The 72089-nt window shown below is 45.3% G+C and overlaps 1 long non-coding RNA gene across 1 annotated transcript; it reads right to left on the reverse strand.

The window, feature by feature from the left end:
• LOC110257267 lies at positions 10740–48997 on the reverse strand. The gene is made up of 4 exons (XR_002339661.1): positions 48774–48997; positions 47008–47205; positions 45398–45525; positions 10740–10986 (listed from the first exon to the last, which is right to left on the reverse strand). It is a non-coding gene; the product is annotated as an uncharacterized LOC110257267 (long non-coding RNA).

The following is a 72089-nucleotide window of genomic DNA, read 5'->3' on the forward strand; positions in this document are numbered from 1 at the left end:
TGAGAAGCCCCAGGGCAAACAACAATCCAGGTGGGATCACAGCTCACCCCTCAGCAAACAGGCTGCCTTAAGACTCCCCAGGCACACAGCTGTCTCTAATCCCATCCAGAGACTAAGCCCCACCCACCAGAGGGATAAGAATCAGCTCCATCTACCAGGGGCAGGCATCAGCCCTCCCATCAGGAAGCCTACAGCAACAAGGCCCATACCAACTTCAGCCACAAGGGGGGCAGACACCAGAAGTAAGAGAGGCTACAACTCTATTATCTGTAAAAAGATCACCACACCAAAAACCTATAAAAGTGAAAAGGCAGAGAACTATAACTCAGATAAGGGAGAAAGAAAAAAAAACCCAGAAAAACAGATAAGTGATGAGGAGAGTCTCAGCCTCCAGGAAAAAGACTTTAGACTGTTGATGCTGAAGATGATGCAAGACACTGGAAATCAACTGGAGGCAAAGATGGATAACTTACAGCAAACACTGACCAAAGAGATACAAGATATAAAACTTAAACAAGAAGAGATGCAAAATACAATAATTGAAATAAAAAATTGCTAGAAGCAGCTAACAGCAGAATACAGGAGGCAGAAGAACAAATAAGCGAGGTGGAGGACAGATTAGTGGAAATCATGGATGCAGAACAGAAAAGAGAAAAAAGATTGAAAACAATGAAGAGAGTCTCAGAGAATCTAGGACAACGTTAAACACACCAACATCCGTATTACAGGGGTGCCAGAAGGAGAAGAGAGAGAGAAGGGGACAGAAAAAATATTCCAAGAGATAATAGCCTAAAACTTCCCTAATATGGGAAAGCAACCACTCACCCAAATCCAGGGAAGTGCAACAAGTACCATATAAAATGAACCCAAGGAGGAGTACCCAGAGGCACATATCAATCAAACCAACGAAAATTAAAGACAAAGAGAAAATCTTGAAAGCAGCTGTGGAAAAGAAACAAATGACATACAAGGAACCCAAACAAGGTTATCAGCAGATTTTTCAGCAGAAACTCTGCAGGCCAGAAGGGAGTGGCATGATGAAAGGAAAAAATCTCCAACCAAGATTACTCTACCCAGCAAGGCTCTCATTCAGATTTGAAGGAGAAATCAAGAGCTTCACAGGGATAAGCAAAACCTAAGAGAATTCAGCACCACTAAACCAGCCTTACAACAAATACAAAAGGAACTTCTCTAGGCAAAAAGAAAAGACAGCAACAGGAAACAAAAATTCCACAAATGACAAGGCTCACCAGTAAAGGTAACTATACAGTCAAGATATGAAAACATCCTTGCACAATTATGCCACCAAAATCAGAAATCATGAGAAGAGGAGGGTACAAATGCAGGACACTGGAGATGCACTTGCAATTAAGAGACCAACAACTTACAACAATCTCGTATACATATAGACTCTTATATCAAAATTTCAGAATAACTGCAAACCAAAAATCTACAATTGATACGCAAACAAGTAAGAAACATCAACTCAAATACAACACTAAAGAGAGTCATCAAACCACAAGAGGAAAGAACAAGAGAAGAAGGGAAGAAAAAAGAGCAACAAAAACAAATCCAAAGCAATGAATAAAATGGCAAGAAGAACATACATATCCATAATTACCTTAAATGTTAATGGACTACATGCCCCAACCAAAAGGCATAGACTGGCTGAATGGATACAAAAACAAGACCCATATATATGCTGTCTTCAAGACACCCACTTCACTTCTTGGGACACATACAAATCGAAAGTGAGAGGATGGAAGAAAATATTCCATGCAAACGGGGATCAAAAGAAAGCTGGAGTAGCAATACTCATATCAGACAAAATAGACTTTAAAAGGAAGAATATTTTAAGGGACAGGGAAGGTCACTACCTAATGATCAAAGGATCAATCCAAGAAGAAGATATAATGATTTTAAATATCCACGCACCCAACCTAGGTTCACTACAATATATAAGGCAACTGCCTTAAAAGGACAAATCAACAATAACACAATCATAGTGGGGGACTTTAACACCCCACTTACACCAATGGACAGATCATCCAGACAGAAAATCAATAAGGAAACACAGGCCCTGAATGAAGCATTAGACCAGATGGACTTAATAGATATTTATAAGACAGTCCATCCAAAACCAACAGAATACACATTCTTCTCACGTCTACATGGAACATTCTCGAAGACTGATGACATCCTGGGCTACAAATCCAACCTGGTAACTTTAAGAAAATTGAAATCATATCAAACATCTTTTCTGACCACAACGCTTTATGACTGGAAGTCAACAACAAGAAAAAATCTGCAAAAAACACGAACACATGGAGACTAAACAACATGCTACTCAACAACCAATGGATCACTCAAGAAATCAAAGAGGAATTTAAAAATACCTAGAAGGGCAAATGACAACAAAGATACGACCCTCCAAGACCTATGGGATGCAGAAAAGCCATTCTAAGAGGAAAGTTTATAGCAATACAAGCTCACCTCAGGAAACAAGAAAAAGCTCAAATAAACAAGCTAACTTCACATCTAAAGCTGCTTGAGAGAGAAGAACAGACAAGACCTAAAGTTGGTAGAAGGAAAGAAATCATAAAGATCAGAGCAGAAATGAAGTAAACCATAGAAAATACCAATGACATGAAAAGCTGGTTCTTTGAAAAGATCAACAGAATGATAAACCCTTAGCCAGACTTATCAAGAAAACAACAGAGAGGACTACTCAAATCCATAAAATTAGAAATGAAAAAGGAGAAGTAACAACGGACATCACAGAAATATAAAGGATCATAAGGACTACTATATGCAACTATATGCCAACAAAATGGAAAACCTTGAAGAAATGGACCAATTCTTAGAAAAGCACCATCTTCCAAGACTAAATAGAAAACATGAATGGACCAATCACAAGAACTGAAACTGAAACTGTGATCAAAAAACTTCCAACAAACAAAATCCAGGACCAGATGGCTTCACAGGTGAATTCTATCAAACATTTAGAGAAGAGCTAACACTTCTCCTTCTGAAATATTTCAAAAAATTGCAGAGGAAGGGACCCTCCCAAACTCAGTCTATGAGGCCACCATCACCCTGATACCAACACCACAAAAAAAGAAAACTATAGGCCAGTTTCACTGATGAACATTGATGCAAAAATCCTCAACAAAATACTAGCAAACCACATCCAACAATACATTAAGAGGATTGTACGTCATGATCAAGTGGGATTTATCCCAGGGATGCAAGGGTTCTTCAATATCCACAAATCCATCAGTGTGATACACCACATTAACAAACTGAAGAATACAAACCATATGATCCTCTCAATAGATGCAGAAAAAGCCTTTGACAAAATCCAACACCCATTTCTGACAAAACCCTTCAGAAAGAGGGCAGAGAGGGAACCTACTTCAACATAATAAAGGCCATATATGACAAACCCACAGCTAGCATCATTCTCAATGGTGAAAAGCTAAAGAATTCCTCTGAGATCAGGAAAAGACAAGGAGTCTGCTCTCACCACTGCTATTTAACATAGTTTTGGAAGTCCTAGCCACAGCAATCAGAGAAGTAAAAGAAATAAAAGCAATCCAAATTGAAAAGGAAGAAGTAAAATTATCACTATTTCCAGATGACATGATACTATACCTAGAGAATCCTAAAGACTCAACCAGAAAACTGTTAGATCTCATCCATGAATTTGGCAAATCACAGGATACAAAATTAATACACAAAAACCAGCATTTCTATACCAAAAATGAAAATTAGAAAGAGAAATTAGGGAAGCAACCCCATTTACCATCACATCCAAAAAAATCAAATACCTATGAGTCAACCTACCTAAAGAGACAAAAGACCTGTACTCTGAAAACTATAAGACACTGATGAAAGAAATCAAAGATGACACAAATAGATGGAAAGACATACCATGCTCTTGGATTGGAAGAGTCAATATTATCAAAATGACTGCACTATCTAAGACAATCTACAGATTCAGTGCAATCCCTATCAAATTACCAAGGACATTTTCCACAGAACTCGAATAAAATATTTTAAAGTATGTTTGGAAGCACAAAAGACCCAGAAGAGCCAAAGACATCCTGAAAACAAAAAATGGAGCTGGAGGAATCAGGCTCCCAGACTTCAGACTATACTACAAAGCAACAATCATCAAAACCATATGGTACTGGCACAAAGACAGAAATATACATCAGTGGAACAGGATAGAAAGCCCAGAATTCAACCCACGCACCTAGCCAACTCATCTATGACAAAGGAGGCAAGAATATACAATGGAGAAAAGACAGCTTGTTCAGTAAGTGGTGATGGGAAAACTGGACAGCCACATGGAAAAGAATGAAATTAAAACACTCCCTAATACCATACACAAAAAGAAACTCCACATGGATGAAAGACCTAGATATAAGACCAGACACTATAAAACTCTTAGAGGAAAACATAGGCTAAACACTCTCCGACATAAATGACAGCAACATCTTCTCAGATCCACCTCTGAGAGTAATGACAGTAAAAACAAACAAATGGGACCTAATCAAACTGAAAAGTTTCTGCACAGCAAAGGAAACCCTAAACAAAATGAAAAAACAACCCAGAGAATGGGAGAAAATCTTTGCAAGTGAATCAATGGACAAGGATTAATCTCCCAAATTTATAAACACCTTCTGCAGTTCCATACCAAAAATCAAACAACCTCATCAAAAAAATGGGCAAAAGATCTAAACAGACCGTTCTCCAAGGAAGACCTACAGATGGCCAAAAAACATATGAAAGACATTCAGCATCACTCATGTTGGAGAAATGCAAATCAAAACCATGATGAGGTACCACCTTACACCAGCCAGAATGGCCGTCATCCAAAAGTCTACAAACAAGAAGTGCTGGAGAGGGTGTGGAGAAAAAGGAACCCTAGCACACTGTCGGTGGGATTGTAAATTGGTGCAACCATTGTGGAAAACAGTATGGAGATTCCTCAGAAAACTAAACATAGAACTCCCATTTGATCCAGCAATCCCACTCCTGGGCATCTCTCCAGAGAAAACCATGACTCGCAAAGACACGTGTATTCCAATGTTTATTGCAGCACTATTTGCAATAGCCAAGACATGGAAACAACCTAAATGTCCATTGACAGAGGAGTGGATCAAGATGTGGTACATATACACAATGGAATATGACTCAGCCATTAAAAGGAACGAAATACCAGCATTTTAAGCAAGATGGATGGACCTAGAGATTATCATGCTAAGTGAAGTCAGCCATACAATGAGACACCAACATCAAAAGCTTTCACTGACATGTGGAATCTGAAAAAAGGACAGACTGAACTTCTTTGCAGAATAGACACTGACTCACAGACTTTGAAAACCTTAGGGTCTCCAAACGAGACAGTTTGGGGGTGGAGGGGATGTGCTGGGGGTGTGGGATGGAAATCCTATAAAATTGGATTTTGATGATCATTGTACAATTACAAATGAAATAAATTCATTGAGTAATAAAAAAATAAATATATATATATAAAAGCAAAATGTTACCTTTCTGACTGCAATGTTTATGGTATTTTTCAGTGTAGTGGGTTGCATGGTAGCCTCCAAAAAGTATGAACATATCCTAGTTCCCAGAACCCATGAACTTTAACTTATTTGGAAAAAGGTCCTTGCAGATATAATAAAGTTAAGGATCTTTTTACAGCTGCACCTGCAGCATATGGAAGTTCCTGGGCTAGGGGTCGATCTGAGCTGCAGCTGCCGGCCTACTCCACAGTCATAGCAATGCAGGATCTGAGCCACGTCTGCAACCTACACATAGCTCTCGGCAATACCAGATCCTTAACCCAGTGAGTGAGGCCAGGGATCAAACCCACATCCTCATGAATACTAGTCAGGTTCTTAACCTGCTGAGCCACAATGGGAACTCCAAGCCAATGATTGAGATGAGATGATCCTGGGTTACTCAGGTGGCCCTAAAGCCAATGACAAGTGTCCTTGTAAGAGACACACAGAGGAGCCAGACAGAAGAGGAGGCAGGGTGAACTCGGAGGCACAGCAGTTGGAGTGAGGCTGCCATGAGCCAAGGCTGCCGAGCCAAGGCCAGAAGCTGGACTGGGCTGGGAAAGGATCTTCCCCTGAGAGCCCCCCAAGGGGTGGGCCTGACTAACAACTTGGTTTGGGTCTTCTGATTCCAGCACTGTGAGAGAATACATTTCTCTTACTTTACATCATGAAGTCTGTGGTCACTTGTTATGGCGCACCCAGGAATCAAATACATTGTTCAAATTTTGTAATTTGTTATGATTTCTGCGTTATTTTGAATAAATAATCACTCCTATGCCTACTTGTGTATTCACAGCCTTCTGTTTTTTTTTTTTTTTTTTTTTTTTTCTTTTTAGGGCTGCACATGCAGCATATGGAGGCTAGGGGTAAAATCAGAGCTGCAGTTGCTGGCTTACACCTCAGCCACAGCCACGGCCACAGCCACGCCAGATCTCAGCCACGTCTGTGACCTACACCACAGCTCACAGCATCACCAGATCCTCAACCCACTGAGCAAGGGCAGGGATCAAACCCACATCCTCATGGACACTAGATCAGGTTCTTAACCCACTGAGCCACAACAGGAACTCCAATATTCCTTGTCTTAAAGAGCTTTAGACTCCACAAACCTGGACTTGTGTGTTATTGTACTTATTTAAAGGTGGGGGAAGAGTTCCATTGTGGTGCAAAAAAGATGAAAAAATAAATGAATAAATAAAGGCGGGGGAAATGCAACCCTGGTCACATCTGGAGAATCTCTTCCCCTTCTTTGGGTCAGACAAGAATCCAGAACACTAGCATTTGGAAACAGGGACTCTAGCCATGCTTCCTTTCTGGCCACAGCGAGGGCCACCTGTTTGAAGTCAGGAGAGGCAGGTGGCTTCATGGTCTCTGAGCTAAGCAAAGCAGCAGGAAGGTTTTGCCTCAGTCTCCAAAACCGCTGCTCCTTACTTTCTTCTATTTCCATCTGCCACCCCTTCAGAAATCCTACACTTGTCTTCAACGGCACCAGGGTGCTGGCTTGCACCATCCTCGGAAGCTCCCCCAGAGCCAAGGGCCCTCAGCTGTCACTGGGAGGCTGTCTTTTCTCCAATGGGCCCCTTGCTTCTCCTCCCAGGACCCGCCTCTTCTCAAGCAGAAGCCTGGCTGGGAGCTGTTCCCTGCCACGTTCTTATTGCTTTTTCAGTTGGTGACACTGAGGTTTCTGAGGTAAAGCAGCTGGCCCCAGATGAGATGTAGCAGCCTGGTCCTTCCCCGGGGGTGAGCACAGTGCTATGTCTGAGACAATGGGACCTGGCCAGGCTCTGGGGACCCCACCTCTGCCCTCACAGGAACTTTACACTTGAAGAGCTGGGGTCTGCTCCCCCTCCCCTTTCCAGACAAATCCAGGAATGACGGCAGGCATTGCAATGGCCACAGCTCAGAGACCCCCCCCACCAGGCAGAAGAAAGCCTGAAAGGACACAACTTCTGTCAGCAACATCAGCTACATGGGGACACGTTGTCTCTTACTGGCATCTACCTGGATTTTGAGGAAAAACATATCTCAGGGGCAAAAATACAAATGTGCTTCGCTGAAGGAACAGTCATTGGCAAGCTGCCTGCCTGAGGAAAACACTTTCTTCCGCTGAGGAGAGAGAAGCAGCACCCCGACAGAACTCACCAGTTGCCAGAAGTTTCTCGAAGCCGTAGATGAATTCTTTGTGCTCCCTTAAAAACAAAACAACAAGCAAAACCCTCTATTTATTCTGCTTGTGTTTCTGTGATTTCACCCAGGCAAGAAAACAAAAAACAGATTTCCCCTTTAAAATATCTCTGCAAGACCCTTTCACCTCTTCATCACCTTTTTTTTTTTTTTAAGACCGAACCTGCAGCATATGGCAGTTCCCAGGCCAGGGATCAAATCAGAGCTGCAGCCTACACCATAATCACAGCAACGCACAATCCGAGCCACATCTACAACCCACGACCACAGCCTGTGGCAATGCCAGATCCTTAACCCACTGAGCAAGGGCAGGGATCAAACCCACATCCTCACAGACTCTACGTCTGGTTCTTAACCTGCTGAGCCTTAAGGGGAACTCCTCGTCACCATTTTCTATGGCTTTATTTCAGTCCTTCAGGGCCTGGGTCCAGAGGCCTGTTACTATGCTACTAGTCCCCTGCCTCATGTCTCCCTGCACTCCACCCTCCACGGGGTCCCCAAAGGCCCTGCTGCCACCTCCACTTTCAAAATAACCTTCCCTGCTCAGGAGGAGGCCAAAGGGCCCGGGACGCAGGCCCCTGACATCGTGGTCAGTTGAGGTAGTGCATTCTTCGAGAAACCACACATAGTGCAGGTGAGAAAAGGTCTTCTGGGCTTGCCCTGGACCACTCTGCCAGTTCTGCACTAAGAATTAAGAACGACTGGTGAATAGTTTAATTATGATGCCAATGGCACAATTATGCGCCACTGTTACAAGCATTGAATCTGTAAGAGATTGCTGCTGTGTTCAGCTCCCCATTTGGCACTGCTCCCCTTCCTAACATACCCATTTTAAGGACCTGGAAATAAAGTTCTGGTGACTCCTAAGGCAACTTGATCGACCCCAAATAAATGCTCAGCCCTGGAGGATCCAAGGGGCTGATTTTCAGCACCGCTGTGTCGAAGGACCAGGGCAGAGGAATCCCCCCCAGCGGCCGGCCCCACCCTCCTCATGGGAGGGCGCTGGGTTCTGGGGGGTTCTATCTAGGCCTGAGGCAGTACTGGTTCCTGGCTCCTGATAGATGGAGCTTAGCTGTGCGTGGCTTCTTCAATCTTTGGTTTGTCTTACCTTTCACTCCGGTGTATCCTTTCACAGCGTGCAAAGTGCCTGCAGAGCTCAACCGTTTTATTCCCGAAATAGCCCTAAAAGGTTGGAAACCGACAGGCAGGGAGAGTATCCGGCTTCCTCAGGCACCCCTTGCGCTGCTGGCCGCAAGGCACGACGGGAATCAGGTGTCCTCACTCCAAACCCAGTGTTTATGGACCCCCTACTGTGTGCCAACCACAGCTGGGGGCACTGACCTCATTAATCCTCATATAAGCCTTAAAGCCTTAAAGAGCAAGTTAAGGCTAACTTGACTTTAGCCTTGACTTTTTATTTATTTTTTTCTTTTTTGTCATTTTGCCTTTTCTAGGGCCACTTCCCACGGCATATGGAGGTTCCCAGGCCAGGGGTCCAATCGGAGCTGTAGCCACCAGCCTACGCCAGAGCCACAGCAACACGGGATCCGAGCCATGTCTGCAGCTCACGGCAATGCTGGATCCTTAACCCACTGAGCAAGGCCAGGGATCGAACCCAAATCTCATGGTTCCTAGTTGGATTTGTTAACCACGGAGCCATGACGGGAACTCCAGCCTTAATTTGACTTAAGTCGTCAGCTTGACTTTCCCCAAAGAAGACCTTGAGACAAGGACGCAAGTGTAGGTTGTCGGCTTAGAAGGTGATCTTAGGAAGCAAGCCGAGGGGAACTGCAAGATGAAACAAAGAGGTGCTCATACACGGTGCCACTTACTGACAAGGAAACTCTAGAATCAGTGTAGAATACACAGCAGATTTAGCCACAAAGGGGCACTGGTTTGGGGGCTGGTTTAGTCACCCAGCCTGGTTTGGGGGCTGCTGTTGGGTTACGGGGTGAGGACAGGGCGTTTGGACAGGGAAAGCCAACTTTGATATCCTGAAAGAGCAGAAATGTCAGGGAAAAGAGTCCCGAAGAGATTACGGAGGAGCATCAGGGCAGCGCCTGCTCTAGTGCTACTGCTCGTCCCGTTAGAATTTTAAAGACAAGAAAATGGAAGCGCAAGAGAGTTTAAGCCTCTTGCAGGGTCACCCAATAGGTGGCAGAGCCCAGATTTAATGGATCAGAGAGAGCCTGTACACTTAGCCACCAGCTACTGCCCTGTCACCCTTGCCACCGGCACTGCCTCTTGCCTCGCCAGCAAATTCCCTGTGCTACTCACCTCCCGTCCTCTGGCCCCTCCCTGACCCCACTTCTCCAGCCTCAGGGGCTCCAGGTGCCACAGGCATCTGTCCCTTGACCCTGCCCTTCCTACTACACAGGTGCAGGACAAGAGTTCAGTTTTAGAGGCATCAGAATCCCCCCAGGCTGTTCAATCACAGCTTAGGGGCCCCCAAGCCCAGACAGATTCTTGGAGGTCTAAGCAGGGCAGAGAACTTGCATTTCTGTCAAGTCTCAAGTCCCTGCTGAAGATGCTGCAGCTCAGGTCTAGGTCTTGGGTACCACCACTGCCCCAACACTCAGGGCGTGCCTGCTGTCTCCTGATCAGCCCCAGGGTGTGTGGGTCTGAGAAACAGAGGAAGCTGGAGCTGAGAGGGAGCATGGAGTTCCTGGAGTCACGCGTCTCAGGCTCCTGATGAGAAAACCAGGTCCACATGGGCTAAGTGACTGCCCAAGATCTCTTCTGAAGTTCTGAGCAGTGTAAAGAAAGAAGCCAGGGGAAGCTCCCCTTGTGGCTCAGCGGTAATGAACCTGACTGGTATCCACGAGGATGCAGGTTCGATCCCTGGCCTCGCTCAGTGGGTTAAGGATCCGGCATTGCTGTGAGCTGTGATATAGAGCACAGATGAGGCTTGGATCCCACATTGCTGTGGCTGTGGTGTAGGCCAGCGGCTATAGCTCTGACTCAATCCCTAGTCTGGGAACTTCCATATGCCACAGGTTCGGCCCTAATAAGACCAAAAAAACCAAACAAAAAAAAAGGCAGAAAAGGGAAGAGATCCCTCTTGGTGCTTCCTTGGGGCCTGTCCTGGAGGTAAGAGGTAGGAGGAAGGGAGTAGAGGAGCAGGTTGAGTTCTCCCCAGGAGCAGGACCAGCCTGGCACTCGGGGAAACGCAGGGCTGACTTCAGCCTCAGCCAGGGTGAGGCTCACAGGAACTGCCTCCAAGGGCCTGTGGGGAAGAAAGTCAAGTAAGCAAGATGGGAGTTTCAGGGGCGCCGAGGGGGAAAGGGCAGTGTTTGGTCAACACATTTGTTGAGTTTATCCATGTACCTGTATGGTCCTCAAACAGGCGATTCAGTTAGCTGAGTTTAAAAAAAAATCAGATAAAACAGTTAAACTATTTTAACAGTGCCTCATAGACCTAAACAGTGAATTGAACTTCTCAACAAATTTTGATACTGAATACATCAGTTATGATTCGAAGGTATTTATAGGCACCTACTATGTGGCAGGCAGGGGTGAATGTGTGGTGAACCAAAATCCTTGCCCAGTTTGACCAACTGAAAAATCTTTGTGTGTGGGGGGGGGTGTGTAACCCTCTCCCTTTTCTTGGGATGTGCAGTCCTCACTCTTCTACTTCCTCCACTCTCCAAATTCCCTTTGCGTCCTTGCAAACACAAAAACGATGTGCATTCTGCGTGCAACGCAATGATGCTGCCCAAACTGTCATCTTAGATGTTTCTTTTGGCTCCACCAGGATGTTGAATTACTCCATCCTTACAGCATATGTTCCGCAGAGATCCTATTGTAAATAAACATCTCCACCACAGCTGAGCAGGAAGCTGAAAAAATGAATTGAGTCTGGGATTGCTCAGAAAAATGAATTTTCATAGGCTGGAGTGGGAGGGGATGATTTACCAGCTTGGAAACCGGTGTGGAGGAACTTGTTGGGTGACAGCGCCCTCTGTTGGTCTCTTTAAGGAAAATAGGCGGCGGTGTCACCGGGAGCGCAACTTTAGGAGCTATATTAACATGTCCTGGTGGGAAGGAAAATGCCAGTGGTTGGTTGGCAGGGGGCTTGTTAGGGTCTTTGTCTACAGGATAGTCTCTTATTCACTCCAGCACCTGTGAGAGGTGCTCCATCACTCAGAGCCTGCCTTCCCAAGTCTTATTCTCAGGCTGCTCCAAACTCAGAGCCAGGCCAGCTTCCCTCTCTGCAAAACATCCATATTGCTTCCTCCCTCCCGTTTGGAACATGCCTGTACCTTATGTTCTCAGGATGGTGGTCCAGCACCTTGGGCTTCTGTAAGATCATTGTGCCAAGGGACTGCTGGATACAAACAAGACTAAACAGCCTTCCCCCCAACTCCATTATTGGTCCAAAGTCATTAATGGGCAGCTTCTTGAGACAGTGACCCAGCCTTTGCTGTCTGGCCAGAGGCTCTAAGTTGAAAGATATTTCAGGCAAGGAAGAAGGGAGAGAGCTGTCCTATCCATCGTAGACCAACCCGGAACACTCCTCTATAGCCGATGGTATAGGACGTTAAGCATGACGGATCCTATGGTCTCAGTGTTTTCAGCAGTGGCCTCCAAGAGTGAAAACACCCAGGGCCAAGTTTAGATCAAAGCTAGAACAGTCCCACAGGACTTGCCCAGGAGCCAGCTCCAGACTGGCTTTGACAGCTGCTGTGGACTGAATTGTGTCCCCCTCAAATTCATATGTCGAAACCCTAACCTGCAAAGTGACAGACGTGTTGCAGGCAGAGGTTACATGAGGTCATAAAGGTGAAGCCCTGATCTGATAGGATTCAAATCTTTCTAAGCAAAGACACCAGAAATCTCCCCCACTCCCTCTTTCCCCCTTTTTGTCTCTCCCTCCTCTGTCTCTTGCCCCTCGCCACCATGCACCCTCAGAACAAAGGCGGGAGCTCTCACCAGATACCACATCTGATGGCACCTTGATCTGGGACTTCCAGGTATGAGACCTGTGAGAAATAAAATTCTGTCGCTGAAGATACACAATCCATGGCGTTTTATTCTGGAAGCCTGAGCAGCTTAAGGCTCTAGCATTTACCTTATCCCTCCCTAGACGGTATCAAAGAGTTTGAGATTGATGGGTTCTGGGGTGAGTATTTATGTGCAGGATTAAGAGGGAAGATGAACAAAGACTATGTCCCTCGCATATGTCCCTGGACATTTAGAGGACAGTAGGGATTAAGAGGGAAGATGACCAAAGACTATGTCACCCCCACTTGAGACAGCTGTCTCTAGGGTCTTGCTGAAGCAGGTAGAAGGGAGAGAAATGAGAGCACTGGAGCAAGCTGGGCATTCACCAGTGAGGGAATAATTGTGTGCAGCTCCTGGGGGATTAGATATGACTTTGTAAAACAGAACTCCTCCACGAAGCCTGATGGGGGCAGGGAGGCAGCACAGGACCCCAACAGTGGGACAGACAACCAAAGCCCAGGGAGGTAGGGAGGGGTTAGAATCAGCCAACACAGAGGCATGGCTGCTTCAACACATCTCTAGTGGAAGGTCCTACAGGGGACCTCTGAGGGTCTCAGGTGACCGCCTAGAGTGAGAGTCCAGTCTGGACATCTGCCGTGCCCCGTGGGCACTGAGCCACATGCAATGGCTCATGCCCTGGTTGTGGCTGCTTGGTGTCCTCCCCAAATGCATACATTGACCCCAACCCCCAGGACCTCAGACAGGGTTGTATTTGGAGACAAACTCTTTAAGGAGGGCGTGAACTTAATAATGAGGCCATCATCCAGTCTGACTGGTATCCTTACAAGAGGAAGAAATCTGGACGACGCACCAAGAGACAAAGGGGTTCATACGCACAGAGGAAATTCCACCTGAGAATGCAGTGAGAAGATGGCCACCAGTGAGTCAGAGAGAGAGGTCTTAGGAGAAAGGCTACCTCCCACACCTTGATGTCAGGCTTCCAGCCTCCACAAGTGTGAGAAGACTATTGACTGTAGTTTACACTGTCCAGTCTGTGGTACTTTGTGGTGGCCTGAGTGGACAGAGCCATTGATCTTCACACAACTCTGGTGAGATGGATCACAGTAAAACTCGGAAGCCTGGCATGTCCCTTCCCCAGAACAGGTGGCTCAACCAAAGAAAGATAGGACAGGCGGCCCTTCAATTTGGTGAGCATTTAGGATTTTATTATTTTATTTTATTTTATTTTATTTGTCTTTTTAGGACCACACCCATGGCATATGGAGGTTCCCAGGCTAGGGGTCAAATTGGAGCTGTAGCTGCCAACCTACACCACAGCCACATCAATGCAGAATCCTAGCCACGTCTGCAATCTACACCACAGCTCACGGCAACACCAGATCCTTAACCCACTGAGGGAGGCCGGGAATCGAACCCACATCCTCATGGATACAGTCAGGTTCATTAACTGCTGAGCCATGATGGGAACTCCATAGAATTTTGACACTCACACTGATTGTGCAAGTGATATGATTCTTAGACCAGATTGTTCTTTTTATTTTTGGGCTGCACCAGTGGCATGTGGAAGTTCCAGGGCCAGAGGTGGAACCTGCCCACAGCAGGGACATGTCAGGTGCTTAACCCACTGAGCCACCAGGGAACTCCCAGATCGGACTTTTTGTCAAGTAAACATAGCCAGAGGAATTCCCGTCATGGCACAGCAGAAACAAATCTGACCAGGAACCATGAAGTTTCATGTTTGATCCCTGGCCTTGCTCAGTGGGTAAAGGATCTGGCACTGCCGTGAGCTGTGGTGTAAGTCACAGAGGTGGATTGGATCCTGCGTTGCTGTGGCTGTGGTGTAGGCCGGCAGCTGTAGCTCTGATTTGACCCCTAGCCTGGGAACCTTCATATGCTGTGGGTGCGGCCCTAAAAAGCAAAAAAAAAAAAAAAAAAATCAGTTTAGGGGTTCCTGCTCTGGCACAATGGGATCAGCAGTGTCTCGGAAGCACTGAGTCACTGATCCCTGGCCCAGCGCAGTGGGTTAAGGAAATGGCGTTGCCACAGCTGCAGCTTAGGTCATGACTTCTGCTCAGATCTGATCCCTGGTCTGGGAATTCCATATGCTGCAGGAAAACCAAAAATGGGAAGAAAAAAAAAAAGAATCAATTTAATCAGAGAAGTAAGAAAAGACATAGGAAAAGGAAAACAGTCAGGCAAGACTGCATAATGATAATTTAGCCACTCAACAAAGTCAAGGACCTTCAGTTCTTCCTCAAGGACTGTAGATAATATTCTGAGCCATGTCCTTGAAAATGTTTTGCAGGCGCAGAAGCCCCCCCCCCCATCCGCCCCCCTCCCTTCCACCCCCACCCCCCCATGGAAGAAGTCAACTGTATGGCTGCCCACAAGCATGCAGGTCCCAGACCAGTTGGAACCAGAAGGTTGATGACTGACTTCCGATGACCTCACCACTCACCAATCAGGAGTATCTATGAGCTGACCACGCCCTGCTCATCAAACGCTATAAGACTCCTCACGACCGTCTCCAAGGCTCTGGGAAGGGGGGTCTCCTTGAGGCACTCGCCTGCTGTGTTCCCTCTTTGCCTGGCAATTAAAACTACTTTTTCTCTTTCCTCCAAGTCTATCTCCACATTTCCATGTGACATCGGTGTTCAGAGGCAGCCGATATTCTGGCAACCGTGTCAGTATGCAAGCATCCAGCCCTTACCTTTGCTGCACTGACTCCACCCCATGAGCCTAGGGGGCAGGGCAGGAGGAACTCCCATCCAACAGGAGCAAGGAAACAAGAGATTTTTTTTTTTTCAGCTTATTTTTTTCTTTTTCCCACTGTACAGCATGGGGATCAAGTTATTCTTACATGTATACATTTTTCCCCCACCCTTTGTTCTGTTGCAATATGAGTATCTAGACATAGTTCTCAATGCTACTCAGCAGGATCTCCTTGTAAATCTATTCTAAACTGTATCTGATAATCCCAAGCTCCTGATCCCTCCCACTCCCTCCCTCTCCCGTCAGGCAGCCACAAGTCTATTCTCCAAGTCCATGATTTTCTTTTCTGTGGAGATGTTCATTTGTGCTGGATATTAGATTCCAGTTAGAAGTGATATCATATGGAATTTGTCTTCGTCTTTCTGACTCATTCCACTCAATATGAGAGTCTCTAGTTCCATCCATGTTGCTGCAAATGGCATTGTCATTCCTTTTTATGGCTGAGTAGTATTCCATTGTGTATATATACCACATCTTCCTAATCCAATCATCTGTTGATGGACATTTGGGTTGTTTCCATGTCCTGGCTATTGTGAATAGTGCTGCAATGAACATGCGGGTGCATGTGTCAAAACAAGAGATTTTTTAACAAGCCTATCCGAGGAAGAAAAGCCTTCAAAGTGTTTAAAAAGTGAACAGAAGTATATGACAATTTATAAGAGGGTTCTATTGGGACACACACGGTTTGGAACCAAGCAGAGCCAAACTGGAAGTAGTAAGAAGAGCTTCCTCAACAACAGGTCAAGACTTTGACAGAGAAGCCCCTGGAGGCAAAGCAAGGAAGTCATTGCGTGGCTCCAGCTTCAGCAGTTCCCTTTTCCTGGGAAAGCCTGGGTGTCTGTGATAGGGGGTCCTTAGGTTTCATTTCGTGACCTTGAGGCATTTGCAGGCTTAGGCTTTGGTGTACTTACATTACATCGGCTCCCCGCCCCCCAAGTCTAGTGGCCTCTCGGTTCCAACAAGAGTTGGAAGCAAAGACCGAGATGGAAAAGAGCAAGGAGTGTCCCAGTACGTCAGTGAGGGCATGGAAGTAGGGAATCTAGCGAGATTATCTCTCCAGAATCAAGGCATTGGAGAGGTAGGAAGCCGATATTCCATTTAGGAATCGCTCAGGTTACTGCATGCAATTACACAGCACAACATAAATTAGACATGCAACAAAGAGGTTAGGTGGTAAGGAACCACCAGGAGAAGGGATCCAAGAAGGTTCCAGGTTCCACGATGAGACTCAGGACACATGTGAGCCTTGATTGCTCTGAACTTTGCCCCTTCTTTTTCTTTTATTTCTTTTCGCTTTGAAAAATCACATACCAGAGTTCCTGTTGTGGCTCGGCAGGTTAAGAGCCCAACACAGGGTCTGTGAGGATGTGGGTTGGATCCCTGACCTCATTTAATGGGCTAAGGATCCCACCTTGCCGCAAGCTGCAGCGAGGCAGCTGGGATCCTGCATTGCTGTGGCTGTGGCATAGGCCTGCAGCTGCAGCTCTGATTTGACCCTTGGAACTTCCATATGCTGCGGGTCTGGCCCTAAAAAGATAAAAAAAAAAAGTAATTTAAAAAAATCAGTAAGTAAAACATTACATACAAATCTCATGCAAAAAGATTATTTTTCCATGCAATGTCAGTATTAACCCCTTGATTTCTAAGTTTTACTTTGTTTTTTTAGACCAGCAATGCATAGGATATACGTTAGTCTTTTCCCTGAGATAAATCCCAAACATTATAGCAAGTACAACAGCTAGGCCTTCCTTAATACAGCAACCAAACCAATTATTCCATAAAGAACAGTTGAAAAGGGAGTTCCCTTCGTGGCGCAGTGGTTAACGAATCCGACTAGGAACCATGAGGTTGTGGGTTCGGTCCCTGCCCTTGCTCAGTGGGTTGACGATCCGGCATTGCCGTGAGCTGTGGTGTAGGTTGCAGACGCGGCTCGGATCCCACGTTGCCGTGGCTCTGGCGTAGACCGGTGGCTACAGCTCTGATTGGACCCCTAGCCTGGGAACCTCCATATGCCATGGGAGCGGCCCAAGAAATAGCAAAATGACAAAAAAAAAAAAAAAAAAAAAGTTGAAAAATTCCAAGCTTTCTACCCACCCCTTAATCCATGAGGACTGTATGATGTGGTGATTTTAGGTTTAAACCATGTTCTCATAAATGCCAAGTGGAGCTGTGTTTTCTTTGTCTGAGTTAGCCATACTTAGAGCCTCTGTATTCAATACGGCTATGGTTTTAGGTAAGTCAGTGAGCTTGTTATCAACTTTTTGTAATGGTCTTTTAATCTTATTTTGTTAGTCTTTCGTGCTCTGGATCAAATGGAATAGTTTCAAGGTGAGATGCTATCGATCCAGGGTCTATGCTCTGGTCTAATCACTGGGTGAGTAAAGTGTCCAGGAGGACTCTGGTTTCAGCGTCACAAATGACATTAGAGGATACAGCGACGTTCGTGACCTGTTCGAAATATATACATCCACTAATCATCACATGTTCATTTTGTGTTGGATTCCAGAAGGATACATTGGTTATATCATTAACACACAAAATTATAAGCCAATTTCCAGTGTTGTATATTAAACCTTGGTCTGGAGGCTTGATCATGTTCTTGGATACCCTGTATGTATCTGCATTACGGTCTGTGAAGGTGACAAAGGGTCTTGGTCCCCATAGGTATAGTTGATCTCTAGGTATAAGCATACCTGCTACTCAAAGCGGGGTAGCCATGGGTTAAATTTCCCAATTATAGTATGGATACTGCTATAGTATCAAAACCAAGTACTCTTTCTCCTACTTCTAGTACAAGGATATAGAGCTTATTAATTTCTGTATATTACATCCCCTATTACCTGGAGGGTCCAACATTGATCTAATAAGGTTGGCTAAAGCAGTGGGTTCCTAGCGTTTCCATGTTGTAATAAAAAGGTGCAATTCCCAGTGTGCACATCAAGGGTGAAGTTGGTCTGATTTCATGTCTAGTCTTGTTTCGAAGAAAATCCCAGGCTTTTCAATAACTTATCTGCTAAGTCTGTTCTAAGTATTACAAAGGATATTTGCATCTGAAATGATCATCAAATAGAGAATGAGTTCCTTTAGAGAATATAAGATTGGTTCCTGGAGTTAAGTATTAGGTCATGGTTTTCTCATCATGTAACTGTGGACCTGTCTTTATCAGAATATGGTCCATTAACAGTACAAGCAGTTATCAGTTGATCTGATTTGCCAGATGCTACATTGTTGCAGGATTAATAAAACTTGTTTCTTAGTTAAGAATGAGTATCTCAAGCTGTTATTCAAATTTCCTCCCAAACGTTGTACAAGAAATTGCCCTGAAAATCCTAATTGTGTTGAGGACTCTAGAAACAAGACCAAGAGTCATTGATCCCCTCCTCTGCCCCTTTATTTACTCTAGAAATATTTATTGAGTTGCTACTCTGAATCAGGCACAGCTCTGTGCCTTGAAACCCTTTAAGTGAATTTTGCCCAAATATGTACATAAAACTATCAATGTAAAGAAAAACACACAACACAAGAGCTGTGAGTTTAAGTTTGATTTTGGATCTTACTGAGGACTATAGCCTGGCAGACCACTCTGAAGAAACAGCTCTGAAGTAGTAGGGAAGAAGCCAGTTTATACATGATTTTTGGCTAGGAAATATGCATAGTCAAACATATATCTTTCGTTTGATAACTGCTAATCACAAAGAACAGACATCTCAAGTTAACCATTTTAGTGCTTTCCTATGTATGGGAAGAGGCAAGAATCTGGAGTCTGAAATTTTCCCTGAGGTTGCATTTAACTATCTAGGAGCTGGTTTATCCAAAGCACAGAGTGCCTTATCCTGTTTTTCCACCTGAATTCCCCTTTAGGGGCACTGTCTGTAGGCCACTGGGACACAGTTACAACATAACCCTTGTAGAACTGGGTGATGAGCAAGCCTCTTAGTTCTTCTTTGATCCCAGAACCCTGGGCAAGAACTTTACCCTTGCACTTGTTTAGTTTGGAGCTTTAAAAACAGAGTTTACACTGCATCCAACACAGCCTTGTTCTTTTCTAAGTGACTGAGTTTTCTGTTTAGTAAGTTCCCAATTCCTGAGATGAAGCAGAAAACCACAGATAATACATAACTTGCTATTTGACAGCTGCTGAAGTCAAAAAGTCTGTTGGTACTTTCCTCCCCTCATTTTGTTAGTTAAACTCAGGGAACAGCTCTGTAGTCAAGCAATGTTCCCACCAGATCCAATTTTCCTGGAATCTGGGGAAGGATATGGGTTAAAGAAAGCCATTGCTATTGGGTCTATCTTGTATTTCTCTTCTTCTTCTTCTTCTTCTTCTTCTTCTTCTTCTTCTTCTTCTTCTTCTTCTTCTTCTTCTTCTTCTTCTTCTAATGGCCACACCCATGGCATCCAGAAGTTCTGCAGCCAGGGATTGAATCCGAGCCATAGCTGCAACTTAAGCTACAGCTGCGGCAACTCTGGACCTTTAACCCACTGCACCAGGCTGGGGGTTGAACCCACACCTCCACAGCAACCCAAGCCACTGCAGTTGGATCCTTAACACACTGTGCCACAGTGGGAACTCACAGTGCACTGTTTCTGCTGTGAGAAGTCATAAAGGCTGCCCTGAAAAAAAGGGACATGAGGAAGAGGTACCCTGCCTCTTCAGGAAGTACTGGGGGGCACACAAATGGGGGAGCAGGTGTAGGACTGTCCTTCTATCCAATGCAGTTCAGATCGGCTGTTGGGAACAAATTCATCTGATTGAAAAGGATGTGTAGGGGGATGAGGTAGAGACACTAACAGGGTAAGGAGCAAATGGAGAGGTAGTTTTATCAACTTTCTAGACACTACATGACTAAGAATCAAAGCTTTAAGAAGGCAAAGGAAACCACTCCAAATTTTCAAAAAACCATTTGGCTTATTTTTTTAAGGTATAAAAACATCCTTTACCAAGAATGACGGCATGGTTAGAACTAATACACTGCTTGCAGTCTTCCTGAAGCCTTGAAGGAGCCTGACTGTGAGGGTATGTTGCTTTTGTCTTATCCACTAGGGGGCACCAAAATCCTAGAACCCGCCTTCAGAGCACCCTGGATGGCTTCAGAAGGGGAAAGGGCCTGAATAGGGTGGGTTGTCCAGATCAGAGCAAAGCTCTAAAGGAGTAATGGCCACTACTTGATGCCCTCTGTAACAGTCCTGTCACATGGTCACACAAAAATATGTGGACATTTGCACTGAGGATTGACTCTCTCAAAGCAGCTTTTCCCATTTTCTAGTACTGCCACCTGAGGTCTTGTAGACCAAGTCTTGTCCAACTTCTTCCCTTTTTTTTTTTTTCTTTTTTTTTTTTTAATTTTGTTTTGTTGTTTTCAATTTAATTTCATTTTCACCTTATATCAGAGTATAGTTGATTTACAATATTGTTTTAGTTTCAGGTATATAGCAAAGTGATTCAGTTATGTATACATATATTCATTCTTTTTCAGAATTTTTTTCCCGTGTAAGTTACTAGAGAATATAGAGTTCCCTGTGCTAAACAGTAGGTCTTTGTAGGGTATCTGTTTTATATATAGTAGTGTATATATGTTATTCCCCAACTCCTAATTTACCCCTCCCCCTCACCTTTCACCTTTGGTAACCAGAAGTATGTTTTCTAAGTCTGCGAATCAGTTTTGGGCCACACCTACGGCATGTGGTGGTTCCCAGGCTAGGGGTCCAATTGGAGCTACAGGTGCTGGCCTACACTACAGCCACAGCAACGCCAGATCCGAGCCACGTCTGCCACCTATACCACAGCTCATGGCAACGCCAGATCCTTAACCCACTGAGTGAGGCCAGGAATCAAACCCTCAATCTTATAGTTCCTAGTCGGATTCGTTTCCACTGCACCACAAGGGAAACTCCTGTTTCTGTTTCTTAAGTAAGTTCATTTGCTGTTGGTGGGAATGTAAACTGGCACAACCACTGTGGAGAACATCACGGAGTTTCCTTAAAAAAACTAAAAATGGAACTACCACATGATCCAGCTCTCCCACTCCTGGACATCTATCCAAAGAAAACCATAATTTGAAAATATATATATGCGCCCCAATGTTCTCTTGTAGCCATATTTACAACATCCAAGACATAGGAGCAACCTAAATGTCTATCAATCAAGGAATGGATAAAGAAGATATGGTACATATACACAATAGAATATTACTCAGCCATAAAAAAGAACAAAATAATACCTTTTGCAGCAACATGAATGGACTTACAGAGATTATCGTACAAAGTAAAGTATGTCTGAAATAGAAAGACAAATATCACATGATATTACTTAGACATAAAATCTAAAAAAAAAAAAAACAAATTATCTGACTTCTTCATGGCCAGACCTTCAAATATTTGCCCACAGTTCTTGTTATGTTTCTTCAGTTTTTCTCCTCCAGAATAAACATCATTATTGTCGTTTCCGCATTTTTCATATTGTATTAGTTAATGTTTTATCTTTTCTGCTGCAAGTTGCAGAACTGGGCTCTGGTTAGCTTTACCTGAAATGTCACATAGGATCAAAAGCATGGAACATCTCTGACTGAGAAAGCAGCTGTGGGGAGTTCAAGGCAGGAGTCAGAGGTCCTGCAGCCCCACCATCCACACATCTCAGATCAGTGACTTGTGTCTGTCTCTCTCCATTCCAAATTTCATCTTTCTGCAGACACTGAAGCCCCATCTGAGAGCAGAGGCCCAGCCCTGGGTTAGTCAGCTCTGGACATGGGACATGTCTATAACGGCGACACAACTACCATGTTCCAGCAGAGAAGCGAAAACACACCAGTTCTATTTTCCTTATTCTGATCTCTCCTCTGAACCTGGACAACTTGTTAATGTTCTTTTTTTACAGTGTGGAGCCAAGCAGTGTGGTGGGTCTGACCATGCCAAGCAGGGGACAATCCTCCAAGCCTGGACTTCATACTTCTATTACTATGACCTAAGATGGTGAGCTTTTTTTGATTTATGAGACTCTTCTCAGCTGTTATATGTTACCTCCATCTTACAAAATGTGTGAGAGACCTAGTAATCCCACTGCTAGGAATTTAGCATACGGAAATTATCAGAGCTGGAGTTCCTGTTGTGGCTCAGTAGTAACAAACCCGGCTAGTATCCACGAGGATGAGGGTTCGATCCCTGGCCTCGCTCAGTGGGTTAAGGATTCAGTGTTGCCATGAGCTGCAGTGAAGATCACAGACATGATTCTGATCCAGCGTTGCTGTGGCTGTGTCTGTGGCATAGGCCAGCAGCTGCAGATCCAATTCAACCCCTAGCCTGGGGACTTCCATATGCTGCAGGTGCAGCAAGAAAGGAAGGAAGGGAGGAGGGAGGGAGAGAGAGAGAAAGACAGAAAGAAAGACAGAAAGAAAGACAGAAAGAAAGAGAAAGAGAAGGAAGAAAGAAAGACAGAAAGACAGAAAGAAAGAGAAAGACAAGGAAGAAAGAAAGAAAGAAAGAAAGAAAGAAAGAAATTACTAGAGCTATAAACACAGATTTAAATACTTAGATTTTTTCTCGTTATTTATAACTTCAAAAACCATTTAATGCCCTTATTGTTGGGCATGCTTAAATAACTTCTGACATATTCAGTCAATGAAATATTTTTGCCACCAATAAAAATTTATTTACAAAGACTTTCAGAATGTAGGAAATATGTATCACGTGATATGTACTGCATATAAATTTAGCAGAAACAAGTGTATTTTCAGCAATGTTTTGATTTTTTCTTTTTTTCCTTTTTCTTTTTTGTTAGTCTTTTTGCTTTTTGGTTGCACCTGTGGCATGTGGAAATTCCCGGGCCAGGGATCAAACCCACAACACAGCAGCCACCCAGCCACCAGCAGTAACAACACCAGAATCCCAACCCCCTGAGCCAGGAGGGAACTCCCTCTTTTTCTTTTTCATAGAACATAAACTGAAAGAAATACATCAAAATAGTAACTGTGTCTTATCTCTGGGGGATGATGTTTTGATGATGTTTTCTTCTTTAGGCTTTTCTGTGTGTTTTTTCACTTTTCTAATGAGCATGTATTCCATCTCTCGGAGGAAGTTTTTTAAAGGGCACCTTATTTCATGATTATCCTCCGCTTTTGACCGTTGATGCATTCTTCGCATTTTTACGTCTGAGGACCTTTGATTCTTTTAAGTCATCACGTGGCTGAGAGTTTCCGTCACTTTGTCCCCCTCCTGCTTCCTTTACAGTGGAACCACCTCAAACTCGATAACAAGCACTTCCTGTTGAGCCAAGCTGCAGCCTTGGGAAGGGCTGGGAAACAGAGCTCTGAAGCCCACTGCTGTCTCCATCCTGCTGTCTGTCAAAGGCCCCTTCTAAACTGGGAAATCTTTAGAGTCTGCTCCTCAGAGTCCCCCGTGGTGTTCAGTGACTGACAATAAGCTTCTGTGACTGTAGAATAAGTGCCTGACGTTAAGCTTTTGCTAGCCAAGGCCTCCATCCATCTCAAACAGACACACTGCCAGCAACACAACTAGATAAAGGGCCAGGCCGCCCCACCCTTGGAGTTCCCCGTGCAGGGAGCCTGGTGATGTAGATAACGACTGCCTGCGTGGCCCTGCTTTTCCCTCCTAGTGTCCCAATCCCCACTCTTGCGGTTTAAATTCACCAAGAAAGAGCGAAATCCGAGGCACCCCACCCTGGACCCCAGTAAAGGCAGAACCTCAGAAATTGACATAGAACCTCTTTCTCTCTCTCTCTCCCCCCACAACCTCACTGTGTGGTCCTAAGAATGCCTTGCACCCTCCAGGACGTCAGCGTCATGAATCTTGTGTGTGGGTTGGTTGGTTGGTTGGTTTTTTAAGCTTCTTGATGCTCTCAGGAGCTACATCTTGCAATAATAAAACAACAACAAAAGGGCGGTCCAGCCGCAGCACTGGTTCTGGTTGGTTGGGGAAACATCCCTGTTACCATTTTGATGTATTTCTCTCGGTTTATTTTCTACTAAAAAGAAAAAGAGGAGTTCCCATCATGGCACAGTGGAGACAAATCCGACTAGGAACCGTGAGGTTGTGGATTCGATCCCTGGACTCACTCAGTGGGGTTAAGGATCCGGTGTTGCTATGAGCTGTGGTGTAGGTCGCAGATGCGCCTGGGATCCCGAGTTGCTGTGGCTGTGGTGTAGGCCGGTGGCTAAAGCTCCGATTCGACCCCTAGACTAGGAACCTCCACATGCCGCAGGTGCAGCTCAAAAAAGACAAAAAAGCCAAAAAAAAAAAAAAAAAAAAGAAAGAAAGAAAGAAAAGAAAAAGAAAAAGAGAGTTCCCCTGACCATCATGACCTAGCCAGAGCAGGGCTAGCACCGAAGCCCAGGCTTAAAAGCCCAGTTTCCCTGTCCCTGCTGTAAACAACCAGGGTAATTTGACAATGATCTCTTCGGCGTCTGTGCTGCGTGGGGAAAAGAAGAGGCAAGTGAATGGAGCCAGAAACAAAAGAGGAGAAGCCGGCCAGGGTGGGCTGGCTCCCTTGGAGTCTACACAGGGCTTTTTGGAGGGGCTCCAAGGACCCCACCACATTTCCCCATAGGAGAGTTCAGGTTCATGTTTTAGTCACTGACTCTGTTTTCAGTCCCTTTGGGTCTTCCTGGTGGGCCATGGATCAGAGAGGCAGCCTTACAGCCATAAAGCCCAGCCCCGAGAGCAGGGTTTGCCCTTCTCTGGATTCTGTGTGTGCCGGGGAGAGGGGGCCCATCACACCCCGAAGCTCCCACGAAATGGCCCAGAGCCTCTGACACCACCTCAGCCCCTCCCAGATCTTCTTCTTTGGTTTCTAAATGGCTCTTCATTCCTTTTCTCTGAAAAGAAGAAAAAGGCAGCCTTAATTGCACTGGTATCGGTGTCTACCCCTGGGAGCTCTGTGTCCTCACGGATCCTTGCACCGGAGCTGGGGAGGCGGCCTTTAGTGAGCCAGACCCTGTGTGTTGTGTGGGGGAGTTCCAGCATCTCATGTGGCTGGGCCAGGAGGCTTTAGTGAGCCTTGCAATAAGCCATGTGTTTCTTTCTCTCTCTTTTTTTTGGGGGGCAGGGGGGGGCACACCTGTGGCATATGGAAGTTCCCAGGCTAGGGGTTGAATTGGAGTTGCAGCTGCCTCCTACACCACAGCCACAGCAATGCTAGATCCAAGCCTCATCTGTAACCTACACCACAGCTCACGGCAACACCAGATCCTTAACCTACTGAGCAAGGCCAGGGATTGAACCAGCAACCTCATGGTTCCTAGTCGGATTCATTTCTGCTGAGCCATGATAGGAACTCCTCCTTAAACAACTTTTGAAAGCACACATAGAGAGAAGAAAAGGACCCAAGTCCAGCTGCAAGTCAGGGAGCATCAGCTTGGGAAAACCCCATAGGTGGCCAGGGGTGGGAAGCTCTCCTGGACCGAAGGTCGATGGTGAGTCAAAAAGGCAGCCTCATAGCTTCAAGACGCCTATGTCTGCGTGAGTTTTACTGTCAGTGTCATCAGACTTTGTGGCTTTCCATAACATGCAATGGAAGATGGGTGTGACCCACACCACAGCTCCCCGCAATGCTGGTTCCTTAACCCACTAAGCAAGACCAGGGATTGAACCCCGTGTCCTAATGGATACTAGTCGGATTTGTTGCTGAGCCACAGTGGAACTCCCAGCCATGCATTTCTTACTCCACAAACATTTACTGGAGCGCTACTAAGTGCTGGAGAGGGATGTGACAGGATCCCCAGAGCTTTCTGGTGACTGGATTTGGAGACAAAGCTTCTTCTATACATGGTAATGTGCATATGCTAATCCCATCCCCCCAATTTGTCCCTCGCCCCCATGAATTTCTTCTCTGAAATAATGATGATGATAAAGAAGAGCTGCTTTTTGAAATATCCTTGTGTGGAGTTCCCACTGTGGCACAGTGGGTTAAGGATCCAGCGTTGCCACAGCTGCAGCACAGGTAGTGGGTACAGTCAAAAATAAAAAATATATATATAGTTACATATATATATACACACTTGTGTGATAAAATAAAAAGTTGACAGCCCTATGTTACTCCCTCATATTTGTTTTTGTCTTTTTAGGGCTGCACCCATGGCATAAGGAGGTTCCCAGGCTAGGGGTCTAATCAGAGCTGTACCTGCTGGCCTGCACCACAGCCACAACATGGGATCTGAGCTGCATCTGTGATCTACACCCACAGCTCATGGCAACGCTAGATCCTTGACCCACTGAGCGAGGCCCGGGATCAAACCTGCCTCCTCATGGATACTAGTCAGATTCATTCCACTGAGCCACAACAGGAACTCCTATTCTTTATTATTATATATAATTATTTATTATATATAATATTACATACTTTAATTATTGTATAATATTATTATTACTGTTAATCTAATCATTTACTATTATTTAAGTGGCAGAGCAAATATGAACCTTCCTCTTCTTAGAAGGTCACCACCAGCACCCCACACCCCCAAAATCAAGAAACAGAAATGCAACTTGATCCATAAGGAAACTAAGCAATACCTGTGACCCAAGCTGATTACAGCAGCATCTGGAGAAAGGCCACCAAACTTGTGGCTCTTCAACCACAACTGAATGGAGAGGCTTAGTGAAAGTGGAAACCAGAGTCAGCAGAGCCAGGTTTGGCTCTTACAAGAAGTTGAGGGGGGAAAAAAGAAAAGAAAAGCAATCAAGATGGTGCTGCTGGGATAGGACTCACTCAGACTCCCCCCATTTGCAGAAAGCAGAGTGTCAATGAGCCAGGACAAAAGAGTCTCCACATCACATTATGACAGCCTCTGGCAGGTAGCTTTTGCGTTTTGCTGGCTGGAGAGAAGCAAAGGCTAACTCCTCACCCACTCAAGTAAGTGCAAGTTTTTAAAAACTGCACTGTGATCCAGGGAGAATCCTGTGTGTCAGGAAGCCCAGTGTGTCAGATAGCAATTGCTGAGTAACAAACAATCCCCAACATTATAGCTTAAAAGAACATGAATTTTATTTGCTAAGGGTCCCTGGTACCAGCAGTCTGCACTGGGTTCAGTGGGCAGGTCTTAAGGTGGCCTCTCCTGGGGTCATAAGTCTTCCTGTGCTTGGCTGGGGCTGCTCAGGGATGGCACCCCTTGCATTTGGCAGTTGGAGCTGGAAAAACAAATGGAAGGAATTCAGCCTGCCTCAAAGGTTCTCCATAACAACGAGCAAGACAAGAAGTCAATAGAAAAATGCCTTCCAAGTTTTAAAAGGAAAAAAAGTGACCTAAAATTAAAAGTGTTTTTTAATGTACAAGAGGCATTCCGTGGTGGTGCAGTGGTTAATGAATCCGACTAGGAACCATGAAGTTGTGGGTTTGATCCCTGGCCTTGTTCAGTGGCTTAAAGATCCGGCATTGCCCTGAGCTGTGGTATAGGTTGCAGACTCGGCTCAGACCTGGTGTTGCTGTGGTTCTGGTGTAGGCCAGTGGCAAGAGCTCTGATTAGACCCTAGCCTGGGAACCTCCATATGCCAAGGGTGTGGCCTAGAAAAGACAAAAATAAATAAATCAAATAAATGTACAAGAATTTGCAGAATCTAGCTCGCATATGCTATCTTTGAATTCATCACGAAAAGGTGAAGTTTAGCCCAACGTTATGGGCTGGATTGTGTGGGGCCATCCCCCACCCCAAATATTCATAGATTGAAGTCCTAATCCATAGTGCCTCAGAATATATTTGGGATTTTTTTTTTTTTTTTTTTTGTCTTTGCTATTTCTTGGCGCTCCGGCATATGAGGTCCAGGTATCAATGAGCTGTAGCACCGCTACGCAGACAGCAACGAGGATCGAGCGGTCTGCACCACACACAGCTCACGCAACACTGATCTAACCAGAGCAAGGCAGGATCGAACCGCACCATGCAGTCGACGAACCACTGCGCCACGGAACTATATTGGGGATTGAGTCTTTTAAGAGGGAATTAAGTTCAAATGAGATCACGAGGGTGGCCCGAATTCAATATGATTGGAGCCCCTATAAGAAGAGGAGATTTGGGACACAGACACAGAGAGAAATGATGTGAAGACACAGGAAAACTGGCCATTGACAAGCCAGGGAGAGAGGCCTCAGCAGGATCCAAGCCTCAGACACCCTGATCTCAGACTTCCAGCCTCCAGGGCTGTGAGAAAATACATTTCTGTAGTTTAAGCTGCTCCATCAGTGGTACTTTGTCACAGCAGCCCTAGAAAACTAACACACCAACTAAGAGCAATTAGTGAAATTAATGACAAAAGAAGTGGGATGAGCACTGAGCCATTTAACCACAGGGCTTCGTCTAACACAAATGTGGGCACTATGTTACACGTGGGCAGACATCTGGCTTTGAGGGACTTGGGTTCCACTTGGGCCACCCAGGCTCCCGAATACCTGCCATGCTGGGCCAGCCAGCTGGGTGCACCTAGCCACATGGGGCTCTGGGGTAACGCATAACTTTCAAACAGGCTCCAGAGAGTCCTAGGCATTCAGAGCAAGCGTGTCAGGGAAGTCCAAGGAAACGAGGAGGTGAGTCTGTGGGGTCTGGACCCTCCTCCATTCATGGGCAGCCCTGGGCCTTCTCAGTGACATTTCACTGGAGGGGAGTTTGCTGCAGCTAAAGAAGGCCTGAACCCCGAGACCTGGATCATTTCTGAGTTGCCTTCCAAGTCAGAACGCTAAGAGCAGAGTTCTTACTGTGGCTCAGCTGGTGAAGAATCTGACTAGTATCCATGACGATGCAGGTTCAATCTCTGACCTTGCTCAGTGAGGTGATCTAGCATTGCTGCAAGCTGCAGCGTGGGACACAGATGCGGCTCAGATCCTATTTGCTGTGGCTGGGCGTAGGCCGGCATCTGCAGCTCTGATTTGACCCCTCTGATTCCACTACCCATAGGTACAGCCATTAAAAAAAAAAAAAAAAAAAAAAAAAAAACCAGAAAGCTAAGAGCATTTTAAGGGTGTTTCACCCTAATTGCCTTGAGAAAATGGAAGCCCATACCAGTAACTTATATGGTTATTTATATGGGGTTTGTCACCTCCCAGGCTCTTAGCCAAGACCCACCACAGGGGGGGCAGCAAGCCAGGCTTGGCTCCTCCTCCCTGAGGACAGGCCCGTCTCGAGAAGTGGCTGAGGCTGCTGAGAATGGAGAGGTGACTTGAGGAGCCGATTAGGAAAGAGAATCTTGGAAGAAGGGTTTAGAGTGACTGCCAGCCCTGATGGACAGGACGGCTCTGTTGGAGGCAGCTGCTTTTTGCCAAAGCAAATCTTTGTCATTGTCACTCTTCCCCCTCCTCCTCGGCCAGTGGGTTCTTGCAACCAGACATCCATTGGGCCAGGAATTTTCCTTAAGAAGCAGAGGAAGAGCAAATAGCTTCTAAGAGGCTGACCTAGACATTTTCCTCAAACTCTCTTTAAAGAGCCTCATGGACCGCAAACAGCTTCCCCATTAGAGGTGCCATGACACGCTTTGCTTTTTTTTTTTTTTTTGTCTTTTCTAGGGTCGTACCCGAAGCATATGGAGGTTCCCAGGCTAGGGGTCTAATGGGAAATGCAGCCACCAGCCTACACCACAGCCACAGCAACGCAGGATCCGAACTGCATCTGCAACCTACACCACAGCTCACGGCAATGCCGGATCCATAACCTACTGGGCGAGGCCAGGGATCGAATCTGCAACCTCATGGTTACCAGTCAGGTTCGTTAACCACTGAGCTACGACAGGAACTCCTGCTTTGCTTTTTTTTAAGAGAAGTCTTTCCTCCCCAGTCAGGGCCTCTGGAAGGTTTTTATTGGAGTATGGGCGTGTCCTCAAGGTGTGTGGTGTGTCAGGTGAACGAGGGACCGAATGGCCGAGAATCATCTGAAGAGAGACTGCCAGAATGCTCCTCTGGGACTCACTCTCTGGATGCAGCAGTTGTTTCCCTTGCAGGAAATTTCAGAGAAGTTCACACAGACCACCATGAGCTTGCAAACAAACTGGTAATAAAGGGGCTTCCCTCTGGACTGGAGCAGGAAAGGGAGAAACAGAAAGCAGAAACAGAAAAACTAGTGGTCCTCCTCTGAAGGCAGGGAGGCCGAGCCTCAACCTGACGGCTGGGAGCCCAGAGGCCACAGGAAATGGTCCCGTCTCTGCAAAGGCTTGAGGCGGGTGAATGTCAGGCTCTGGGAGGCAGCCAGGGTCACCGAGGTCTATTTTACTGGGTTTTTAATGGCTCCTCTGAGACTCAGTCCTGGAGAAGTGTGAGTGGAACAGCTGGTGGCCTGATGGAGTCGCCACAGCACGACCTGGATGTACTTTTCATGGGCCTGGAGAGCCTTGGTTGCCTCTGAAAGGGACCACAGCGCAGCTGGCCCATAAAACTGCCGCAGTTTGGGGTTTGGCAAATCCTCTTCAGAGAGAGTCAGAACGGCCCCGAGGGGGGCGGGAGGGGGCAAGGGGCGCGGGGTGGCGGCGTGGCGTGGGGGTGTGCACAGCTCAGGCCAGCGGAGGAAGGGCTCTTGCCAGAGGGGTGGGGTCTGCGAGCAAGACACCTAATGAATGCTGCGGATGTCCCCGCTGGTAAGAGCATGCGCTGTGGTCGCCCTCAGAGGCTCCTGTCCATTTCCTGGGTGGCCTGCGACCTAGCAGCGCCCCCTAGTGGAGGCCATCCCTGTGGCTGGGAGCTGTGCAACAAGAGGAGGACATTCTGGGGGCTGGTCCATTGCAGGCGACATGCTTTGCCACGGAGGATTCAGTTCTAAGAGACCCCATGAGGGGGTTCAGACTTCAACTCCCATCTGAACCAAGGACTTCTTCTACTTAGAAGTGCTTTCTGGAAGCCGGTGCTCTTGCCATGTGTTAGTCTTGGTAAGCAGGTTATCCTGCCCCTCCGCTCCCCGGTCTAGAACATCACTTGGTTATTCGCTTCTATATTCATTCATTCAACAACTATGAATTCATTCATTCATACCCACTCGGGGTAGAACAGCCACGGAGGACAACAGCAATGGTGATGCGGTCTGGCATTGTGACAGCTGTTTCCGTGGAAGAACAGTGATGGGCACTCTCTTCCTAGAGCATCAGTTTGGTGGAAGAAATATATGGTATTTTTGATTGATTTAACACACGCATAGTGCCCTGCTATGCACAGGGCACTGTCCTAAGCACCTAACGTGTTTAATCCTCCTCACAATCCAGTGAGGTAGGCGATATTAATATCTGCATTTTACAGAGGAGAAAATAAAGGCACCAAGATATTAAATGGTCCAGGACCACACTGCTAGGAAGAGGTTGATTGGATGACACTCTGGCTCTAGCATCCCTGCCCTTACAGTTATACCATTAAGCAGATAACTGCAAATCTATAGATTATATTGGAAGGAAGAGTCTGCCCGGTGTTTGTAAAGAATGAAGGCGGGGCAGGGGTTGGTTTCGTATAGGTTGGGAGTCAGGGTGGATTCTCTGACATGGTGATAGAAAGGGGGAAGTCTATTTCAAGCAAGAAAAACTGCAAAGGCAAAGGCCTGGAAGACCTTGGAAGACCTTGGAGGGAGGTCAAGGCTATCAGATGAGGTGGTGAGTGGCCAGCACAATGGGGAGAGATGAGGGTGGGGGTCAGCACCCGCCCTCAGAGGTCTGAGCCCCAGCTCTGTGGGGATCTTTCCTCAAGCGTAGGTTGCCGTTGACTGGCAGCCCCTGACTTTCTGCTCTGTGGGGTCCTCATATGTTTTAATGATTTCGGCTGTTTCCTCTGTTTCCCCAGCCCCCCTGGGAAATGGGTTCTTCTGCAGTCACCATGGCCATGATTAATTCGTGTTTTCTTCTTGGCACAGATGAAAGGAGCCTGGGTCCTTGAGTCACCATGTGGAAGAAAGCTACCTATGAATCAAAAACACATTCACTAAGCTGTTATTTGAGTAAGAAAGAGCCTTCAGTTGTATATAGCCACTAAAACAGGGATTCTTTCTTACAGACACTGTCTTTCCATAACTATTATGCCTAAAGAGCTTTTTTTTTTTTTTTAATTTTATGGCTGCGCTCACAACATATGGAAGTTCCCAGACCAAAGACTGAATCTGAGCCACATCTGCGGCAACATAAGATCTTTTAACCCATTGCATCAGGCCCAGGATCGAACCCACACTCTGCAGCGAGCCAAGTCACTGCCAGATTCTTAACCCACTGGACCACGGTAGGAACTCCTAAAAAGATTTTTAAAACACGTGTTTCTAGACTCCATCTAAAGCCTACAAGGTCACAATCTTCTGGGCTATGTGTGGTAATCTATAATTTTAAAATGTTATTCTGCCTGGTTTGGAAACCGAAGCCTACATCATCCTAAAGAAATAGATATATAAGCATTTACCAAATAGCAACTATCCAAATCATGGATATGGTACTTAGAAAGAGTTAATCCATAGCACAGGGAACCACACTTAATATCTTGCAAAAACCTATAATGAGATAATCTCCAAAATACATAAACAATAAATGAAGCCCAATATATATATATATAAAAATCCAATCACAAAATGGGCAGATCTAAATAGACATTTCTTCAAAGACATAGAAATGGCCAAGAAGCACATGAAAAGATGCTGGATGTTTCTAATTATTAGAGAAATGCAAATCAAAACTATAATGAGGAGTTCCCATCATGGCTCAGGGTAGCAAATCTAATATCCATGAGGACACAGGTTCGATCCCTGGCCTTGATCAGTGGGTTAAGGAACCAGCATTGCCATGATCTGTGGATAGGTTTTAGACATGGTTCAGATCTGGGGTGGCTGTGGCTGTGGCTGTGGCATAGGCCAGCAGCTGTAGCTCTGATTTGACCCTCTAGGCTGGGAACTTCCATATGCTGTGGGTGTGCCCCTAAAAAGAAAAAAAAAAAATCTTAAGTGAGGTATCAGAATGGCCATAATCAAAAAGTCTATATATTGGAGTTCTTGTCGTGGCTTGGTGGTTTAAAGACCTGACATTGTCTCCATGAGAATGTAGGATCAATCCCTGATCTCACTCAGTGGGTTAAGGATTTGGTGTTGCTGCAAGCTGTGGCATAGGCTCCAGATGCAGCTCTGACTCGACCCCTGGCCTGGGAACTTCCATATGCTGCAGGTTCAACCATAAAAAGAAAAAAAAATTCTACAAATAATAAATGCTGGAGAGGGTGTGGAGAAAATGGAGCCATCCTACACTGTTGGTGGGAATGTAAATTACTACAACCACTATGGAGAACAGTATGGAGGTTCCTCAAGAAACCAAAAATAGAATGACCATATGACCTAGCAGTGCCACTCCTGGGCATTTATCTGGAGAAAACCATAGTGGGAAAAGATACATGCACCCCAATGTTCATTGCAGCACTATTTACAATAGCCAAGATGTGGAAGCAACCTAAATGTCCATCAGCAAAGGACTGGATAAAGAAGATGTGGCACATATACACAGTGGAGTATTACTCAGCCATTAAAAAGAATAAACTAATGTCATTTGGAGCAACATGGCTAGACCTAGAGATTATCATACTAAGTGAAGTAAGTCAGACAGAGAAAGACAAATGTATGATATCACTTATGTGTGGAATCTTAAAAAATGATACAGAGGGGAAAAGTCAGGGGGAGGGATGGATTGGGAGCTTGCATACTATTGGCATATGCAAACTGTTGCATCTGGAATGGGTGGTCAACAGGGACCTACCTTACAGCACAGGGAAATCTACTCAATATTCTGTGAAAACCTATATAGGCATGGATATGTGTATATATAACCGAATCATTTGCTGTACAGCAGAAATTAACACACTGTAAATCAACTATACTTCAAGAAAACTTGAAAAAATGTGCAATGAAAAATAATCTGAAAAAGAACACATATATATATATATATATACATCCTGAAAAGTATAACTGAATCACTTTGCTATGCACTTGAAACTAACACAACATTGTGAATTAAATATGCCTCAATATAAAATAAAATATATAAATAATGATGAATTTTTAAAGAGTTGACCTAGACCTCCAGAATTAGGCTTGAGTTTTTTAACTGCGCTTTGTGATAGAAATATCACTAACACATCACCCAGGGGTGATCAGCATGACGTGAACCATGGAGGTAGTTGCCATTCCCTACGAGGGTTTTCAGCTCTGCTAACTGCCTGCCTGCACTGGCTGCCCCTGAAAACCAGTGCTTTTGCCAAGTATGTGGGAGACACTGGGCAGATTTACACAGTGACAAACAATTGCTGGGGCTCCTTGACCCAGAGAATTCAGGAACTCCCAGCATGAAATGGTCTGACACAGCTTTTCATGCTTCCCTGGATTCACACACTGGCTTCAGTCCTTGTGGCTGTTTCCAGGTGACAGCAGTAATTAAGGCATGAACTTGGTGACAGGCATCTTCTCCCAGGGCTCTCCCACAGGCTTTGGTTCCCAAGCCAATTGGCAAGATTGTCTGAATGCAAGTGATATCCTGAAAGAGAGAGTGAAGGCAAAGGCAGGGCTGGGCTGGGCTGGGAGGCTTCATCTGCTGACAAAGGATCATGGTGAATGGTGCTGATGGCAGCAAGTACCAAGAGCCTCCCTGGGCTTCTAAGTGACCACTGTGATTCTGTGTCTGTACTTAGCAGGGCAGGAGAGGAGAGCAGCACAATGGAAAGCAGCACCCTGATAGGCTCCAGGCAATTCCTTCATAAAGACTTCATCCTCAATATGTCAAAAAGTTCACCCTCTGCCTTGAAGCAGGAGGCCTACCTAAACAATTCACACTGCTCAACAAAAGGGCTCCTAGGATACTTAGAACTATTCCCACAGCCACCTGGAATGCCCAAATTAGCAGTAATTATGCCTGGAGAGAGAAGAATAGCTTGAAAGAATTGTAGGTCTGACTTCTAGCAGGGGAATGGAATAGAATTAAATATAGAAAAGCCTAGGCATTCCAGTATCCACCATTAAAAGGCTTTTTAGCATATGGACAGAGTCCCTATACCTAGAGTCACAAGATACTGAGATGACTTGAAATGGAAGAAGACCGTCTGGCCCCCAAATTTCTGCAAAAGGGAAACTGGTAGTGAAAGTCACTTAGCCACCCAAAAATGGCATCTCTGCCCTCTTCAGAAATGGGGAAGGGACATAATGGGGAAGTAACCTCTTCCAGAGCCATGTAAGAAAATATCCTTGGGAATTTACTCCCAGAAGCAGAACTAGGACCTAAGCAAAGAACTTAATCTGCTTCAGAGGGAAAAGACCTGACAACAGTTGTCCAGGAGGTTTTTGGATCACTAAGAAACAGTAACCCCTAGGTGCCTCACATCCTTCCCCTGTCTCAATAGGAATATCGTTTCTGATTATCCCCAGCTTTAATCTTTGATGTATATAGAAACTTGAACTAGCCTTTTAAGTCATTGGGTATTTATACCCAGCTATTCAAGATACTGTCTGTGGGAGGCAGAATTTTAAAGATGTCTCCCCAAGACTGCTCTCTTCTGTGGTTCAATAAAATACTAATCCTATTACTGCTGAGTCAAGGGTCTTTACAGATGTAATGAAGATGACAGCTGGTTCTAATCTGGGGAGATTATTTTGCATTATGTGGGTGCACCCAATCTAATCACATGAGTCCTTTAAAGTTGAGAACTTTCTCCAGTGAAAGCAGAGATGAGATAAAAGGGGAGGTTGAAGGGGTGGGGGGCAGTTACAACATGAGATGGACTCATCTACTGTTGCCGGTTTTTGCAGGTAGATTCCAGAAGCTGAGAATAAACTTCAGCCAACAGCCAGCAAGGGAACAGGAACCTCAATCTTACAATTGAACAGAAATGAATTCTGCCATTAACCAAATGATCTTGGAAATAGATACATTTCCAGAGCCTCCAGAAAGGAAATATCCCTACCAACACCTGATTTCAGACTGGTGAGACTAAGCAGAGGACCAGACTGTAGCTAGACTCTTGACAGGCAAATTGTAACTTAGTAAATTGATATTGTTTTAAGTGACTACATTGTGATGATTTGTTATAGCAGCAACAGAAAACTAATACACTCCCTCTCCTATAAAAGGCCCTGAAGAAATGCCTTTAGGTCTAGTACTTGCCTCTTTCACTTAAAACTCAACAGAGCTGCAAGATTCAGATGAAGAAAGATGAGCTTAGCTGGTGCCCAAGTGGCAACAATAAGAAGGATCTAAGAAACACTAAGTCACAATTTTGATATCGGTCACTGAAGTGAAGCCTTCTGCTATCATCATTTAAGAACCGTGAAGTCAGAGTTCCTGCTTGGCTCAGCGGGTTAAGATCCCAGCATTGTGTCCCTGAGGATACGGGTTTGATCCCTGGCCTGGCTCAGTGTGTCAAGGATCTGGCATTGCTGAAAGCTGCAGTGTAGGTCGCAGATGTGGCTCGGATTCAGTGTTGAAGGTACAGAGGGCAACTTGAAGAGTGATTAGGGTTATAATTCAAAGTTCTCAGTACCTAATATATGCTAGATATTGTTATTATTTTCTTTAAATCTCTTTCTCTTCCAGTGTTTCCCATATCAGCTAATGTCACTCCAAGCTCAACTTTTTTATATTTAGGACCAAAGGTGTGGCATATGGAAGTTCCCAGTCTAGGGGTCGAATCAGAGGTACAGCTGTCAGCCTACACCACAGCCACAGCCACACCAGATCCTTAACCACAAAGCAGGCCAGGGATTGAACCACAATCTTCATGGATACTAGTTGTGTTCATTTCCAAAGAGCCACAATGGGAACCCCCTCAACTTTTTTTTTTTTTTTTTTTTTTGACCATGCTTGTTGCACACAAAGTTCCTGGGCCAGGGAGTGGACCTTCACTACAGCAGTGACAATGCTGGATCCCTAAGTACTAGGCTACCAGGGAACTCCCAAGGCTCAACATTTTAAAAAGAAAGCCACTTCAGTTCCTCCTTCATTTCACCAAATATTTTTCTGTATTGAGATAGAATTGACACATAAAAATTATATATATTTAAGTTGTACAACTTGATATTTGATATACATACACTCACCACAAATTAATTAATATATCTATCACCCCACATGGTTACCATTTTCTTTCTTGTATGTGTGTGAGACAAGAAACTTAAAATCTATCCTCTTAGCAAATTTCAAGTATACCATATTAGCTATAGTCATATGGCTGTACATTAGTATCTCCAGAACTTATTCATCTTGCATAACTGAAACTTGGTACCCTTTGACCAACGTCTCCCCATTTCCTCCCCCATCCCTGACTCCCTGGCAACCACCAGGTTACTCTCCACTTCTATGAGTTTGATGATTTCAGTACATTGCAGCACCACTCACAATAGCCAAAATATGAAAAATAACATAAATATCCATTGACAAATTTGTGGATAAAGAAGATATGGTGCATATATGCAAAAAAAAATTATTCAGCCTTTAAAAGAAAGAAATCCTGCCATTTCAACAATCTGGATAAACCTGGGAGATGCATGCTCAGTGAAGTAATGCAGACACAGAAGGCAAACACTGCACGAACTCACTTGTGGAATCTAAAACCAACTCTTCGTAATTGGTTGTTGAGTCTTGTTGATTCTACTTCCACAGTTTCCATTAACTTTTCACTCTGAAAGCCAATGAGGGGCCAAGTTCTCCATGGACACCAAGTAATGGAAAAGGGAAAATAAACACCACTGGGAGCAATCAAGGCGCTGCATTGACCAGAAGCAGAGTCCTGAGCATAACTGGAAGGACAGCAGCTTGGAGAAGCCAGTAGTGTGGTCATGAGATATGTTCTCATCAAAAAACTGTGAGCGGAAATGTTTTAAGTAACTTCTGCCTCTCCTGCTTATGGGGAAAGGCTTGCTTGCCCTCTCTCTTCTCCAACCTGTGATCTGCAACAGGAATATACTGACCATGGAAAGGAAGAAATGCATACTTTAAGGGGTGGTAAAACAATGCAATGGAAAGAAACTGGCTCCCTGAATGACGTCAACGAAGCAGGTTGCCCACCAGCCCTGATCATTGCATGAGAGAGAGAGAAATAAAATTCTCTTGGCTTTCAGAGTCTCTGTGTTATACTAGCTTAGCTATTCTACTAATACAGAAGTCCCTGTGACCTGCTTCTTCCATGGGCTGAGAGGCAGGATGGGCAGAGGCAGGGCTTGCCAGGAGGTGGGAGCGTGGAGACAATCCTGTCTCTCAGATATAGCACAGGTCAAGACCCCAGAGTAGAAAATGTGCAGGCGTCTAAACAGATAGCCTCAGACAGCCTTACACAGCACAGTCACCCTGGCAAGGCGCAGGAGCAGTACAATAAGCCCAGGTTCATCAGAGGAGCACAGGAGAAGATAAGAGAACTCGGAAGAGTGTCATGGTTACAATCTGTGTGGACACCACTCTACACCAGATGAGAGTAAGAACAGCCGAGCAGATACATTACGGAGAAATGTATATGAGCCACATGAATCCCAGATGTAACCCTAGGTGAAGGCAGGAAATATGAAATGAAAGAGATTAAGTTTCTGATCCCCAAAGGAATAATTTTTTTTTTTTTTGTCTTTTTGTCATTTCTTGGGCCACTCCTGTGGCATATGAAGGTTCCCAGGCTAGGGGTCAAATCAGAGCCACGTCTGCAACCTACACCACAGCTCATGGCAACGCCGGATCTCTAACCCACTGAGCAAGGCCAGGGACCGAACCCGAAACCTCATGGTTCCTAGTCGGATTCGTTAACCACTGAGCCACAATAGGAACTCCAGGAATAATATTTTTTTTTTTTAAAAAAAGGGCATGTATAGAAGCAAAATGAAAGTTAATTTTCTTGCACAGTAAACTCAGCAGTTGAGACTTGTAGGCGCGAGAGCAACTGTAAGAAGACTAGCAGTCATTTATTGAGAGCCGACTGTGACTTAGTTATGTTGGTATTATTATTTGCCTACTCTGTGGATAAAAAAAGAGAATCTCAGAGATGTTACATAACACAGCCAAGATCTCCCAGTTAGTGAGTGGCAGGGCCAGCATTCCAACCAAGCCATCTGGTCCAAAGCCCAGACTCTCAATTGATTCATTAATGCTCAAGGGTAAACACAACTTCAGGTTACTTCTTAAGGGGTTCTATTATTCAAAGTTGGATTGCCTATAAAGGACTCCTATTATATAAATTTGAGGGCATCTATTATACATACAGTAAAGTTCGTGTAAGTGTATGACTCTCTACATTGTCACAAACTGAACACACCCATATAACCAGCACCTAGTACAAGAAAAGAACATGAGCAGAACCCTGAAGTCCTCCACTGTCACCGTTTTAGTCACTATCTCCAGTCCACAGCTAAGCACTACCCCAAGGCCCACTATTCTCTGCTCCATGGAGTCAGAGGTCAGTTCTTGCAGAGTTTTCCTTTATGGGTTCATGAAACCAGCTGTCCCCACTTCTCTTTTTAAAGCTATTTCATCACAAGAAGAAACCAAGCCTTCATGTGCTCAACTTTCCTGCTTTCCTGTCTGTCCATTTTTTAGGCAGCATTCACTCAGCTATAAACTGAGTACTTTGTATTTACTGAATAATAGATTATTGCCTAATGGGAAACAAATTAGAAAATCATGTCCCTGCCTCCTAAAATATGATTGGGTACTGGTTTGCTTCTAAACCTCTTTGGAGACTCTAACGAGCTAAATACAAGCAGAGTGGTCTATGGATTTTATTTCGTAGGCATGCGGATGCCAGAAAGGTACCACTGACGTCTTAAGGGGTCCGGACTGAGGGCTTTTAAAAGGATCCCTTTAGATTACCTGGGTGATGCTGATTGGAGAAGAGGTTCAGCTCTATTTTGGGTCATACTTTTGGGGTACAGCTAGTGATAAATTATTAAAGTTGAAATTGTACTTTGTATTTGCCGAAAGTTCTTGTGTTATCATGGACACGTCTCAGGGGCAAGAAGTGGGTCTAGATGAAGTCACTCATTATCCAACAGCCTGTTTCTTTCTTTCTTTCTTTTCCTTTTTTTTGCTTTTTTGCTTTTTAGCGCCGCACTCACAGCACATGGAAGTTCTCAGGCTAAGGGTCTAATCAAAGCCACAGCTGTCAGTTTTCGCCAGAGCCACAGCAACACCAGATCCAAGCCGCACCTGCAACCTACACCACAGCTCATGGCATGCCGAATCCTTAACCCACTGAGCAAGTCCAGGGATCAAACCTGCAACCTCATGGTTCTAGTTGGATTCATTTCTGCTGCACCACGATGGGAACTCCCTTTTTTTAAAAAAAAAGAAAGGTCTCAATCACTGTTCCCTTTTCTCTAAACAAACACTATATAAGTGTCTATGTGTGTGTGCGCGCGCGCGCGCCTCTGTGTGTGTGTGTGTGTGTGTGTGTGTGTGATGTGCGTGTCAGAGTCTGTATGAGTGTGCATGTGCGGGTCTGCCAAAAAATGTAGACTTATAGAAAAACATGATTTTCATTTAATTTCCACATTTAAAGAGAATCTTTTCCCCACTGTCCAGTTTTTAATGGTCATGCTTTAGTAATCATTACTTCCCAGAAGACAGAGTCCCCATTTTTTCTGCTCTTTATCTCTGAAAAGCAGTCGACCAGTTCATCTTCAGGTTGTCCACCAAACTCCCACTCCACCCTCCTCCACCCCACTCAGTGCCCTAAGAGAAGCACCCCGCTCCCCACCCACCACCCCCTGCTGCAACAGGTCCCCTGGGCCTTGACTGCATAGTGGAGTTCAGACAATGGGAAGCAGTTCCAAGAGATCAGAAAGAGGAAAGAAAGAGGGGTGGGAGTGTATGTTCCACGGCTCTCTCCCTGTCATGTCCCCTCGGACTGGCAGCAAGCCTTCACCCAAAGTCCCGGCTCCTGTCAAGCTGCCTTCTCCACACAGCTCTTGTTCCCTTCTCCCCTCTCTGTCCCTCTCCATCCCTCCCTCTCCATCTCTCTCTCCCATCTCTCTCTCCTCTCTCTCTCCATCTGTCTCTCTCTCTCTCTGTGACTGCTCCTTCCTCCCCTCCCTTCAGCCTTAGGGCTCTCAAAGTCATGCATTAAACTGCTCTGTTGTCCTGTTATAAAACTTCCCTCATAGTACCGAGTCTGAACATGCCAGCCATATCCCGCTAGCACATAACTGATAAAGTAGCCAAATCCAGCAGGGAAACATGGGCAGTGATGCTCAGAGCATGGCCCTCCCGGGCTTGTTAACAAAGATACTATCTAGTTTCTTCAACTAGGAATTATTTGGAGGTTTTTGGGTTTTCATAAGAGTCCCAGGCAAAACGGTGCCATCTTCATTTGGATGAATTTAATTTTTTCCATGGGTGGAATAGGGGATCTTTAGCCTTTTAGAAGGGATGTACAGATCCAAACTAGCTTTTGTAAGATTTTGTAAAATTTTGAAAAAAAATTTTTTGGTGAGTGGGCCGGATGCTTGCGGCGTGTGGAATTTCCAGGCCAGGGATCAAACCAGATGCATAGCAGTGACAATGCCTAACCACTGGGCCACCAGGGAACTCCAAAATCTTGAAACTTAAAAAAAAAAGAAAAAGAAAAAAGAAATGCACATGGAGAGAAGCAGACAGGAGCCTAGTAGATCACTATGTTTTTTTAGGGGGGGTTGCCTTTTGGGGCCGCACCCATGGTATATGGAGGTTCTCAGGCTAGAGGTCTAATCAGAGCTACGGCTGCCAGCCTATGCCACAGCCACAGCAACGCAGGATCTGTGCCGAGTCTGCGACCTACACCACAGCTCATGGCAATGCCAGATCCTTAACCCACTGAGCAAGGCCAGGGATCGAACCTGCCACCTCATGGATACTAGTCAGATTCGTTTCCGCTGTGCCACAACAGGAACTCCTAGTGGATCACAATTAAAACGCACTAATGCTTTAGGGCCTGAATTTGTCTTGCACACGCAGGCCATGTGACGGGGCTCAGCAGCAGTGCTACCAGGCTTGACAATTTCCAGAGGTTGGAAGTCCTTTTGCCCAGGGGGACTCAATTAATAACACCGTTGAAGACAAAGATATAGAGCTACTGGGATGGCTGGTTTTCCAGAATGTCCTTTGTCCACCTCTGTGTTGTGCCAGCATTTGGGGGGTTTTGAAGTGCAGATTCCTATCTTCATTTGATGATTATTAGGGTTGTATAATATTTAGGCTCCATTCATGTCTATAGATTTATGAATATTTATAAATAATCTGTCCATAATTTATACGTAATTTTAAAATTTTCTCAATTGCAAATTGCTTCTAATTAAGAACCTAATCCATGATAGCAGTATATATATGTTTTATTTTCATGAACATGTCTGGAAGTAGGCAGGAGGAGAAGAACATATCATTTAAAAGAAACAGTCAATAAAGAAAAATTAGAAAATAGACAAAGCAGGGAGAAGTGTCATCCAAAATCTCTCTACCTCAATATAAACCACTCTAATATTTTAATATATTGTAGTCAGTTATTTTTCTAAGCAGCCGTATGTTTGTCTCACGCACAAACTATGAACTGCCTGTACCATTTTGTTTCTAACATTTTCCACTTTATCAAACATTTTTAAAAACTGAAATATTGTTGCTTTACAGTATTAGTCTCAGGTGTACAACATAGTGATTCAAAAATATTTTTAGATTACACTCCATTCAAAGTTATTATAGGAGTTCCTGTCTTGGCTCAGTGGTTAATGAACCTGACAAGTACTCATGAGGACACGTGTTCGATCCCTGGCCTTGCTCAGTGGGTTAAGGATCCGGCATTGCCGCGAGCTGTGGTGTAGGTTGCAGACACAGCTTGGATCCAGCATTGTTATGACTGTGGTGTAGGCCGGCAGCTCCAGCTCTGATCTGACCCCAAGCCTGGGAACCCCCATATGCTATGGATGTGGCCCTAAAATGACAAAAAGACCAAAAAATATATATTATTATAAAATAGTGGCTCTATTCCTTCTGCTGGACAAGAGATCCTTGTAGCTCATTCACTTTAACAAACACTTACCTTTTACAACATACTCATAATTTAAATTTTTAATTGTTTTCTTCAATACTCTACAGTTAGATAGTCTAAGTCTGTTCTGATTCTATTACAAACATCTTTTTGATGAACATCTTAATACAAAAAAACTTTTTTTTTTTTTTTTTTTGTCTTTTTGCTATTTCTTGGGCCGCTCCTGCGGCATATGGAGGTTCCCAGGCTAGGGGTCCAATCGGAGCTGTAGCCACCAGCCTACACCAGAGCCATAGCAACTCGGGATCCGAGCCACGTCTGCAACCTACACCACAGCTCACGGCAACACCGGACCCTTAACCCACTGAGCAAGGGCAGGGACCGAACCCGCAACCTCATGGTTCCTAGTCGGGTTCGTTAACCACTGCGCCACGACGGGAACTCCCAAAAAAACATTTTTAATGCTTGTATGATTATTTCCTTAAGAATCATTTCCCTCCCCACCACCAAAAAAAAAAAAAAAAAAAAATCCTATCCAAGTATTATGTTCTCATAACTCCTTTTTATCACAATCTTCTATTATCTATTTGAATCATTACTAGATGAATATTTGTCATTTCTCCTATACTATAACCTCCTCAAGTGCTGCACAGTGTTTTGCTGATCTTTTAATGCCCTAGCACCTAGCACAATGTCTGGCACATAGTAGGTGCACACTAAATATGATATTGAGACAAAAGATAGGCAAATAAGTCAATAATCCAAAATAGCCCAGAAAATCCAAATGTATTCAGGCACGAAATATCTTTGTAATGTTACTAGACACCTGGATAGTTATATTTTAAAATTAATAAAATCTGGAGTTCCTGTGGGGGCTCAGTGGTTAACGAACCCGACTAGTATCCATGAGGACACAGGTTCAATTCCTGGCCTCACTCAGTGGGTTAAGGATCCAGCATTGCCATGAGCTGTGGTGTAGGCCAGCGGCTACAGCTCCAATTCAACCCCTAGCCTGGAAAACTCCATATGCCACAGGTGCAGTCCTTAGGAAAAAAACGTGAGCTGTGGTGTAGGTCACAGACACAGCTCGGATCCTGTGTTGCTGTGGCTGTGGTGTAGGCCAGCAGCTATAGCTCCAATTCAACCCCTAGCCTGGGAACTTCCATATGCCACAAGTGCGGCACTAAAAAAAAAAAAAAAAAATCTATTAACATTCAATGCTGATGAGAGTGTGTTAAAGACAGTCTCGTAGCTCACATAATTTGCTGGAAGGAGTGGTTGATGAGCATTTCTTATTTTGATATATGCCACCTCTTCATCACTGCCTTGTCATTTTGTGTCCTTGTATTTATTTTTTATCAACTCAGCTGGATGTTGATTTATTTGTTCTCCCCCACAGCATGAAGAGGTACACATGTCCGTCTTTGAGTGAAAATATGAAAAGTATATGGCACTTTTTTTTTTTTTTTTTTTGCTTTTTAGGACCACACCTGAGGTATATGGAGGTTCCCAGGCTAGGGGTCGAATCGGAGCTACAGCTGTTGGCCTACACCACAGCTCACAGCAACGCCAGATTCTTTTTTTTTTTTTTTTTTTTTTTTGTCTTTTTGCCATTTCTTGGCCGCTCCTACGGCATATGGAGGTTTCCAGGCTAGGGGTCGAATTGGAGCTACAGCACCGGCCTAAGCCAGAGCCACAGCAACACCAGATCCAAGCCACATCTGCAAACTACACCACAGCTCACGGCAACGCCAGATCGTTAACCCACTGAGCAAGGCCAGGGATCAAACCTGCAACCTCATGGTTCCTAGTCGGATTCATTCCTGCTGTGCCTCAACAGGAACTCCTATATGAGACTTCTTCCCCATATATTTTCACCACAGACAGCTGATATCACCAGCATTATTATTGTTGAACTCTGGAAGCCACAGTAACAGCAGAAATTAAATCCTTAATTTGGTAATGGATGTGCCATTGTTCTCAGCTCTATAGCTGCACTTACCAAGTTGTCTTTCAAGGTCTTCTTTCTGAAGGAACTTTGCATTTCGTGCCAAGAACTAGAAAGGGGTAGAGCAGAAGTATCCGGAATGAAGAGTGAGTTTTGCAGGTGGGTGCTTGGGCTCTCTTGACCTAGTGGGTGGTGAAGTGAAGGAAAATGGTGTTAGAGAAAATCAATGAAGTTGCAAACGTTTGCCTTTGAGATGCAAACGATTGCCTTTGAGATGCAAACGATTGCCTTTGGAACATGTAAACAATGAGATCCTGCTGTATAGCACTGGGAATTATTTCTAGTTACTTAGGATGGATCATGATGGAGGATAATGTGAGAAAAAGAGTGTGTATATGTATGTGTGACTGGGTCTCTTTGCTGTACTGTAGAAAATTGACAGAACACTGTAAACTAGCTGTAATGGAAAAAATAAAAATCATCATTTTAAAAAAAGAAAATAAATGAGTGTCTTTGCATTGACTTAAAAACAGAACTAAGGAGAGGTACGATAAAAGAGAATGGGGAAAAAGAATTTGAATTGAGGTCAGCATTAGCAGAGCACTAGGCTGCAGTCCTCAACACTGGACAAGGTAGGCTGCAGAATTCCCGGACCCTCTAAGAAGTTCGCCAGTAGGTGGCATTCACACGTCTAGAATAGCCCAGAACATCGCTGACGGAATAATTAGTCTTACTGGGGTGCTTGCCTGGTCCACCCAACATCGTGAATTTTCATTTCAGGTTCTGCCCAGGATGCATTTTCGCAAGTCCATGCAATTTGTCAGTGCTAATGACAACTGATCAAAATCATGGCCCAAAGCCGTTACTCTGGTCAAAGTGTGTGGTTTTCCTTCCATTGTTTAGGGATTTACCCTTAGACCTCTGTCCTATTTTTTTTTTTTTTTTTTTTCTATTTGGGACCTTGACACTACTTCTGCTTTAGAAATGGTCTCAAATGATATCCCAGGCAAATGTCTCTTACAAAAAAAGAATGAGAAGAACAAGGAATTAGCCAGTTGGGGTTTTACTTTATGGTGGTTTGATTTTCTTGTTTGGTAGATTTAAACACAGCTTTCCAAAATTTTCCTTTCCAGGCAAGACTAACATTGAACAAACCATGTTAGATCGCAATGGTATGAGATGCTAATCAATTTTGGTGGATGCTTCACTTGGAGGTTCTCCTTCTATTTAATATCCATTTAAGTCTCTAAGTTTGCCTAGCAACAGGTATAAGCGATACAGTATGTTCCCTTTATGAAAGTTTTCTTCCTAGTACAAAGAACACTGTGCATGGAGTGTTTAAATATCTGCATACAACTAAAATTAACCAAATATAATGATGCCAGTATTGATCTGGATTTTCACAGCCATACATTACTTGAGTGGCTTATGCCAGTGTTTCTTACTAAGAAAGGGCATCCAGTGGAGACTCAGGGGCTCAGATGGGCTCTTTGAATGAGCCGGAGAATCATCCTTAGCCCAAGATTCCTCCGGTCATTTTTTTTTTTGCACGATCTACCCTGTGCGGGAGAGTGAAGGGCAAAGCTCTGAAGAGCTGTGCTTACATGGGGAACTGAGTGTTTAGAGGTTCACTTTGTGGGGCAAAACATTTCTCTGAGACCTACCACATCATATGATGGAAAAACATGATAAGCCACTATTTCATGTGACGGAGCCCGAGGCAAGGCCAGCGAACTGAATGTCGGTGATGGGTCACTCCTTGCCTGAAGTCCACAGGAGCGCTTCTCTCTGCAAAGGTCTCAGACTCTGGCCCCAGGCCATCATCAGAATATGTTGCCCCGGGTTGCCAGGTTCAGGGCTGCCTGCAACAACAAGCCATTTGAGCTGCCATAGGAGATAAAGAGGTTCCCAATTTCATAGTATAGACCTCCCCAAATGAAGAACCCATCCTCCAAACTCTAAAAGAAGAAGTTGTTCTGAGGTTATATATGAGCACGAGTTACTTAGGTGTATATTGATTACAGAACATGTTACAGCTGAGTCCTAAGTGCTATTGAATTCCCAGTAACATCAACTGTGGATTATGTTTCACCACTGCCTATGTCCAAAGGGGAAGCCAATTATTCTAAGTCAATATTTCAGAGGGAAAGCATTAGAGATAGCCTTTTTAGCTTTACTGAATACTCACTTTTTTTTTCTTTCTTTCTTTTTTTTTTTTTTTTTGCTTTTTCCAGCTGCACTTGCGGCATATGGAAGTTCCCAGGCTAGGGGTTGATCGGAGCTACAGCTGCCTGCCTACATCACAGCTCACAGCAACGAAGGATCCCCAACCCACTGAGCGAGTCCAGGGATGGAACCCGCATCCTCATGGATACTAGTCAGATTCATTTCCTCTGCGCCACAACGGGAGCTCCCAAATGCTCATTCTTGGCTAGTTCATTATGACAGAAAGTTTCACACTTCGTGGTGGTAGAACCGTGCCCTGTGTCCTTCACTGCCACTCTTTGTTCTTTATCAGGAGTTCATCTGGTATTTTTCACCTTCTTCCTGTACTTAGTCTTAAGTCTTGGGCAATGCTAAAAATGAACCATCTAATTTCAGAATCATTTAAGTTCATATTATATGTATAGATATGCTTGAGCATATACACATATAATCATCTCCACATATACAACTATTCACATATTGATATTGGTATCACTTATATATGGATGCATGTGTTTAAAAGGATTTGGCCTTTTTGTTTAAAACTAAGAATATGTGCTGGACTGAATGTATGTGTGAACAAATTCATATGATAATGCCCGCCCCAGGCCCTAGTCAAGGGTATTAGGAGGTGGGGTCTTCAGGAGGTAATGAAGGTGAGATGAATTCATGAAGGTAGAGCTGCAAGAGGAAGAGATGCCAGAATTTCCTCTGTCCAGGCTGTGAGTCCTCACAGACAGAAGGTGGCTGTCCACAAGCTGGGAAGAGGGGCCCCATCAAAAACCAAATCTGCCAGCTCCTTGATCTTGGCGTTTCCAGCCTCCAGAACCGTGAGAAAGAAATGCCTGTTGGAATTCTCATCGTGGCTCAGCGCTTACCGAACCTGACTAGCATCCATGAGGATGCAGGTTCGATCCCTGGCCTCGCTCAGTGGGTTGGGGATCTGGCGTTGCCATGAGCTGTGGCATAGGTCCCAGGCACAGCTCAGATCCTGTGTTGCTGTGGCTGTGGTGTAGGCCAGCAGCTGTGGCTCCAATTGGACCCCTAGCCTGGGAATCTCCATATGCCACAGGTGCGGCCCTTAAAAAAAAAAAAAAAAAAAAAAAAAAAAAGCCTGTTGTTTAAGCTACCCAGTTTATGGCATTTTGTTTTAGCAGCCCAAGGTGACAAAGACATAATATACTAATATATAAAAAAGGGCAAGCATGGAAGGCCGTACACCTACCTGTCAATAGTTTCACTCAGTTGTAGAGTTGCTTCCTTGGCTGATTTCCTTTCTTTTTTATCTGTGTTTTCTAAGTTTGCTGCAATTATCAAATATTACTTTTATAGATAGAAAAGCAGGGAGTTCCCTTCGTGGTGCAGCAGAAACGAATCGACTAGGAACCATGAGGTTAGGGGTTCAATCCCTTGCGTCACTCAGTGGATTAAGGATCCAGCACTGCCTGAGCTGTGGTGTAGGTTGCAGATGCGGCTCGGATCTGGCGTTGCTGTGGCTGTGACGTAGTTCCGGCAGCTACAGATCGATTGGACCCCTAGCCTGGGAATCTCCATATACCTGGGTGTGGCCTAAAAAAAAAAAAAAAAGCAATGGTTTTTGAAAAAAACATATCCGACTATAATAACAAAGCAGTATGTTCCAATAAAAAAGAAAAGTTGCGATTGGCCTTCCAGCCTGTCAGCCAGAATGACTCTCAAGTCTTTGTTTACCAGGCGCTGACTCAGCTGATACACCTGAGCGTTTCCTCATCAGGAGCCGAGGTGATAAGCATGTGCCTGATCCTATTGGGGAAGGTTGAGCAACCAAATGAGAAGCTTATAAGAAAGCTCTGTGTCACTAGACGGCCTGTGTGAAAATGTGCGGACTCACTTCTGTTACATTTGCACTTGCTTTCCGTGAGCTGCCGCACACCTCTCAGTGCAGGGAATCCCCAGCCACCAGGACCACACAGAAGCCTTCCTGTGGAACTCCCCGAAGCCCCTGGCCCAGAGCCTGGGAACAGTCACAATCCAGCAGAGCCGCCAGCGTCCAGACTGGAAGAATCCCAGGCTTCATTCCAACAGTCAAGAGTCAAGGTGTGTTTCATAGGATGTCCTGGCCATGGAATTCCACAGCAACTAGGTTGTCAGCTAAAATGCAGGACCCTCAGTTAAATTTAAATGTCAGAGGGAGATAAACAATAAAGAATTTTTAGTATGAGTATGTCCCAAATATTGCAGAGGATATACTAAAAAAATTATTCATTGTTTATTTTGTTGACTGGAAAAAAAAAAAAATGCACAAACTGAAAGCTGAGAATACTGGAGTTCCCTGGTGGTACAGTGGAAACAAATCTGACTAGTATCCATGAGGATGAAGGTTCCATCCCTGGCCTCACTCAATGGGTTGGGGATGCTTCGTTGCTGTGAGCTGTGGTGTAGGCCAGCAGCTGTAGCTCGATTCAACCCCTAGCCTGGAACTTCCATATTCTGTGAGGGCAGCCCTAAAAAAAAGCATACAAAAAAATTGAGAATTCTCTTTTATTAGGCAGACATTCTGAGGACTTCAAGCCTGGGAGGCAGCCTCTCAGATGGCTCTGAGAGATGTTTCCAAAGAGATAAGACGATTCAGGATATGTAGGGGTTTTTGCAACAAAGACCAGGTAGTTGGGAGTTCCCCTTGTGGCGCAGTGGTTAACGAATCCGACTAGGAACCATGAGGTTGCGGGTTCGGTCCCTGCCCTGCTCAGTGGGTTAATGATCTGGCGTTGCCGTGAGCTGTGGTGTAGGTTGCAGACGCAGCTCAGATCCCGTTTGCTGTGGCTCTGGCGTAGGCCGGTGGTTCCAGCTCCGATTGGACCCCTAGCCTGGGAACCTCCATATGCCGCGGGAGCAGCCCAAAGAAATAGCAAAGACAAAAAAAAAAAAAAAAAAAAAGACCAGGTAGTTGGAACATCAAAAGATCATGCATGGTTAATTAAAGAAAACCAGATTATCTCAAGGTAAGGCCTTTCTTTGTATGGGAAGGAGCAAGCATCTGGGCTCATTGCAATCCTTCCTTTGATGTGCACCTCAGCTATCCAGGGCCACCATCCTGTGCTTTCCCACCTGAGTCCCCTCAGGGTGGCTGCAGTGGCTGTGGGCAGCCCTGTGTCTCCATCCTGAGTTTCCTCCATAGGGCTGTCTATGGTGGTGGCTGGGGGAGCTGTAGTGGCTTCATGGCTGCAACATCCTTTGTTTACTGACGTGGCAAGTGGCATTTTTCATTCATGATCTGAAATTCAAATTTAACTGGGCTTCGGCATCTTTATTTGTTAGGTCTGGTAACTCTACTGGGGAACTTTTACACTCCTCCTGCACTTTGGTTTGTTGGTTGGTTTTTACTTATTAAACTCAGCTACTTAGCCGTGGAGGTTTTACACATACACGCTGAGTCTTTCAGATAAGGCACCACTGCATGCAAAGCGGGTATGCGATAAACGAGAGGCCATCTCCCTAGCATCAACGGGGGGCTGGCTAGATGCTAGAGAAGCACAAGGTGGCTGTCAGGGCTCCCATCAGCCTTCTCGCTGGACATCGTAAACTGCAAAGAGTTCTAAGCGTGACTCTTAGGGCCACGTCTTAGCTTTCATTTGCCCTGGCCATTGTACTGAAGAAGCAACTGCCATATGCAATGAGCTCACCTACCTATAGACTGAAGCCATTGTTCGGGCGGCAGTGAAACTTGCCAGGGGCAAGGAAGGATTAGGAAATAAGAAAGGGCAGCCCAGAGTGAGGTCAAGATTGGGCCACAGCCTGAGTTTCCACAAGGACTCTCTTGTCTTTGGATGGTGAGAGAGTTGATGTAAGGGAGTCTGAGATGGAAAGCCAGCTTTCCCTGTGGGTGACGTAAACAGCCAGCCAGGTGGCTGAGCCTGCAGGCTGAGCATGTGAAGGGCCTGACCTAGTGCCTCTCAACAACCAGCCAAAGGCCCAAATCCCCTCCGCTGGCCTCACACCCTGGGGACACTTGGACATTTGAGCTAGATGATGGCATGTTCCTGTCTAACAAACACATTCAGAGGAATTCCTCTGTCTGGCAAATTATTTACTAACAGTCAGACAACGGAATAAAAGAGGAGCCATAGGCCAGGAGTCAGGAGTCTGGGCTGTGTGACTTTAGTCACATCTCTTCCCCTCTAACCTCAGTTCCCTCGTTTATGAATGAAGAGCTAGAGCTTGATGATCTTGGAGGCCTTTCCAACTTTCTAATGCTGATAAACGAGTGTGATGCAGGATCAGTAAGTTTTGGGAAGGGGAAGAATTTGTGATGGGTTAGACCTATAAAGCTCAAATGACCTGCACCCTGCATTTGTTCAGATTCGCTTTAGAGCGGGGGCCCAAAGGTGACAGGGGGTGGGCTGAGGTCTCTGAGGAGCAGCCCCGCCCTCCAAGACCCCCCACGTGAAGCTCCTCATTCCACTCCCGGTAAGACCCAGCTCTTAATAATAAGGCCATGGTGGGAGTTCCCATCATGGCTCAGTAGAAAAGAATCCGACTAGGTACCATGAGGTTGAGGGTTCGATCCCTGGCCTCGCTCAGTGGGTTAAGGATCCGGCATTACTGTGAGCTGTGGTATAGGTTGCAGATACGGCTCGGATCTGGCATTGCTGTGGCTGTGGTGTAGGCCAGCAGCTATAGCTCTGATTCAATCCTTAGCCTGGGAACCTCCATATGCTGCACTGTGGGCCTAAAAAAGCAAAAAGATAAAATAATGATAATAATAATAATAATAAGGCCATGGGTACCATATGGGAGAAACTGGTGCTAAATGCAATAACCATTTAATGTATCCTTTCTCCAGGTGGACAAAGTCTTGGCACATTTATAAACTATAAATAGCTGAATTTTCCTCATTCATTACTTATTCAACAAATATTTGTTGAGCCTCTACTTCATGTCAGGATTGTTCTAAGCTCTGAAGAGATAGTACTGAACGCCCCTTTCCCCTCTGTCAGCAAAATATGAGCAAATAGACCACAAGGCATCTCCTCCAGTTGCTAAGTGAGCAAAAGCAGATTCTGTGCCACTGTGGTGTTTTGTGTTTTGTTCTACCCTGTTCCCTGTCTTCACCCAACCCTGTTGGTTCCAATCATTCCTGCAGAAGCAAAGAGAACTTTATGGGTTGAACTGCGGCCCCCGTCAGTACCTGGGAATTTGACCCTGTTTGGAAAAAGGGTCTTTGAAGCTGATCTATAAAGATGAGGTCAATTAGAGTGAGTCCTAATCCAATTTAATTGTATCCTTACAAAAGGCGGGGAAATTAGACACGGAGACATGCACACCGAGAGAACGCCTTGTAAAGACGGACACAGGCATCAGCCAAGGAAGCCCAGAGATTGCAGCAAACCACCAGAAGCCAGGAAAAAGACACGGCTTGGTTCTCTGTCACGGCCTCTGAAGGAACCACTTTGTAGCCCTTGGATATCTAGCCGTCAACTGTGAGACAATAAAACCAACCACTTTGTGGTATTTTGTTACAGGAGCTTTAGGAAACTAACACAGAAAGCCTTGAGCAAATAGCGCTCTAGGAGGTCCTGTTGTGGCTCAGCAGAAACGAATCCAACTAGCAACCACGAGGACCCAGGTTCCATTCCAGGCCTTGCTCAGTGGGTTAAGGATCCAGCATTGCACTGAGCTGTGGTGTAGGTTGCAGACTCGGCTCGGATCTGGTGTTGCTGTGGCTGTGTTATAGGCTGGCAGCTACAGCTCCGATTCGACCCCTAGCCTGGGAACCTCTATATGCCTCAGGTGTGGCCCTAAAAGACGACAAAAAAAAAAAAAAAAAAATAGTGCCCTTCTCTTTGCTTAAGGTTGGCAGGAGTATAAAGAAGGAAAATGAATTGGGTGGAGAGAGGAAAGGGATCTGGATATAGGTGGGTGGGTGTGTTTCATAGCAACCTCAGCAATTCAGGCCCCTAATTCAAAGGGCTCAAAACTTTTTGGAGAGTTGCAGCAGACTGAGGCAGGGCCTGGGGAACCCCAGGGCTCGTGCTTTGGGGCCAACCTGGTCATCTGACCTTATGTGTGCTCCACTGACTCTTTGCTCCTGGTGGATTTGGGTCAACCTTGAGCCTTGAAGCACATCTGACGCCCAATCTAGGCCCTAGCCCCGCTCCACCTCTGTTTTGAAGACTAGGTTTTAGCTTCCTTTTGTGTTCTCCTGACCTCTGATTTCTTGCCCAATTCTGATTTTGTCTTGATACTCATGAAGGCTGTACCCCAATTTTTTTTTTGTCTTTTTTTTGCTATTTCTTGGACCGCTCCCGCAGAGTATGGAGGTTCCCAGGCTAGGGGTTGAATCGGAGCTGCAGTCACCGGCCTACGCCAGAGCCACAGCAACACTGGATCCGAGCCACGTCTGCAACCTACACCACAGCTCACGGCAATGCCGGATCGTTAACCACTGAGCAAGGCCAGGGATCGAACCCGCAACCTCATGGTTCCTAGTCGGATTCGTTAACCACTGCGCCATGACGGGAACTCCATGATTATCTTTATCCAATCTTCTCATTGCAAATGAAGAAACTGCGGTTCACCCAGGCTATGAAACAGGACCTGAGTCATGCAGGTGATAAGTGAGGCGGCGTCTGGCTTTAAACCCAAGCTCTTTCTGCCCAATCACGCCCTCTCCCAGTAGATCAGCACACAGAAACCAAAGGAGGTGCAGAGCCAGGCTGAGAGGATGCAGGCAGAGGCAGACCAAAAACTGATCACTGACTAGGCTCTTCCTCCCTGTCAAGCACAAAGGGGCCAAATACCACACACTGGTAACAAAACACCTCGCCTTTAGGCAACACCCCACAGCTGACAGTGTTCTTACAAGCACAGTCTCATCTGATACTCACAAATAACCCTATAAGGTAGGCATGGCAAACCTGGTTATCCTCATTTTACAGGTGAATCATCTAAGCAAAAGCTGGCTAAATACCTGACCCCTGGTTGGGGAGCTAGGGTGGGGGTGGGAGGAGCGGGGTGGGAGAATAGGACTCAAGCTCAGCATTTCTCTGTAAGTCTGTCTTCTTTCCTACCCCTCAGGAACGGGGTCCATTCCAGGAAAGGCAAATACCTGGCCCACATACAGCCCTGTCCATCCCGCACCCTGGGCAGACATTATCAATCAACCACAGCACCATGTCCAGATCTGGCCTCCCCAGCGCGGTTCCCCAGGCAGCCATTCTCAGCTACAAGAGACAAGCAAGATGATGATGGCTATTTTCCAGTGCGCTCTAAGCAGTGCCTATAATTGGCCCAAGGCCCTGACACCTAATGCATGGTTGCGACTTATCTGATTTAGAGGCCTGGTTCAAGACTCAAAAAAGACTCTAATAGTGTGATTGTTCCCATATAGTCAGGCTTCCCTACTAATGTGTAACCACAGCAACCATAATAATGGTTAACTTTTTGGGAACACTTGCTGTGTGCTGGGCACTATATTAGGTGTTTCACATGCATTTTCCTAAAAAGTCAATCCTATTATTCCCATTTCAGAGATGAAGGAACTGGGAGGCTTTGAGAATTGAGGAAACTTGCCAGATGCAACCTGATCCTGCCAGAGCCCAGAGACACCCCCCTCTCCCTCCCTATACTGTCTCCCAGACTATAGGCCAATGGGTCTTCAATACTTTGCAAGGAGAAGCATTTCTTATCTTGTCAAACCCATAAAATCAGCAGAGGGGAGTGGATGCCAAGAGTTAAGTTGAACAAGGCAAGCTCCCTGAGAGGGGGCTGACGGGCAGGGAGTGGCATTTGCCGTCTGACCAGGGCTCAGCTGTGTGAGCTGAAGCATTGACAGCTGTGCACAAAGCCCATGGCAGTGCAGGTTCTGTACCTGGATTCAGAGATGAAGGAACTGGGAGGCTTTGAGAATTGAGGAAACTTGCCAGATGCAACCTGATCCTGCCAGAGCCCAGAGACACCCCCCTCTCCCTCCCTATACTGTCTCCCAGACTATAGGCCAATGGGTCTTCAATACTTTGCAAGGAGAAGCATTTCTTATCTTGTCAAACCCATAAAATCAGCAGAGGGGAGTGGATGCCAAGAGTTAAGTTGAACAAGGCAAGCTCCCTGAGAGGGGGCTGACGGGCAGGGAGTGGCATTTGCCGTCTGACCAGGGCTCAGCTGTGTGAGCTGAAGCATTGACAGCTGTGCACAAAGCCCATGGCAGTGCAGGTTCTGTACCTGGATTCAGAGATGAAGGAACTGGGAGGCTTTGAGAATTGAGGAAACTTGCCAGATGCAACCTGATCCTGCCAGAGCCCAGAGACACCCCCCTCTCCCTCCCTATACTGTCTCTCCTATTCTTCCTTCAGATCTCTGTCCATCTGCCTTGGATGCTGTGGTTCCTGACTGTTGCTTCTCAGACTATCCTTGGTGCCATGAAAGCCCAGGGGCCAATCCAGCACCACCCTCTCCCCAGCCAGGGCTCCTGGGGGTGTGGACCAGGTCCAGCAACACTCTCAGGATATTGATATTGTCTCAGGTGAAAGATCAGACAAATATATGTCAAAAGCTGCATGCAGCGCAGCTCGATGAAAAGCGTTTGATGGAGTTCCCGTCGTGGCTCAGTGGTTAACGAATCCGACTAGGAACCATGAGGTTGCAGGTTCGGTCCCTGCCCTTGCTCAGTGGGTTAACGATCCGGCGTTGCCGTGAGCTGTGGTGTAGGTTGCAGACGTGGCTCGGATCCCGAGTTGTTGTGGCTCTGGCATAGGCCGGTGGCTACAGCTCCAATTCAACCCCTAGCCTGGGAACCTCCATATGCCGCGGGAGCGGCCCAAGAAATAGCAACAACAACAACAACAAAAAGACAAAAAAAGACAAAAAAAAAAAAAAAAAAGCGTTTGATGATGGTCACTAGGATTGTGCATAAGAGAGGGCAGGAAGGACCATGGAGACAGGCTTGACCCTGGTGACCCCATTAGGTCCCAAGAATGGTGCTCACTGAAATCAGAGATTACAAAAGCAAACAGAAAGTGTTCTTTGCTTTCAAGTTCTTCTCCTATGTTTTCTCCAAGAGTCTTTCAAGGGCTTGGGTGAAACCAAACAGTTTCATTTTACTACAAGTCCCTGCAAGAAAGTCTCCAAATTCCAGTGGCCGGGTTTTATCCACTTTTGCCTCTTCAGGTTTGACTGATCTTATACAGACTCACAGCCATTCCACTTGAAGCCAATTTTGTCTCATCGGCTTTCATCTCCCAGCTCGTGAGCTCATGGGTTTTGCATGATTTCAATATGAAGTCATCAGCTAGTCTCTAGATTCCTGGACAGGCTTGAAAACCTCAGGATTCTTTGAATAAGCTAGAGGTAAACCCCACGGTTTGCACCAAAACCAGAAACCCAGACTTTCTCCCAGGTGCTCACATATGTATATTTATATTTATTCTATGGTTCAAATCTTTCTCTCATCTTTAAACTTTCCATCTTGCATTTCTTCTCCTCGGCCTTTGCACCTGCTGGATCAGAGAAGGGGAAAACCCAGAAGGAGCTCAGTCCTGGAGGAGTCAAATGGCCAAAGCTCGGGAAACACTAGAGCCCTCTGTTTTACAAAGGATCGTGTATGTACACGTTGGGAGCTGAAGCAACACTGAGCTTCTGGTGGGAGGAGAAAGAAAATTCCACCCTAAGACAATTGCCCAAAGAGTGGACAGTGGTGTATGTTTCAAGTGGTCCATTACGAGAGTCAACATCCTGGAAACAAGCCAGAATGTGGAGGCCTGGCATTCTGGAATGTGTATTGACTGAACATTCCTCCCTTCCCAAGTCATAGCTAACGACAAAAATCCCATTGTGGTTTCAGAGCCTCCGTTCTTTCTTGGATACCCGTGGGTTCTCTCTGAGCACAGACCACGGCAGAATTTATAAAAAAACAACATGAAGATGGCAACTTTGAGTTTATAGTTTGAATTAAGAAAAAAAAAATCTTTGATCACATGTAAAAATCCACATAACCCTATCGAATTCAATTCAGACAAGAATTATTCATTGAGTTGTAGGAATTACAGTAGACTATAGGAGATGATTTCTTTTCTTGAAGGGAAAGAGAGGCAAATATTTTGCATGTGAGATAATTAGAGAGCAGAGCAAGGGAAAACAATCTGAAACATGCTACTGACTTTAAACCTGGTTGATAGTGAACAAAAGAACAGGGAAGGCAAATGAGGAGAAAAGTATTATTAATTGGAGACAAAGTCCTAGAACTAGTTCTTGAGCTTTGGGCAGAGGGAGTTCTGATCTAATGCTAATGCAGGTGACTTTGTTCTGAAAGGACATCAATCTAAATATAACTTGTCCCAAGGAGGGTTTGGGAACTGGTCAAGTGGAAAAGAATGCGATTCAGTACCCATCTCCTGGATGAACGTGAGTGGCTCCCAAGGACTGGAAACCCCCCCAAGTAGGAAGGTTGTAAACCCAGAGGAAAAGTGGAAGGGAAGCCAGAGGGGGTCATTAGCCATGTCAGAGTGCCAGATCCACCTCAGCCACTTTATCTTTGCTTCCTGTCTGCCCTTGGAGGAGGTATTGTCAGGAATAGTATGAGAGTCCACGGTGAGGAAGGGAGAGAAACCTAGTGGTGGGAGAGGAATGATGTCTGAGAGGACTGGATTAGAAATCATAAGACAAATTAACTCCTTAACAACTCTTCTGTCCATTAAAAGTCCAAAATGGAATGCATAGCCTCTGCCATCGTCTTCCAAACCTGGTCATCTTTCTATGTTGCCCATTGCATACCACGCCACTTTCATGGCGTCAGCCATTCAGAAAGGGATTTTCTCTCCTCCTTGTGAAGTAGAGGAAGGACTTTTCTTTGCCACTCTTATGTTTAGTGACTGGGACCTGTGAATTAAACTAACAAAAGACAGATAAATGGGGGAAATTTTTATTTACATGTGCAATATGCATGAACACGTGCAATATGCATGAACACAGGGCAGCTTGGTGATGAGTAACTCAGAGGGTTGTTAGAATCAGTAGATTAGTAGGAAAAAGGAGGGGAGGAAACCTGCTATGGGAAGAATAAATAGGTTTCTTTAGAAAAGACAAACAGGTCTTTTAGGGGAACAAACAAGAGATAAAGTTTGTGGTAATGTTTGTCTGTGCAGGTATGAGTGGCCTTTCTAACTTCATCAAAAAATCCCCCCAGAGAAGGCATTTGTGGTCGGTTCCCTCTTGGTCTCTCCTGGGGGCAGAGCTGTCCCCAAAAAAAGAATTTATGGTAACCCTCATTTCTCAGAAGTTCCTGCCTTTGGTCAGATAAGCGAAGCTCTGAGAAGGCTTCTTTCTGTATCTGTTGAATCTCAAAGGTCTCTGGTTTCAAATAACCTTTGCACCAACTCGAGGGCTCTGAGTGGGTCTCCTCACTTGTGGCTCTGCTTTTAGTTCATGGCCTGACTCTGCTAAGCCTCGGAGTTTCTAAAAGACATTATTAATCATTTATCCCCAGAATCTCACATATGGATTGCCCGTTCAGTAAATAAGTTTGAATGAATGAGTACATAAAGGAAAAGAGGATTGTTTTCCTACTATTTATCAAAGGGCAAGAAACAAAAATCCTGACCCCTCTTAGAGAACAATTCCCAGAGCTGTCACTAGCCTGATCTGTCTCCCAGGATATCGTCCTGTACTCTCAACTCTTCATAGCCAGTCTCCTTCAGGTTTTGTGGGCATCTGAAACCAGCATATCCCAGTATGCAGCCATCGTTTTTCATGAAAACCTACTCTTCACCTATTTCCTAATTCAGGGAATGGCAAGCCCCCATACACCCAACTGCCCAAGTTCTATAAATGCCACTTCTCCCTGACTCTCCTCTTTTCCCCTACAGGGATTCACCATGCAGTCCTATTGATTCTACCTCTAACACATCTCTCTAGAATAAGCATTCTCTCTGCCCCCATTCTGTTTGCCTCCCTGTTGCCTGGTGTTCCAACCATCTCTTAACTGGTTTCCTATTTCTAATGTCTTTGTTCCCTAATCCATCATCACATTTTCCAAAACAGACAACCAAAGGGTTGTTTCGGAACATCCTCTAATACTCCGAGGGGTCATGTTTCCTTAATTATGAGATGACACTGTGGACACCCTCCATAGCCTCCCCCATCACCCATCACACTTTTAAGGGTCACAGGCCTCTAGTCTGCACCTTGAGCCCATTCATCCTGCAACCAGCTCCCCCTCGGCTCCTTTCCCCTCTCTGGCTTCTCAGCTTCACTCCCAACTCACACTCACTGTACTTATATGGCCTCTCCTGGCCACTGGTCCCCTTAAGGAATTTCACAGTTCCTATCTGCTTCTTCAGGTTCTATTCCATTAGGCAAAACCAGATTTTAACTGAACCTCCAGAAACGATAGAGCGTAATGATGGCAGAGTCAAAGGGATCATCCACCTTATTGTTGAAAAATACGCATCTGGAATTTTCTCTGTCTCCCTGGCCGTGATCTCCTCAAAGCCAGGACTCATACTTTGCCGTGTGTGTTCAAGGCCTTCCATCTTCCCTTCGTCTCTGCCAAAGTCCTCTCAGCCCCCCATCCTCAGTGCTCGCAGACAGTTCCAAAATTTCCATGTTTATTAGACCAGCAATGTAACTCTGCATGTTGATGCTGGTTGCATCTAGTCTTTGACCACCTGGGCTCACCTTTTGTAACCAGTCAGTTCTGTGAAGCTATTTTCTGGAACAAAGGTGCAGGTCTCTGCTTAGGAGAAAGTCTGCCACCCCTTGGGCCAATCAACTCAAATTACAGTTAGCTTTTAATAAGTGTGCTTTGTTGGAGTATATTGGGGTTAACTCAGATCTTTTCTTTTTCTCAACTAGTTAATAGTTAATATTTTTGGTTCCCTATTGTCCAGAAAAGTGGTCTCCCAAATGGAGAGAAAACAAAAGTGTTAGGGAAAAGATCATTCAGATATACAAAGAAACTACTGGAATTCTTTTATTTATTTATTTATTTTTTTTTTGTCTTTTTGCCTTTTTTCTAAGGCCAGTCCCGCGGCATATGCAGGTTCCCAGGCTAGGGGTCAAATCAGAGCTGTAGCCCCTGCCTATGCCAGATCCACAGCATCACGAGATCTGAGCCAAGTCTGCCACCTACACCACAGCTCACAGCAACACCAGATCCTTAACCCACTGAGTAAGGCCTGGGATTGAACCCACAACCTCATGGTTCTTAGTCAGATTCGTTAACCACTGAGCCACAATGGGAACTCCCTAGAATTCTTTATTTTTCAGAGTTCCCATTGTGGCTTAGTGGAAGTGAACACAACTAGTATTACTGAGGGTGTGCGTTCGATCCCTGGCCTCTCTTAGTGGGTTAAAAGATCGACATTCGGATCCTGTGTTGTTGTAGCTGTGGCGTAGGCCAACAGCTGAAGCTCCAATATGACCCGTAGCCTGGGAACTTTAGGCAGGTGTGGCCCTAGAAAAGAAAAAAATGAAAAAAAGAAGATGTTCTTTATTTTTCTATTCTATTTTTGTTACATATGTTAGTCTATGTGCAGTATACAGTATACTATATTTATATGTCAAGGCAGGAAGCTAGAAATATTTGCTGACAAAGGTATAAAATCAAAAGGTTTAAAGATTATTATTCCAGAGGGCAAAACACAATGACCTTAGCATAGCTTTTACACCCTTTGCAAATAGTTCCCAGCAGTATTTAATTTGTTAAAATGTAATTAATTTATTTAACCGAATTATGACCCTCATATAGATATAACATAAATGCATGTTAAAGATTTTATTTAACTCCTTATTAATGAGGGAAGAGAACCGGAGAATCCAAATAATAAACGTATCTGTAGACCAGGAATATTGAAAGACTGCAAAATCAGGCAAGACTCCCTTCCTCCGAAGTGGTGAAAGCAAGCCAGTAGAGCTTCCCAGGTCAAAACGCTGCCTCTCTAGAGTCAAGAATTATTTTGCATTGCTGTCATTTGTATATAACTTAACTGCGTTGCAAAATAGTTCAAATGGTAGGCTCGGAATCTAAAAATACATAATCAGGAAGGGGGCATGCTCTAGACCAAGCCACCTAAGGCCTGCAGGCCCAATCCGGCCAACCACCTGTTTTTGTAAATAAAGCTTTATTGGAACTCAGACACATCCAGCTGACATTGCCTAGGGCTGCGTTCCAGCTACAAAGGTATTCCTAAGTAGCCTAGACAGAACATATTTACTATCTGGCTCTTTACAGCAACATTGGCCAACCCCTGCTCTAAAAAACAATGTAGTTTTCCAATGATGCACAAAGTCTTTCTACACATTCTTTTTTTGTGTTTTTTGGGGTGTTTTTTAGGGCCACACCCTGGGCTTGTGGAGGTTCCCAGGCTAGGGGTCCAATTGCAGGTGTAGCTGCTGGCCTACACCAGAGCCACAGCAACACGGGATCCGAGCTGCTTCTGCAACCTGCACCACAGCTCATGGCAATGCAGCATCCTTAACCCACTGAGTGAGGCTGGGATCAAACCACATCCTCATGGATGCTAGTCAGGTTCGTTAAATGATGAGCCGCGACAGGAACTCCTACACATTCTGTATCCCGAGAAGGCCTCCTTTTCTACGTGGTCCCACCTGCCACCACAGCCTACACTCTGCACCCCCCTGCAAAGGTTCTTGCACTAGTAAATCTCAACACATGAATTGTGAGTCCCCAAAAAGCACTCTGAGGGGCCTCAGATTGCTTCCAAGGGCAAAGAGCGCCCTCTGTTTATTTGTCAGTGGGGTCTATTTAGAGTAAACTGGGAACGTGTGCCAGAGCCGGTTAAGGGCTGAACTGGGGCCGCCACAGATTCACATGTTCAAGGCCCCACCCTCACCTCAGAATGTGACTGTATTTGGAGATAAGGCCCACACAGAGGCGATTAAGTTACAACGAGGCCTGTAGGGTGGGGCCCCAATCCAATATAACTGGCGTCCTTCTAAAAGGAGGTGGAGACACCAGGGGAGCACACACAGAGAGAAGGCTAGGTGAGGACGAGGCAAGAAGGGGTCCCAGGGGAAGCAACACCTGTCCACACCTTGCTCTCGGACTTTCAACCTCCAGAACTGTGAGACCATAAATACCCATTATTTAAGCCACCCAACTGGTGGTACTTTGTTATGGTAGGACTGTTCCTATTACCTGACCCAAACACTGCAACAGGGGTTGGAAATTAGTCTACAGACAGCCCACAGAGCCACTTAATCTTTGGGAACTGAAAGCAGTGACCAGCTATAGACTGATCCAGGTAGAGTCAGCCTATTTGGGGTGAGTAATCAGAAAGGTTATTTTCCCCAACACTCAATCACTTATTCATTCATGGACACTTTTTTTTTTTTTTTTTTTTTTTTTTTTTTTTGTCCTTTTGGCTTTTCTAGGGCCGCTCCCGCGGCATATGGAGGTTCCCAGGCTAGGGGTCAAATCGGAGCTGTAGCCACCGGCCTACGCCAGAACCATAGCGACGCGGGATCCAAGTCACGTCTGCAACCTACGCCACAGCTCACGGCAACGCCGGATCCTTAACCCACTGAACAAAGCCAGAGACCGAACCCGCAACCTCATGGTTCCTAGTCGGATTCGTTAACCACTGCGCCAGGTTGGGAATTCCTAATGGAGCCTTTATATGATGACATGGCCATAGAGGGAGGTGTATGTGCCAGTGGAGATGGAAAGAGAGGGGTGAATGGGATGAGTTCTGCTCCTAGGATTCACAGTCTAGCAATGGAGACAGATACAAACACAACCACTGCCCCAGATTCCCTGTCGACCAGCCCGGGGGTGTGAAAGAACAAACAAATAGCAAATCACAATACCTTGGAACCGGTCCTGTGAGAGAGGGATTTTTTAAGTGCTGTGGGAGCCCAGAGGACAAAGGAGTTGGTTCTTTTGGAGCAGAGCAGACCAGGAGGGAGAAGGGAGTGGTCCGGGAGGGAGTCAATGAAGGAGTCCTCCTGGAGTGAGACTTGATGGGCAGGGGTTTAGCTGCAAGGTCCCGGACTGCCCTGTGGCCTTAAACATGCACAGTAGGTTTAAAAGAGATGGTTTCACAATTTCTGCTTAGTCAAGGCATAAAACCCTGCCGCCATGCCTACCCTTTATTTCCACTTTCTTTTCTTTTCTTTTCTATTTTTCCTTTTATGGATGTACCCAAGGCATTTGGAAGTTCCTAGGCTAGGGGTCAAATCAGAGCTGCAGCTACCAGCCTACACCACAGCCACAGCAATGCCAGATCCCAGCCACATCTGCAACCTACAGCACAGCTTCCAGAAATGCTAGATCCATAGCCCACTGGATGAGGCTAGGATAGAACCAGCATCCTCACAGAACAGCATCTCACAATATCCTTAACCCAGTGAGCCACAATGGGAATGCCACCATTCCTACTTTCTTAAGGGCAAAAGCCCAAATAGGAAAAGAGAGCCACAAAAATGAAATTCTTATGTACTCCTGAAATGAGACATGTTTTATTATACGAAAAAGTCTTAACCACATATTAGCAGCCCTTAATAACCCAGTAAGTAGCTTTCTAGGCTTATAGCGTATAGCTAGCTGGGCTTTCTGGTCAGTAGCCCTTATTGAAATCAAAGATGGTTATATAACTTAATGAGCCCAGGGGGCCCTACCGAGTGTGTGCAGACTCCGCTCCCGATGTAATTTATCAGCTTTGATATCAGCGGACAGTTGAACACTGACCCCGCTGTCTGAATTTCAACTGCCCCTTTTATTGGCAAGAGGAAAGCAGCAGTGCTTTCTATCCTACAGCTTCTGCTTCTTTTTCTGTTTTTGTTTTGGCAGGGTAAGGGCTGTTTCTCTTTTTATGTTTTCCGTGATGAATTAAAGTAGTTAGATCAATGACCCATGTAAAAACATTCAAAGGACACCATTTAATCTTTACCCTGATGACATCGTCAGAAAATCTTCTGGACCAGCTAGAACAACAATGTCTATTAATTTTTCCCCTCATACCACTGAAGAGAGTTATCACACAAAGTGAGCAACCCGTACAAGAAAGAGGAATATAAATTATTTTTAAAACAAAAGGGTATTTGGGGGTGGGGGCAAGGGTATTTGGGGGGGAATCACCCTGTGGGCAATTTTTACGAACTCCAGGGAAGCAGCTCCTGCATGAGGCACAGAATTTGATCCTGCTCAAAACTCTTCAAGTACATTGTAGTGTCTTGGCTTTCCTAAGGAAAAGAGAATGGTGTTTGGTAATTGCAGTGTTTAACTTTGACTTTGTTTTACACACTTGTAAGGTTTTTGAGGTCGTATTCTAAAATAAATAAATAAACAAATAAATAACCCTAGATATTTTTTTTTTTAGCTCTCAATTCCAGGGGGAGAAAAAAAAAAAAAATCAGCCTACCCTCAGATTGAACCGCATCCATGTGGTCACAATTAGTTGCCTGAAAAGAAGTTAAAATCATCTGAGAACCATCTGACCACATTGTAACATGTCCAGCTCCACACAGGAGAATGTTGGTGGGGAGCAGGCTGCTGTTCGTAAAATGGCATCTGTAGCTAATGGGGAGGAAACGCTAAATAAGCATCAGGACAAAAATAAGAAGGAAGGAGATTCCCCCCCCTTTCATCATGTATATGAGTCCAGGTGCTCAAAGGCTGTAAACAGAGTGACCTTGAAATTGTAAGACGAAGGCTTCGGCATGGTCTCCAAAACATCCTGGGAGCCTGTAGGATGCTGCTCTTTGCCAGACGTAGAGCAATAGAAAGAGAGCTACGCAGGAAGGAGCTGGGGAGGAAGTGTATTCACTGGAGGCATCAGCAGAGGCTTCATAAGCAGTGGTAGCCTATGGTCAAGGTCAGAAAGGATGGGGAGGATTTTGAAGTCGGGACCAAAGGCGGGCAGGACATGCTTATTTATAAAGTGAATGCCATATAGGCCTTGATCTGTGGCAGAAACCAAGGAGTAGAACTAAATAGAGGCAGACTCTAAAGTTAGAACAGGCACTTTTTTTTCCCCTCGAAGCAATTGTTTTCTCTGTCCACTGCTAAATCTCAGCCCCGGAAACCCCCACTTTACTGATGACGCCCTTCCTTCTGTTTCTGGACTTGTCACCCACCCTCAACCCCCACCCCACCATGGGAGAGAAACCAGGGAAATTCCTCTTCCCCCACCCCAGGCTGGAAGGGGTGGAGGGAGGCACCTTTACCGTAGGGGGTGGCAGGGGCAAAAAACAATGTCGCTGGCACGCTGGCTTCCACTTCTGCTCCCCTAAAGGACCGGTGGGATAAACAGCAGTCCTGCTTTGGACTCTTCATCACACACTAGTTCATCACTTCCTAGATGCCGGGATTGCGTCAACAGCAAGAAGAGGGATGCAGTCCAAACACCTTTCTTCTAACGGCACATGTGAAGTGCAACACATGCACCTCATCTGGTTAACAGCCAGGCTGTCTGCCTTCAGATCCTCGACTAAATCAGTGGCATCACCCCTGTGTGCTGCTTCCTCACTGGCCCGTGGGGGAGATGATGGTACCTCCCCCTAGGGTTGTTGGGAGAATGAGACAGGTTTATATTATATCTGTAAAGCAACTGGACCAGTGCCTGGCATTGAGTACATGCTTAATAAGCATTAATAATAATTATTATATATCAAAATATTTATTTCTCTTTCCTAAAATGAGAACAACATTAGATGAGAAAAAAAAAATCTCAGCAGAATAGTGGTTCTACCCTGTAGGCAGGGGCAGCATAGGAAAGTTAGAGGGTGAGGATGAAAGGGGGTTACCACTACAGTCGAGTGCAGGGCACCTTTGCAGAAGGGGTGCCAAGTGGAAGGCCAGGAGCTATAATAAACCGGGTTTGGTACCACAGCCATCCAGGGCTCCATGATACATACCAAGTGGGGTTTTCACTACTTGACAAAAACTACCAGCCCAGATATAGGCACACTGCAAACATCTTCCTTCCCAGCAGAAATTGTATATATAAGACATTCCCAGTTATTTAAATGAGAGAGTTAAGAGAAAAGACAGTCCTCCATAGACAAACCCACCCCTCGGTGGAGCCAGCCACTTTCCAGTCTCATCTCCATTCAGATGCAGCATCCAGGGAAGTCCCATTTTGGCTCAGCGGTTTAAGGACCCAAGGTTGTCTCCGTGAGGCGGCGGTTTCAATCCCTAGCCTTGCTCAGTGGATTAAGGATCCGGCGTTGCTGAAAACTGCGGTATAGGTCAAAGATACAGCTCGGATCCCACACTGCTGTGGCTGTGGTATAAGCCAGCAGCTGCAGCTCCATTTCAGCCCCTTGCCTGGGAACTTCCACATGCTGTAGGTGCAGCTGTTAAAAAAAAAAAAAAAAAAAATGCAGCGTCCACCCTGGAAGTTACACTCCTCTGTCGGAGCCCCATTCAGTGAAAAATGAAAATATTTGCCATGCCTTGAGCAATCTTTAGTGCCATGTTTAAGTAATTATTAATAACATTAAGTTTCCAAAGGTAGAGAATGAAAATTCTAAAAAGATTGACTACTTTTTAAGAGACACGCAGAATCTTAGGACCAGAAGGAAACTGAGAGATCCTTTGGTTGTTTTCTAGACGAAAACTAATTTTTTTTAGCAGAGCTCTTTATCCAAACAAAAATATTCTTGGAATCCTTATATATACAACCAGTAAGCATAGAACCACTTGGGGGAGCCGTGCGTACAAAGGTAGGGATTGCTGGGGTCGGTCTGCCTGAGCTGTCCTCCCAGGGAACAGGCAAGAGATGCATTATTTGCAGAGAATTGAAAAACCATAAAGCCAATGAAGAGTCGGTCAGCTTTGTGTTTTCGCTGCACACTGGCAATTCTAATAACATCACTGATAGAATACTGCCGTCTGCCAAGGTGGATCTCTGGGCACACCCCTGGGTGATGTGAGTGTGGGGTATCAACGATCTACCAACTTCCCTCCCAACGCCCCAACCCAAACAAGCCCCAGTGGCTCCATGGAATGTGTTTTGAAAACCACCAGTCCAGCCCACCCTGCTTATCTCTCAAACACAGGAAGCTTAAATGACTTGCCCAAGGCCACCAAGCTGGATTAACTCATAAAAGTGACATTCAAATTCAGGGTCCATGCCATCTGTATGTCTACTTCCCAAAGCCTTCCTCTGGGTGAACAGGAGGCTTGTGCTTAGGTTTTATTTCCCCTACCTGATTCCCTAGTGGCCTGGGTTGAATTGTGTCCCCCCATCCCCATCCCAGAATTCCTATGTTGAAGTCCAATCCCCAGTATCCACAATGGGACCCAATTGAAAACTGAGTCGTTGCAGATCCAATTAGTTGGTCATAAGACCAGGTTATCAGAGTGGGCCTTAATCCAATACAATGGGTGCCCTTCCTTATAAAAAGGGGAAGTTTGGAGACACGTGTACACGGGGCAAACAGCACATGAAGAGAAAGGCTGAGATTGGGACAATGCATCTACCAGCCAAGAAACACCAAAAGCTGAGGCCTGGAATAGATTCTCCCTCACAGCTTCAGAGGAAACCAACTCTCTTGACCTTGACCTTGGACTTTCAGCCTGCAGAGCTATGAGACAATACATTTCTGTTTTTTGAGCCACTCAGTTTGTGGGACTCATTAGGGCCGCCCTAGGAAACAGGCACACCTAGTAAAGGGTGAATCGATGGCTTATTGCACGAGTGGCCACAGATGTCCTTACTTAGGCGAGGCCCCTGGGACATCACTGCAGAGCTCTCCTCAGAGTAATGCACACAACTGAGCCGGAGATTAGGTGGAAGGAGCCACAAATTCAAAGCCCAATGAACCTTTTCAAAGATTCAGTAATTAAGTCCCCGTAGATGATCTTCAATCATTTGTCAAATCCAACTTCAGGGAACTCAAAGTAAAATGGAGTTATTGTCTCCGGCTAGCAGGAGGGACAGGGACGTGTCCGAGGAAGACCGGAGCCTGGACCCAAGTCCCCCAGGACTCTCTGTCCATCACCTTCTCTGCTATCAGCATCCTTTTCTCCTGCACTGTTCAGGAAGTGAGGCCTCCAGGCCACTGCTAACAGTTCTGGACGCCAAGGGATATAAATGAGCCTCTTTCTTTCATCCGTCGCAGCCAGGAACATTCCTGGGGAGGATTCTGCTTGACCTGGCCCATGCAGTTATCAGAGAGAGCAGCGCAGACCTAAGGGAGAGGGTATCTGCCAGGCCAGGCTCTGGGACCCACACTGTCCCCAGCAAAACTTTTGGACTTGGGACCCTTTCACCTCCCTTGTGGAAGTACCTCTACTTAAAGACAAACTAGGAGTTCCCATTGTGGCTCAGTAGGTTAAAAACACAAATAGTGTCCATGAGGATGCGGGGTTCAATCCCTAGCCTGGCTGAGTGGGTTAAGGATGCAATGTTGCCACAAGCTATGGCATAGGTTGCAGATCCGGCTCAGGCGGATCAGTGTTGCTGTGGCTGTGGTGGAGGCTGGCAGCTGCAGCTCCGATCCAGCCCCTAGCCTGGGAACTTCTATATGCTGCAGGTGCAGCTTAAAAAAAAAAAAAAGAAAGGAAGGAAGGAGGGAGAAAGAGAGAGACAAAGAGAGGAGGAGAGGAAGGAAGAAAGAACATAAAGGAAACCATATTCTCCTTATTTTCTCAAAAATATGCAGGAAATGATTTAGACCATTTGGGCCACCCATGACCGCCGTCTGTGCGTGAGAGGAGCAGAAACGTCCATGCAGGTGCTGATAGGGTTACCCAGCACCCTGGAGCTTGGGCTCAGAAAAAGCTCTTGGAGGAAGCTGCCTCCTCCTTCCTGCCGTGGGTGAGGAGGTATAGCCTTCTCGTTAATCTGTAGCGAAATCTAGCCCATGACTAAATGCACCTACTCTGAAGCCTAGGTTCAAGTCCCAGCTCTGCCACTGAAGAGTTGCATGACCCTGAGCAAGTTTCTTTCTTTTTTCGGTCTTTTTAACTTTTCTAGGGCTGCTCCCGCAGTATATGGAGTTCCCAGGCTAGGGGTCTACTTGGAGCTGTGGCCATTGGTCTACACCAGAGCCACAGCAATGCGGGATCTGAGCTGCATCTGCAACCTACAACACAACTCAACGGCAATGCCAGATCCTCAACCCACTGAGCAAGGCTAGGGACCGAACCAGCAACCTCATGGTTCCTAGTCGGATTCGTTAACCACTCTGCCACAACGGCAACTCCCCAAGCAAGTTTCTTAATGTCTCTGTGTTGCTGTTTACTCATCTGTAAAAGGCGGGCTAATAGTAGTACTTTCCTCCTGCTGTGAAAATTCTAAGAGTCGATTTACCTAGAATCCTCGGACTAGTGAGTGACACACCAAAGAAGTGTTCCCTGTTTCATTACTGTTGCTGTCATTATTACCCTGAGGAACATGGGCTTTGATGTGGGGACAGCCACGGCTCACTGACGTGAGCACAGCTCCTTCTCTTAATAACTGCAGCCTTGGGCAAGTTGCTTCAACGGAGTGCCTCAGTTTCCCCATCTCTAAAATAGGAGTGATAACCAGCTATAATGGAAAAAAATAAAAATCACAAAAAGTAAATAGATAAAATAGGAGTGATAATAGTACCTTCCTCCTGGTGTTGCTGTGAGAACTGACAGGGATCAGACATTCCCGGCGCTAATTAGGAAGGTGACTGGCCCCTGGTAAGCACTTAGCAAACGTGTGCTGTTGTCACCCTGCATTTAAATGCCTTCAGCCCTATCACCACGCGCAATTATTAATACTTACTGTGTGTGCGCGATGACTGAGGCTCTGTGCTAGCACCTTGGGGAATACTGGCAAGATTAGGGCTAGAAGAGACCTAGGAGGTTCTGTCCAACTTTGTTCCTCGTTAGAGTTTAACTCCGAGCTCTGAGCCTCTACATCTTCATCAGCCGAAAGAGACAGGACCCATCTGCCAGCTCCCAGAAGAAGCAAAATTGGCAGCAACTCAAAAACAGCAAGATTGACTGGGAGGAGGATGCGTGTTGTCCCTCAAAAGTGGCTGGGTTTACTGGCAGCGAGCAACTAATTACTCGAAAAATCTGTGGGAAGGCAGAGCGCTTAGTATCTGCAGAGCAGGGAGAGAACCGCATGCAGTGAGAAAATGTCAACTCCGTATGGGGTGGGAAGTACGTTGGTATCAGGCAAGCTGTTCTCCATCCTAAACAGTCCTGCTGGGTGAGACTTAGTGGGCGTTCTAGGGAGCCACGGAAGGAAGTTTTTTTACTTTGCTGCCTTTTTTTTTTTTTTTACTCCAAGTACTGCTGTGAGTTAGCATATGGCATCTCAGTCCTATGAATGAACTGCAATTTGTATTTGTAATGGCTACAGTTCGAAGTGATCTATTTGGGAAAGAAGGAAAAAAAATTACGGAATATGATAGAGACCTGGGTGTCTTTAAAGGGAACCAACAGCCTTCAGGGGCCTGGAAAACAAGCTCTGACATTTAGATGGCTTGCCAAAAGTTATCCCAAGCCATCCATCTCCACGGTTCCACTTCAACGCTTGGCAACAGCGGGAGTGAGGCAGCGCCTCTACCGTCCTCAGGCTTCTGCGGTTCCAATGATGACATCATCTGTTACTGCGTTCCCCTTTTCTAATAATGGAAATCAGACTTGGAAAATCACCATCACTCAGAATCAGCTACTTAGTCAAAGCCCTCTGTCCCATCTATAAATTTACACAAGCTGTTCCTCAACTTTAAAAATTATATCTTTTAAAAGAGTGAACTGGAATGGAGTGGTATAGACAGAAACAAGAATATACCCAGAAACATCAATCCAGAATGCCTTTGGCTTTCATGTGAAACCTTCTCTGCCTAAGTGAAATCCTTCATAAAAGCCTCACGTTTCCACCCAAGCGTCCTAGATGATCAGACCTACTGGGTTGTTTTCTGTTTTGTTTTGTTTTAATCTGGAAATTATTGTTTCTCATCTTGTGAGAGAATGCACTTAAAAACTAATGCTCACTCTCCTCTTGGGGAATTAAAAAGACAAAGTCAGTGTGGCCTGGATCATTTCCCCCATTAAATTAATTAAACAAGGAGGCCATTAGATTACAAGAGCTCTAATGCCTTCACAGCCTATGTAAGCAAACCAAGAGGAAGCCTGTAAATGCCACAAGGTTATGAAATAGAAACCCAAGGACAACCAATCACAACCAGCCGACTGGGCTTTCCCAAATAAGGCAACTGCTTAGGCTGTAGCCAATCAAATCATTTCCTTGGTTTGCTTCATGAGTCTTCGCTGTAAGGCTTGCTCCAGCTCCCTTGGGTGGATAGCCATTAAACACTTCCGGTTTGGCACTGCCAATTGGAATTGAAGTTTGCTCTATCAAATAAATGCTTTAAAATGTTAAGATATCCCAGGCTATCTTTTAACACTGCCCTTCCCCCGAAAAAATAGATGCGAAGGAAGGTGAAGACCATGGGACCATAGGTGTCTCCAGCCTGACACTCTGTATGCCACTCCAAGTGACCGCATCCATTGAAATGGAATGGAATTTAATTCAGTATCCTCCAGAGTGGACGGCATCCATTTCCAACACCAATGTCTAAATACTGATTCATTCATTTGTTTAAGAAATGTCTA

The sequence above is a fragment of the Sus scrofa genome, chromosome 16 (genome assembly GCF_000003025.6).
Source record: "Sus scrofa isolate TJ Tabasco breed Duroc chromosome 16, Sscrofa11.1, whole genome shotgun sequence".
NCBI classification, from domain to species: Eukaryota; Metazoa; Chordata; class Mammalia; order Artiodactyla; family Suidae; genus Sus; species Sus scrofa.